We start from the raw sequence: 56,953 nt of genomic DNA, 5'->3' as shown, positions 1-56,953 counted from the left end.
TAAAGGGATTAGCGCTGCGTTTCACTGCTTTTTCCAGCGGAGCCTCGTCCGCGTGTCGCACAGATTTACAGATTAATCAAACAGAAAAGCAACAGAGGAGGAGAGGGATGAGAGAGAAGGGAGGGTGGGGGGGGCAGGAGTAGGGCCAAGTGAGAGCCCCCCCCCAAGCCCAGCCCAGCCCAGCCAGGCAGTTTGAGGAGCCCCCGGACAACCCCAGCTTTGGCGCTCTGGGGCCCTCCAGGAGCCTGCTGGATCACACACTCGACAAATATTGGGATTGGAGTGCCAGCGAGTCAGTGACAGAGACGTGTGTGTGTGTGTGTGTGTGTGTGTGTGTGTGTGTGTGTGTGTTTAAACCCCTGAAGCAGATGGTTGGGGATGTCCGTTTAAGACAGACGATTGATTTTAGGAAACAGATATCCAGCCTCGTTAAGCAGAGAGCACCTCGGGGACCCGGTGAGGCAGTGAGGGAGGGGGGCAGCGAGGGAGGGAAGAGGGGGGGGGCAGAGTGTGCTTGTCTAACCTCTGCCACTGCCAACTATAGAGCGATGGAGGGACAGAGAAAACGAGGAGAGAATAATCGCAGGAGAGACGAGAGGAAAAACGCACCTATTGAACTTCATTAGCGCCGTGGGAGAGAGAGGGAGGAGAAAAGAGGAGAGGGGAGGAGAGGAGAGGGGAGGAGAGGGGGAACAAAACGGGGTTAATGTCGGCAGACAAGCAGGAGTAGTGTTGGGGTTAATAACGCACACACATTCTGGGGAGGGAAGTAGGTTGGATGCCTGTATTAATCTGTAAGTAATACATTAAATGTGTGTACGTGTGTGTGTGTGTGTGTGTGTGTGTGTGTTTACAGGTCGTTTGTGTTTGTTTTCTAAAAGTGAATCTTAAGTACATTTTTTCCTTGATATGCCATATAAACCTTTTTAACAGATGGACATTGGAAATGTTAGCAAATAAACACAAATAAATTGTCAACTTGCTGGGAAGTATTGACAAAATACTCTGGAATATAGAGAAGAGATTAAAAGAAAAACTTCACATTTTTGAGGAGAAAAGATGAAATAAAACTCAGCCTTGAGACGTTGTGTGTGTCTATATAAATGGTGAAGCAGTAACTTCCTGTCCAGAAACGCCTGAAAAAGAATCAGGCCTCCAAGGATAGATGGATGAAGAACGAAGAGGAGCACTGATGGAAAAAAGTACAACCAGATAAGAAATCCTGCTGACGTCCTGGAAAACCTTCTGATTCTGATGGGGACATTCTGTAAACTCTGACCTGGACTGCTGCAATCAGCCCATAATATCATAAAATATATAATAAAATAATATTATTACTAATCAGCATTCAGAAATAGCTCGTGGAAATATTGGTTGGTGCAGAAAAGAAAAACATTTTCAGGATTTTTCTGGATCCCCTTCAGGAAAAAGAAAAACAACATTTTCAAACTCTGCATCAGTTTGCCAGATTTTATATAAACGTACAAGTAAATTTTTTGTGTGTGTCAGTGAAAAGAAGATTTAATTAGATTTTAACATAATAATAATGGAATCCAGTCCTTGTGTGGATTGTTAAGACAAAAATAGCAACAAGGATTTAAATTGTAGAACATTTTCATTTAACCAAATTGTAAAATGAGGTCAGGAATGATAAAAACGCTCCAACTGTTGGGAGTGTTTCCGTGTTTAGTCGCCACAGTCGTGCCTTAACCTGAGGATGTTAGCAGACGACACCTTTCTCCACTCTCTAAAGGTCTCCTTTCTCTCTCCCGGTGTTATGCATCATTACAGATTTTAGACCTGAGATGTGACATGGCTGTAGATGAGCACCAAAGAGAGGATTGTGGGTATTTTTGTCCGTTTAACTGGTACACATGATAGCCTTTTGTCAACAGTGCCCAAAAAAACCGCACGGTGCTGCTGTTCTATTTCCGTCCGTCTCTGTTTTCCAGCTCTCCTTCTTTTTTCCCAGCGTTCCTTTATTCAGTGGAATCGTGGTCAGCGCCGGCGCTCCACTGAGGCCGCACAGCAGCCAAGTCTTTGTGTTTCAGCATTAAGAAATTAGGATGGAGGCTTCACCACAGAGGCAGAGAGGAGAGGTCTCATTAGTCCGCAGATCACAAAGAGGAAGATTATCAGTCTGCACACAACAGTTAGAGATTTAAATGACATTAAACTGAGCGGCTGTCAGTTTGATATGATACCTCTATCTGAGGAGAAAGACAAAATCCAGGGAGGAGGCTTCACCTTTTCAGTCATATCAGCATCACAGGGGCAAATTACAGCCAGATCATTTAACCAAAATGTACTATTAATTCATTCTAACTATATTCCTGTGGTGCTGCATGCATAAAAAAGTAAAATAGTAAAAAAAAAATCTCAAAAATTCCCCTGGAGTATAGATTTACGTCTTTTCCGCGTGTGAAATGTTTCCGAGAAAACACAAACTGTTTGAGCGAACGAGATGTTTTCACACTTACAGTAAAAGAAAATGAGAATTCCCATCTCTCAGATTGCAGACGGCCCTTGGAGATAATTGAAAATCTGGGACGGCGCTCGCATTTGAGTATCCGAAGGGGAACAATCGTTGGAATAGATGTTTACCTGCGTTTGTTTTTCTCCCTGTACGCCTCGCTTGAATTTCCCTGTATGTGTGAAAACACAAATTCACATCAGGACATTTAGCCACGCTGAAAGCCAACACGCCGCTCCTCGCCATCCACATAATTTCTAATGAATACTTTTTTTCCCCTCTCTCTCTCTCTCTCTCTCGTTTTCTCTGACTGTTTTTATACCACAATCATTTGTCATTCCAGGAGCCCTTTTCATATATTTGCAGGAGAGAAACGCTCCATTATCTGGGCCGACTATCTTTTCTCCTGTCTGGAGTGTGTAGCGCAAAACAGACCAGCAGGGGATTTACACACAAACACACACACAGACATCACAGTTTTACCGATGCACATTCAGCTGTAAGCAAGAATGGCAGCTAGAAGGAGGGCCGTCCTGAGGCCAAAGCGACGCTCCTTCACGCCGGGGAAATAATATTTTACGTGAGCTCTGAGGTGCTGATGTTGATTTATTGCAGGACCCGCTGAAGAAACCTGTTAATTCCCTATAAAACTGTTCATGGTGGAACAAATGAGAGCGGCATAATGGAGTGTGATTAATCACATTACAGAGACACGGTGCGGCGACACACACAAGGTTATAATCCTGAGTCATAACTGTCAGTCGTTTAGCAGATCGGGTTGAGTTACAGGACTGGGAGGCTTCAAGGAGCCACTCCAGAATTAAAATACTGTAATACCACAAAGGCAGTCACACAACAGTTGTTTTGTTTGCATTTTATACCATTAATGCAATAATTTTCTTATGAAAAAGCAGCTTTTCAAAAAAAACAAAAAAACAAAAAACCCTGACATTCCAAATCAATGACGTCAAAACATTTACTTTCATTTTGGATAAAACAGATTTTAAGATACTGTAAGTAAGCATTAAAGTCAGTGTGCAGCAGCTATATTAATCTAATATTACTGCAATTTATGTTTTTTCCTGCTTTATTATTCAAGGAAAGATCCAAGAAATGTTTGTGTGGTTTAAAGATGAAAACCATGATTGTTTCAGCTGATCAATGCGGCGTGGATGCGAGCAGCAGCTCGGCACTGAGAGCGGAGCTCAGTGGATGAAGTCTAGTGCTGTGATGCCATCTATTGGAGCGCCGGCTGCCTCCGTGGCTGCAACACACACATCAGCCTCACAAAGCAGCTCCAGTTAAATTCAAAAGAAAAAGGGAATTACCAACATGTAAAGGATCGATTGTAGCCACATAAATAAATGGCAATTAAATAAAACCGATGGCATGATTTCACAGATGATAAATTAACTTTGAAATAATTCTTTCTACAGTTTCTAGAAAATAAATGGTGGCATGTTTTTGGATGAATCTATCTGGCATCACTGACAAATAGCAGAACGAAGCTGGAAAACATGCTGGAAAAAATGAAGCGGCAAAATGAAACAAAGACTTGAGATCTTTTTAAAAAATTAATCAATGTGAATTTTATATGTCTTATTCCACTGGAATTACAAATTGATTTTTAAATGATGTCACAGGATTCCGGAGTACCAAGGGGGGAAAAAAGGTTCTATATTTAAATATAGCGCAAACATTTTTACACATTATCCTCCATAAAAAAGAGATATCCTTCCAGCCCCAGCAGCCTACACCTTAAAAGAACTACATGTGCAACATTCTGAGGAAGAATCTAAGGCTCTCATCATTTCACTCTCGTCATAAATCTCACACCACCATTGTGAGCCCGGGATAAAATATTTCAAGCTGAATGTACAGCATGAAAAATAAAACTGATTGATTGAGAAAGAGATTTGTTTTACGTCGATGAACAGAAGGATTCAGACTCTCATGAAACACTGCAAGTCTTCTCTGAAACGTAGATGTCAAGCAAAGATGAATAAAACTCACATTCAGATGAGATACAGCCTTAACATCAGTCCTATAGATTTAACATTGATGTAAGATATTAGACGTAGAAATGAAACAAGTGCAAAAAAGCACATAAATAACTGCAGAACATTCCTTTTTGATTTTGTTGGTGAAGATATTTTAAAGGGAGCTTTCTGTCTGTAATAAGAATTTTCATTTCATCCTCGATGATTTGGTCCTGCTGCAGATCTGAGGCTCCTTCACCGGAGCTTGTCTTTTTTTTTTCTTCTAGGTGATGTGTAACGTTCATGCTGCATGCATTTTGAAGCGGTTTGCATTCAGCTGCACATGCAGGATCTCACAATGGGCTCAGTTCTGTGCAAGCGGTGTACTTTTCCACAGAATGCATTGGTTTGTGTATTAGAGATACCTCCGCACACACGATCCAGTCTGCGGCTGTAAGACCTCTGTGTTGTATGAGTGTGATTAAGTTCCTCTGTGTGCCAGAGATAATGAAAACAATCCTCTTGTTCTCCCTCTCTCACACTCCTGCTATCTTTCCTCCACGGTGTCTCTCGCTCCTTCATCTCTTTATTCCCTTTGGTTTTACTGCAGGGGGCACTGAGAGCACACACGCAGACACACACTTCTGTGCACGCAAACGACCACTCGCGCAAAAATCAGCTACAGACGATAGACTATGGAAATGTAGAAACACATCACACAAATCTACTCATACAAAAAGCTTCTCTTAGGTTTACGTCTGCATCAATGAAGGGAACTCCAAGTGCAACCTGCACAACGCGTCGCAGCGAAGCAATCGCTGCAAAATGTGGTTGAAATGAAAAGCAATGAGAAGAAGAAGACTACAAGGAGAAGAACCGGGTGTATGGACACAAGTTTCATCAAATTCAGAGTTTATTTCTTGCTTTCTAGCTTCTCTGATGGTTTCATGAATCTGAAATGTCTGCTAAGGCTGTAACAGTCACCAGATCTCAAACCCACTGCACACCTGTGGGACGACTTTTGGAGACTACTCCCCCATTTGTTCATTAAAGTTGTGTTTAATTTGTCCCATATCCGCATGGGTTTGTATGATATGTAAATGTTTCCTTCAGATTTCATGAGTCTGTGCTCTGCTTTGTCGTTGTCGGTCGTGTTCCTCTCCAGGCTAATGGCGCTTCATTCTCTTTTGTGGCTTAACGGCCTTCAACCGCTGCAATCACTGCTATAAACAATAAAGAGCCATACACTGTATCCATGTCTATTCTGTTCCTATGGGAGCCAGCTATGTCAATTTATTTGAGCACATGTGTTTTCTTTCACAAACACTCGTCTGCGGCATCCGAGCTCAAGGCTGACGCTGAATAGCGCACATGAGGCTTCATCGCCGAGCGCCGCGGCTAAACCAATAGCGACGCGACGCCGCTGACCTTGTCTGAAAGGCCGTCGCGCGTTCCGAGGCCCTCTCAAATAAAAAAACCTCCCCGTACCTGTCGAGTGTGCCTTACAATGCGCTTCTTCTGAACAGACCTGCGAGGCTGGCAAACAGGCGACAAGAACATTGCTAACGCGACGCGCAACATGCTCCTCAAGACCGCTGCGTTTCTGATGAACGCCACGCTGTAAATATCAGCAAAACATTTCAGTCTGTAACTACACTTTCTTAAACACCTTAAGAAGGTGGGGACCTGTTTCAAATTATATAAAAAAGAAAACAATAAAAGATAAAAGTGGCTTCATGCAGCTCATGTAGAGAAATTCAAAGCTCCAGAGGCCCAATTTGGTTGAAAACATAAATATTTACAACCATCTTAAGCTTAAAACTTTACTTTACTGCAGCTACAAGTGTTAGCGCTCACCTTGTACACACACCCTGCCGTGCGTGATGCATGCCTTCAGGTAAACGGTGAGTGTTGGATGTAAAACTCTCTACAAAAACAAGATGTCAGCGGATACGATTCCAGATATGTCGATTAGCCGGGTAGCTTAGCTCAACACTCTGCTGATACTGAAAGTCCATCCTCTTGCTGAGGCAGCAAAACAAGACAGTCTAGCATCCAGTTAGTTTGTACAGTTTTATTATACTGTAAATGTAAAGCTTTTGACAGAAAAAAAATTCAACAAAACAACACATTTTTCCTCTTTGGGCCGTGTTTCATCCTCCAGCCGTCCACCTCCAGGTGCCGAGCCGGCGTTTGAAACCCACCTATATCCTGCATGAGGGCGGCGGCCTTGTGCGGCGAGGCCAGCGGGTCTATCTGATAATTGACTGTGAAATAAAGGGCTGTTCCTCTCTGGAGTCCTCTCTGACACCCACATCAATCTGTCTTCACTTAGAGGAGGCCTTACCCGGCCCCTCCCTCCACCCTTCCATTCATGCATCCACCACTTTATACCTCGCACCCCCTCGCTCTTTCCTCCACACACCCTCCCCTCCCTCCTTCGCTGCATCCCATCAACACCACTTCTCTTGACGTGCTAACAGCTGTTTGACAGTAATGGCTCTAAAAGCAGAGCAGGGTGCCAGTCAATGCAATGCTGCGTGTGTCTCTGCTCGTGCGCACGCGTGTGTGTGTGTCTCCGCTCGTGCATGTGTGTGTGTGTGTATGTGTGCAACGAGAGGCCTTGAGGCCTGAAGAGGCTCTGACACGCCGCCATCAACAATAACTGATGATGACAAGCGTATGCTTCAACACAAATACACACATGTTCCAATCAATTATGTGCTGCTGAATGTCGCACTTTATGTCACAGCGAGAATAGGAATTATGAAAAATGCACTCTCATATAAAAGAACTATTTATTGCACTATCAATATGTTTGTGAACATCAGCGTGATTGCACTTAGATGAACGTGCAGCAGAGTTCAGTCAGGACACGAGCGATACGGCGTTCAATTAGCTAAAGATTCAATCAGAAAGCCTTCATTAGCAGCAAAATTTAGAAAATTATTTCTACAACAAATTGTCTTTAGAATAATCGATGCGTGTGTGTGTGTGTGTGTGTTTGCGTGTGTGTGTGTGCGTGTTCACCTCCAGTCATTTGTCCCTGCCCTCCCCAGACTGTGTATTGTGATGCTGTCATCTTGCCGTTTGATGGATGGCAGAAGATTACAACAAGCCTCATCATCTAGCTCATCATCTGCACCATTAGTTATAGATACACACACACACACACACACACACACTTTAACTGCTGCTTATCCATTTGGCATGTTGACGCCAGCGCACACACACAAAGACACAGTGATGTGTTTGTTTGACTTCTCTGTGCCTTCATTCATCGCTCACCTTCTTTGTGTCTCTCGGTCAGGAATGCTCTTCCTTTGCTCTTCATTTAAATGTCACACACTCACTCAATCCATCGCATACTTACATACTGTCGCTATCACACACACACACACACACACACACACACACACACACACACACACACACACACACACACACACACACACACACACACACACACACACACACACACACACACACACACACACACACACACACACACACACACACACACACACACACACACACACCTCCCTGCTCCGAAAAATCACATCAGGATTCATTTCAGTGGGGGTGAAATTAGAAATAATCAGAAGTGCCCACAGAACTTCATACAACCAACATCAGACAGTTAAAATCTGAAGGACAGCTAAAATCTAAAAAGGTAAAATAAAAAACACAAGTATGCTTTAGAAGGTAAGGCTCCTTTCCTGTCCTCCTCTTCCCTCCTTTCTTCACCTGCTTCACCATTCTTACACTAAACGAGTGGCAATTATGGGTAATCCACTCCCCGCATTGTTTTGTGCATCGACTGCTGCTGCAGTGTGGATAGTGGGGGCACGGCATGGTGGTGGTGGTGTGTGTGTGTGTGTGTGTGTGTGTGTGTGTGTGTGTGTGTGTGTGTGTGTGTGTGTGTGTATGTGTGTGTGTGTGTGTGCATGCATGTGTGTGTGTTTCCTCTCTAACATAAAAAGAGAAAAAATAGTGTTGAAATAAATAAGAGAAGAGTCAAATAAAGAAATAAAGAATTAAAACTCAACAGAATCATGTTTCTTTTATATGTAATGAGGTTGCTTGATAATAAAAAATATTTGCACTAAACACAACATGCAGAGAAACAGTAAAGGTGATGAACTAATTTAATGCATGTAGACAAATTTCTATTAAAAAAAGATGTTTTTTATCTTTAAACATCAAAACGGGATCAAAATAACAAGTTCCTTCTCCATTATGTAAAAACTATCTTCCTCTGGTGACCCTTGCTGTAGCTCAGGGCTCTCCTCTCCTTTATCGCCAGGAAACAACCCCTGATGTGTGATGGAGTGGATCCTCGCTGCTGTATCTGTGCAGGGTTTAACATCTGGGTTGTCCCTTGTTCCTCCTGGTCCACTAATGCAGCTCTGAACACTCATCGCCCCTCCATATCACCCTCATTAGCTTATCGGGACAAGACAAAAGGGAATATTAACACCACCTGGCTGCTCGGGGGGCCAAGCTGTGGTGCTAAATCTAGATAGCAGGTATTACTGTACAAGACTCCCATCCCCGGCCGCTGATACAAGTCTGTAAGCCTCTCACTCCTTATCATCTTAAGACAATACCCCTCTGATTCCACCCTTCAACACGAGAGCCGGTGTATTTACTGGACCTCCATTCCACATGGATCCTGAAAGTCCACTACAAGACCCCCAAACTTCACCCTAACCCCCTCTGGATCCTCATTACCTTATCTCGCTAACACAAGGCCGGGTGTTGGTAGCTGTCGTTAGCTTAAGGTCTGACTGATTGACTTTGCTAGCTTTTGGATTAGCTCTGCGGCTAACGCAGACCAAGGTGAGGGCTGTTTTAATGCAGAAGATTTGGAGCGGAGAGCTGCCTAATTTCTTCTTCTATCGCCACTAGCAGGGTTTCGGAGGGCTTCCTGTGAGACACAGCGAGCGGCGGCTAAGACAAAGTAGCACGAGGTTAATCCCAGCAGTGGAGAAGTCAGAAAGTATTAGAGGATATTTAAATGAAGGCACTCGAACACACCTGTTTTAAACCTCCATCAGGCTGAACATACATTATTCCAGAAGCTCTTCTACAACTATATGCAAACAGATGCAAAATTCAGCAACAAAAGAGCAGAGCAGCATGTCTTAAACTTAAATCAGGACGTATTTGACATAATTACAGTTTGTTCTGTCTACACTACTCTATTTCTATATGATTTTTAAATATTTCTCCTTGATTTTTTTTAGTATGATCCAAAATATCTCACTTTAGGATGCAAACTATGCTCCATACATCAGTTAAGCACTAAAATATGAAAATTACAATATATCTGAACCTATGTTGTCACATTTAAACACTGTGTAAAACATAAATAAAATAGAATCTAGTAAATTACTTATTATTTTTTTGTAACCCTGGTAACAGGTGATCCTCAGTCTTCCAAATAATTTAGGAATCAGCGCTGTAGACATTTGAATAAAAACAAACAAAAGTAATTCTCATTGACTATTATGACCATAATTATGACATCACAGTCAGAAAACGGTTCTAAAAATATTAAAGAAAAAAAGTGCAAGAAAATAGAACGTACAATTGAAAGAAATGTTAAATCAGTTTATGCACAGCATCCATCTGCGCCCCCCCCCGCACACAACCAAACTCCTTCTTTATCACCATATTGTCAATGTGTTTGATGCACACATAGCCCTCCATTGCTTCCACAAACACAGTGGCACTCATCATGTGCAGTGAGCAGTGGAATCATGGGAGTTCATAGGTTAAGTACAGAAGCTATCCAAATCAGTAGGTTAGCTTGCAGACTGAGGAAATGATGGGCTTAATGACCGGCTGCTGCTGCTAATGACTGCCTAGGCACACTTAGCTGGGGGAGGGATGACGAGCCTGACTGACAGGTGCATGCGCACACACACACACACACACACACACACACACACACACACACACACAAACACATGCAGGTGCGCTCTCACACACTCTCTGAGATTACAGCTGAAATCAGGCCCTCTCCTGTTCAATGATGTGTAATTGGCGGTGAGACCGGACTATCCAATCCGGGGTGGCAGAAGCCCCGCTCACTGCTTTAACAGCCCATTAACTGTTATTAAGGGGTCCCTGGGGGGTTGAACGGGTCACCACACACTGCTCACCTAACACAGATTAATAACCCGTGAGATTTAATAGAAGATGCTCAAATGCTGAATAATTTCTGACTTTGCAGAGGGTGAAAGGGTGAGGAGGAAAAGCAGGAAAAAGTAACATGAAATAGGACTTTTATACTTCCATGTTCAGTGTTACCTGGACCTTTTACTCAGAATTAATTCTTAAATTGACGTGTGGCCATAAATGCAAATCAACAACTAAATAAAAAAAGAGAATTTATGCTTCTATGTCTCAGTTAGATGATCTATTTTAAGACCACTTCATGTTTTAATATGAATATATGATGATTTAAGGGCTGACAATTTTATTTCATGAGCCACAATTTGTTGCCACATATGATGCCAGTAACAGTGCCAGTAACAGCTTGCAGCTGCATGAAACTAGATGTAGATATAAGTATGATGGAAACTCTTATTTACATTACTTTCATTATTATCAATATTACTGTTTTTTGTTTCTTTAATTTAGCTGTTTTTATCCTGGTTGCTGCTCATGGTTTACATTTGACTCTTCCAAATGAATTACAGATAGAACTTAATGTTGTACCTCAGTCAATAATAATAAAGATGAAGGCCTGTGTGTCATCAGAATTAAAATATAGTTCGTATTTGACAGATCTTCCATGTAATTGATTGTCAGTGGTGTTATTTATTTATCTCATTTGAGCGTTATAAGAACTTAAGAATATCATTCTGGAATATGTTGAAAAGTGAATTTTTAAAAATTGCAACCGTCAGAAAACTTTAGACTTTGTGCTTGACTTAACATAAAAAAAATATTCACGACGGAACTTATGAGTAAAAAGGTGTTTAAATAGAGTGAAGGCTGAATAAGTAAAGCAGGTGACAGGATGTAATTAAAACAAACTAGAAAGTGAAACGCCAGTGTATGCCTGACATTCAACACACACACACACACACACACACACACACACACACACACACACACACACACACACACACACACACACACACACACACACACACACACACACACACACACACACACACACACACACACACACACACACACACACACACACATACACACACACCTGTGCAGTGACTGTAACCCTCCAGACGTGTTAGCGGGTGGCGACACTCAGATAGCTCATTAACCATAGCTGGATTTTCAGCAGCGCATTTGTTCCAGTGCAAATTCTGACATTTCAATATGCCAACAGAGAAATCAGCTCATTTGAATGTTGTTTGTTGTTTATTGTTCCCAGAAGAAAAAGACACCTGGGGTGCCTGAGGTGAAATGAGACCGACTTGAACCGGTTTGTGCAGTTAAATCAAACTTTTTCACAACATTTGGATCCGATGTAGTTCTGACTTGATGTTCATGCCTGTCAATGGATGGCTGGACGTTTACTTATGGAGTCCAGTGGGAATTATTGATGAGACATTGGCTCATCTGGTCAGGTCGTCCTGCCATGAGATATTGAGGTCTAGATTGAACGATTATCAGTCTGGATGAGCTGGCGCTGCCGCTGTGGATGTCTGTGAAAGGGGATGAAGGGACTAAGAAATACTGTAAATGCTCATGTTAATGTTACACACAACCTTTTCTAACTGTCTTTTTAACTGGCAGCTGCAGAAAGCTTTACAGCTACAGTATTTACAGTATCCTCTCATCCAGATATTTCTAAGCGGTGCTGCATTTGTTTAGCTGCACTCAAGCTACGTTTATGAAGTTTCAGGAAAACACTGCATTGCCATAGACTGGCACTGACATTGAATGCTTGTCAAGTCATCAGTGGATGGTTGAGAGTATATAATAGCACCTGTTTCAACAGCCAATCAGCTTGTGGTCACCTGATCAGGTCAGTAATCAGCTGCTCAAAGGAATTCAGTGAGTGAAATACAAGATCTAAGACGGAATTGGACAACACAAGAGAGATTGGTACGTTATTAACTAATTAGGTTAATAACTTCTAACAGGATTTAATATTAATTTGTGTTGTGTGTTCTGTTAGGCCACGCCCACACCACACCACCTGCTGATGAATCTTGAGACAAGAGATGTAGGTGACAGTCTAAATAAATTGTTCCGGTGGGGAGATGGTGACACTCGAGATACTCGATCTCACATTGTGAGCCAGCCTGTGACAGCGCATCACGTTCCCCATACATTCATTTGAAAGATTTTTCAGCTGTTTTTGGTGCAAATTAATCCATATTAGTGGAAACTGGCATCACTTTTTGCCCTGTTTTTGTTTGAACTTTGAACCAGACTCTGCTTCCAAGTCAAATGTTGCAAAGGTTCTAATGTCAGAGGAGAATGTTGCAGGTTCAAAAGCCAAAAAGTAAGAAACCTAAAACTCTGACACAGAGCCAAAATGTTTAAAATAAAGCTCCTAGCCTTACAATGCATTAGTATATCTAGCACCATGTCATCAGATTATTAGAGTGGAGCAAAAAGAATATTTCAAAGTTGTGGTTGGAATATTTAACTGCAGTATAAGCCTGTAAAAGTATAATACCCGAATTTTGCTCCAGAAGACATTTGGACATTACGTTTGTCTTGAAATCTCACGCTCACAATAAAAGTTCCACTTTTCACAGGCCTGATCACCACCGAATCACATCACGTGTCGTCGCCGTCGTTCTCCGCTTTAGCCCACAGGTGTAGCTCTCCCTACATCCTTTCTGTTTGATCGATTGATCATTACTATCAGTTGAAAGAAAATACATTCAGGCCATGTCAAAACTGTACCACCGTTAATTTGCTGCATCTGACTAGGATGGAACAATCCACCAGCGAGCGACAACTTATCGGCGAGCACGTAAGGAATGCTGATTGTCATTGTCTGTGTCGTATCGTAACAAATATGAGGCAGGTGTAAAAAAAAAGGATCTGACTTAGGCTGATTAAATGTGGGAAAAATCAAAAAACTAGAACCTTTTTCAAAGAAAACAATCATAAAAACAAATTCGGAGATATTCTCTTGCAGTAAAGGAATAGTTATTAATCGAGGAAAGCATCAAAACTATAAGACGTTATACTTGATGTGTTACATGGCATTAATAAGGAATTAAGGTACTACAAAAAAATGCACAATACATACAGGGGAGAGGGAACGGCTCTCTGAGAGGTGCGCAGAGAACTAAACAGATTAGCAGGACAGTAAACAGGAGGGATCTGTGATATCTGTTATTAATAACTCACCGCTTTGCAGGAAGGGACTTCAGGTGACGCTCCGGTTGCTGCAGACGAGGAACTCATCTGTAGGCCGGAGACAGATTAGATTTAAATATCCATGAATGCTTGAATCAATTACAGTTAAAGAACAGCTGCCTCTAGTAGAAACGGTCTGTGCTGTCAGACCCATCATCAGGTATCGCTGCTTTGACTCCGTCTCAGGTGAGCTGGATGAAGGACCCGCCTATGGAAGCAGCATCTGCTCCATATTCTGTTGCTTTCTCTTTAACCTATGTGTCAGGCTTAAATTGCACAAATACGAGCGTACATTCATCGGTAAAGATCTGACCTTTCGTGACAGCCGTCGTCGTCCTGTACAGGTGTCACGCAGGTGTCACACAGGTAATAATCCAGCAGATCCACGCAGGTGAACAGGAGTGTCCCTCAGCGGTCAGGTGCTCCTCACCACGTCCAGGCAGAGGAGAAGAAGAAGAGGACACAAATTTGAAATCCCTGGTAATCCTCCAGCAATAATGATCCCAGCGTGATGCTCCATCCGCATCTCCAGTATCCTTTCGGGGGGGTTTTTTTTCCCCCAAGGAGGCGTCGCACCTTTTGAGCACCGGGCTCGCCCGACCCACCTGCAGCGGGACAACAGGTGAGAGGAGATCAGCAGCCCCTTGGCGCCGTGGAAACCGTTCCGTCATCCTTCTTCTCTCCTCAGCATCGACAACTCCTGCCTGTTCCTCGGAGTGTCTCTGCCAAGAGTAGCCAGGCACAGCCGTCCTGTTTTGCCGCTCTTTGCCAAACACACTCACACAAACACACACACACAAGCACAGAAGAGAGTGTTGTTTTCTTTTTCTTTTTTTTTTTCAGCAGCCGAGCTAACCCTGAGCCAGGGCCCAGTCTGCCTTTGAGATGCTCTCTAGCCCACAAACACAAGACGGCTTTCATTATCTTGCCCGTCGCAGCACAAGGCCTAGCTTCTAAAAGCTACTGATTTCTTTCTTCCTTTAGCCCCCTTCACAAAGGGAGGGCATTTTGTAAATTACTTGCTCGTTTCAGACCAACAAAAGGTACTTTCATTGAACCCTCCCCCCCCTGCTCCACCACCACCACCACCGCAGCTCTCTCTCTATCCTCCCGCCATTTGATTTTGCTCAAATTTGATTACAAGGCTTGAAAAAAGGAGGGGAAGAAAAGAGAAGAGGAAATAAGAAAGCCCCACAGATGGCGTGTTCATTCATGGCTGTGAATGGCTTTATACGGGCTGCCTTTATACATGTGGCAATCCAAAGACGCTTCAGCCGCGCCGCTAAAAAAAGAACTTGACGAAATTATTGGTTTGCCGGCGTTTTTTTTTTTTTTTACACAACCAACGCGGGGAACTCTGAGAAAGACGAGCTAGCCTTCTCTTTCTTTCTCTCTTCTTCTTTTTCTTACGCTCCACATCAAAACAAAGTAGACGAGGCGTTTGATTGCCAGAGAAAGAAAGTGTTTGCCTGCATGTAAAAGTGTGTTGTCATATTAATAACCACCTGCTCCGAGGGCCTACGTTACAGGCCGCGTTCGACAAAGTCGCACATTCGGCAGAATGGACAGGGAGGGAAATTAACAACACTTGCTTGAACCAAAGGATTTGACGCTACGCAAACATATGGAGCTCAGAGTGAAGTCAGAAACATTAGCCGGCACAAAGCGCGGAGCGTTCTGTTCTCTCACAGGCTGTAATCCTGTTTCCACAATGGACTACTCACTCCACACTTGTTTTCTTCAGGAGGATAATTATAGGTCTGCACACGCACACACACACACACACACACACACACACACACACACACACACACACACACACACACACACACACACACACACACACACACACACACACACACACACACTCCACAGCTCTCCTGCTTTCTAACTAGCAGAGGATTGAACTCTGGTTTGTTATTCCATTACAGTATCATCACACACTGAGGAGCAGAGGATGAAGATCTGGTTTGCCCACTCTGGTTCAGGCAGACTAATGGATTGGGAGGTAGGTTCATTCATGGATCCGCTGACCAGGCAGCAGAGGCCAGAGGTAGAACGTTAAACCATAAGCGAGGTCAAAACAAGCAGAAATCTTTCACAGACGGAAATTCAATGACTGCCAATCCGTCTTCTTTGTGTGATTTTGAAGTGGGAAGCAAAACCGCACCAAAGTTCCAGAGATGTAAAGAAGAAGATCTTAAGATCATTAGCATTCAAAATATGATCTTAATGAGTTCAAAAGTAGTTGAGATATTCCTCGACCCAAAAAGGTGAACCAGAAAAATAAATACATAAATATATAAAGAACATCTCAAGAGGCAAATTGTTGCCATGACTATAGAAGAAAAGATGCTGTCAATGCATGGAAATTTGGATGTAACAGATGATGTGAGGAGACATGGAATCACCTGAAGACATTGATAACAGGTGAAAGCACAGGAGCTGTGATTATTCTGGGGTAAAACTGGTGTTTATGACTAAAACCAGTAACTAGCAGCTCAGAACCTCCCTTTCAAAAAGTTTAGGTTGTCATAAAAGTTTTCCTAGTTTGGGTCAAACTGATAAAGATCAGAGCATCTATAGATAATAATGCACAACTTTTAAACGCTGTTAAGGTTTTCTGTGATCCTGTCTCATGTCTCATGTAGCCGGATTGTTTGATGTTCCACATTTCTACCATTCCCCTCATCCACTTGAGCTTCATTCTATTTACATCTGAGGCGTGCAGGTATGTGTCCCAGAAACTCCATCACCATCTGACATCCCAGGATGCAGAGGGTGAAGACGGCAGCTTTATTCAAGCTGCGTTTTAACATGGAATCAAAATGACTAAAGTCCTGTGAATAATACTGAGCATCATCTAACTCGGTGAGCAACCCAGCTAGGGATACTAACAGCATTAAGGTCGCTAATTCTGAAGCTTATTCTGTTTATCAGTATCACATGTTTCTGGTCGGGTGTTTTGTTTTTATTAAATATGAAAGCTTTAAAAGTAATTGTGCTTTCATATATTTATTGGACATCTAACAGTTGTAAACAATAAACTAGAAGCTATTTCATTCCTGGAGATTAAAACATTCAAAACAGCTTTCAGGAAGAAAATAACGCCCTCCCACTGGGGAATATTGTTTTAACACACACCCCTGTAATCCGTCACTCACACACAATCACACACACACGCACGCACGCACGCACGCACACACACACACATCACACACTATCACACACACACCTTCTGACAGCAGAGATATAAGGCTGTGAAATGCTGACGGGACAGAAAAGCAGCTCTCAAAGCTTCCATATCTACCACTTTAGAGATATTAGCACCACCAGCCCTCACCGCCAGCCAACCCACATTGCATCCACCCTCCAACCCGCCTGACGGGGGCTCAACACATCACAGACCCGACCCACTTCCCCAGACTGTTGGGTTTTTTTTATATAGAGGACAATTTGATTCTTTTATTACTGATGAGGCCAGAGATTCCCTCAGTGGTCAGAGAACATCCCTAATCAGCAGTCAGGTCTCCATCCGCAAACCTGAAGTAATTATTGTCTCAAGATAAAAACCGAAAGCAGGGGTGATTTTTTTTTTTTTTAAAAAGGCGAAAATAAACTGGAGATAGAAATGACCTGAATATTATTTCTCTCTCTGGGCATTTCCAATAAGAGTATTCCATCTGAGGGTTTGATAAAAGGATTATGTGGAAAGCTTTATGCTGCTTGAGTCAAATCTGGATATGGAAGGAGAGCTGTTTGATTGAATAATTCTTGTTTCCTTTCTGCCAACCTAGCAGTCTTCTTTGGGGGAAAGTAAAAATCAGCATTATGCCAGATTTACACATGTGCCCTGACCATCCAACTATGTCCGGCCACCTCACCGTTGCAGGGAAAGACAGTTTTACCATTAAACACACAAGAAAACCTACAATTTAACATGAAATCCAACTCAGGTTGCTGGAGTTTGGAGTATATTTTAAAGTATAAACTTCACGTATTGAGGTCAGACGTTGAGGTCATCATCCTGGGGGGGGCAGAGCGCTACTAATGATGCAGTAACTTGGTTTAGTTATGTTTCTGAGACTGAGGTGGCTTCTTGTCGACAGCGGTATGCTAGCTAATGTTAGCCACTATGGAAAAGAAAGTTTGCCTTTGCTCAGACATCCATGATATTAATCAGTTTAGCTTCAATGAGCAGACAGGTCATTATCCTCACATTACTTGTTAATTTGTGCCCAATATTATTATCAACCACTGGTTAATTGAGATTAAAGCAGCCTGAAACCCACACAGTCTAAATTCTTCAGCAACTCCTGCAATGTTTCTGCTACCTGCGAATGGCATCCTGGAATAAATCATTACCTCCATTATTCATGAGTCATTTAGTTTAAAAAGAACTGAATATTGTCTAACGAACCAGTAAAAACCCACGGCCTCCTCACCAGGAATTAGAGAGAATTCTGCAGCAAATTAAAATATAAAATGATTTCAAAAAATCTATTTTTGCTTCTAATATGATTAAATGATTCATTTTTGGAAATTATTGACCATAAATTATCCTACTGATCATGGCAGCATTCATTCCGACAGTCTAAGGAGGGATTATTTCTATTTACTGTACATGTGTTGTTAAAGTCTGTGTTAGTATCTCTGAACATTGTCAAACAGAAAACTGAACAAAAGGCAAATTCCTTTCGTGCAATTTTTTTACGGCGTTAAACTAACAAAGTGTTGTTAATCTGCTGTCATTGGGAAACATCAGCAGGCTGTGATTGGTTTGTTTGACCTCAGTTTAGTTATCATAACAGGTTTGTGACCTCATGACCTGCTGTTATTCCTGCTGCCTCCTCCAATCAGCCCTCTGAAGCACCGACAAACCGTCTGGGAGAAAAAAAATGTGTGGGACGAGTTTCGATTTAACGGTTTAGTGTAGGGCTCAGTTCAGAATGATTGTAATTCTACTTCCTGCTGAGGAAGGAGGTCAAACAGGATGGAGAGTCTTCCTCACTCTCACTGAAACATGTGGAATGAGCTGAGTGATTTTTCTTTGGAAGGCCGCCGTTTTCTGACAAATAGTGAGTCTTCTTTATTTTAGACAGTCAAGGTAAAGGTCATGACATCATTGTCTCATCAACAGATATCATCTCCATGGAAACCAGCGTGTGTGTGCTGGAAGCTGTAATTTTTTTCATAGTTAGTCTGAGTAGTAGTTGTATTTTAACTCTGGACTTTAAGTTTATTTATTGGTTGTCTTCCTTTCAGACATATTTATGTCCTTCCTGGTTCAGAGACAGATTATCATCTCAAATGTATTGGGTTTGGTTAACTGACAAACTAATGCACAAACACTTGTCTCTTGAAGTAAATTTAGCCAACAACACTTACATGCCCTTACTTGAACATTGTTCTTACATTTACATACTACTAATGAAGTATTGCTGCTTTCACACAAAGATGACAATAACTACATTTGCACACCCGTCTCCTCCGAACATAATCACAAAAAAGAAGGGCTTGCAGTTGAAATCCCACTCTTTGCTTGTTGCTATGGACTCTGAATGTTGAAACGTTTATTTGAATGTTTGAATTCAAGGGTCGACACATTGACCTTTCCTTCTGTGGTCAGGAAATTCAAAAAGTCAAACTGTCTTTCTGTGACGCTGACTAGAAAAACAGAAACAGGCCCGTTTCATTGCAAGATGGGGAAGACAGCAAAGCCATTTGTCTGTCAGCTTCTATCAATCTACTTCTCATAATGTTCATAAAGAACATGCGTGCATGAACTATTGTACTTCCCAGGAAAGCAACTGAAAGATGTTCTTCATCCTATCAAAGCCCCCCCCCCCCCACATTAAGAAACAACCTGGTTTGAAAACAGTGTTTCTATGATCTTCAGGGCGTTCAGGACTCTTTGTACAAAGAAGGCAAAGCCATCTGAGATCTGTCTTTAATGCCTTCTAAGTCAAATACCAAACATTCTTAGCTGAAGAACTTCCAAAGAATGAGAGAAAACCATCAGACTAACGCTCAGCTCTGGTGGAAATAAACTGAAGCTGTCCAGGACTTTATCATTTGTGGCTGTGGAGAAGTTCAACACATCAACGGTGCAGTTTCATCACAGAAGAGCCAAACAAGAGTTTGAGGTCTCGTATTGACGTCTGTATTTGTAATTTTTCTTAAAACGTGAAGGATTTTGTCAATTACGTCAACTATTACATTTAACCACCAACTATCTGGATAATAAATGGTTTGTTTTGAGTCATTTCTTAAATAAAAAAGTTTAAATATTCTCATTTCAGCTTCTGATATGAGAATATATTTTAATAATTTAGCACCCTGACAGTAATGTGAAGTTAGAAGGTGTGAGGACTTCACCTTTTCAAAGAAGTGATAAGCATCTTCAAATATTTTTTGACATTTTTTGTGCAAAAGAATTAATAGATTGATAGAAAATGAAAATATTCTGAGTTACAGTCCTATTTTATACAGATTTCTATAGTCAATACATAAAGTTATTATTTGAGAATTTTTTACTCAAAATGTTTGTCCTTACTTAAATTTGAACATATTCCAATTTTTCAGGGTCACAAACAGAACAGAACTTGATAAAACTTTCTTTTTAATAATTTGCTATAAACTTTTTAATGTTTAAATGTTTTTCTCCATAAAAAGAGATGATGGTGCTGGGAATCAAATCATTTTAAGAACAATTTAGGATGATAACTGGTGATATTAGTAAAAAGTGAAATCATTGTGTTACAGATGTGACAGTGATTCCTTAATGAACCTTTTGGAGGACATAAAGTATGAGCATGTGTCCAAAAGACATGAACGGACGTGTCGTGTCAAAACTCCAACAGGATCACCGTTCCTATTGGCAGAAATTTGTCCTTCTAGAGAAGTCATCAAAAAAGTGATTGGTCAATAAATATGAAGCACAGAGGTCAGCATCCATCCTGATTAGAGCAGCCAGTCCACATTAAAAGAGGACTGAGTTGAGTTTCATAACTCCCTTCTTTAAATCAGTGCTTAAAACAGATGACAGTCGCAACAATTTCTTCAGCAACAGCCTAAAACAACTTCTGATCAACTCACAGCAGAACTCTGACCAAATGTTTTCAACATAACAAAGCTCAGATTTCATTTCAAAGCTCTCGGGTCGCCTTGGCCCAGCTGCAGTTCAACCTCCTCGGCACGCGATCCAAATGCCAAGTCTGACTTCAACTCACAAAACACAGTGGAAACTTCATCGCTCTTCATCACCTCCACGCAGCATCACAGTCTACCTCCTGAATCAGAAAAAAAGCCACTCTCTGTCCCTGAAGTGTGTCTTTGTTATTCCTAATCCATCCCCGGAATCGCACACACAACCATAACTTTTTTCCTATCCCTCTCTGTTTATGCAGTTCCCACAAGGCATTGCCTTTTAGGCTCCGGCTCTTCTGTGACAAAGACGTCAGGAAAACAAATAACGGTGGGCAACACAACACAACAAAGTCTCCTGAAATACCTTTTGGATGCCCAGAGGAAGGCGCTGGACAGACAGATGAGCAGATAGGTCCCCTCCATCCTCGTCTCTCAGGCTGCCTCCTCTCTCTGCGTGCTGTGGAGAGTGACTGCTCACAGCCAGCCTGGCATATCTAATTAGAGCCAGGCTGTTGCCACTATCAGGGAGAGGATCTACCTCTCCAATCTCTCCTGACTCAATCTTCCCCATCTCTGATTTTCTTTTATATTTATGCTGGAATATTTAATTGTAGACAAAAGGTTACTCTGGGCTCTATTCATTACACACAGGCAGAATAATCTCCTTTAAAAGGCTTGACATTTCAGGCTTTTCAAAAGGGGCTGAAAAAATTATATCCCCGCTTTTGTTAATCAATGAAGTAGAACTCCCCCGAACAAAAGAATTAAATTGCTTGGTTGGGTTAATAAAACACACAGAAATAGCTGCTTCCTGTGGGCTTTTGTGCCTGCCACTGGCTCCCCCCATATGCAACCAGCACTGTAATTCCATATGATTTGAGGTGCAAAACTCTCATTTCTCCACACAGTTGGCTTTTTAAATCCTATTGAATGAGCAGTCTGGGAGGCTGGCTGATTGGGACCTCTTGCCTAAGCCTGGCTGCCTGGCTAGCAAAACAGGCTCTCTCCATTCAAATACGACTTCCACTAAGGAGAGACAGCAGGTCCACTACAATTTACAATTTCTATACTGCCCGTGTCTCAGAAAAACAGTGTAATTATGCAAATGATAGGGGCAATAATTAAGCCCTTCACTGTCACATTGTGTTAGTTGCCGTCATGTTTCAGTCCAATGCTAGGAAAGACGCAGCAGGGCACGTTTGGGTGTAAATTGCTCCTTACAGACAGCCTGCAGATGTTCACAGCATCTTCTGTCCTATAACTAGCCATCAGCCCGAGCCAGGGAGCCTCTACATCCGACAAGGGAGCAGCCGTTCCTGGTGTAGCTGCGGGAAAGCTGTCACTTCAAGCCATAACTGCTGCATGAGCCATAGGCCTTCTGGTGGATGATACGCACCATTGCGGTTCTAAAACACTCTGATGAAGCCTGATAATACTACATGTTCTCCTAGCTTGCCTGGTCCATGTCCCATTACTAATAGATTTATTGATTCAGGGGGGGGGGGGGAAGCCAAATATTCCTGGATTCAACACTGAATGCACTGATTTTGGAAAGTGATTTATGGTATCTCTCTCTTAGAAAGATGTGCTTTTTAAGAATAAAGAAAAACATAATGCTAGACTGGAAGCTCTGACTGGTGAATCACAGAAAAAAAGTTGATTTCATTGTTGGGGTCAACATATATCCAGGCTTTGAAAATGATTATGTTTCCAGGGAGAAAATTGATCTGGTTTGATAAAAGATGTATGACTGGTCAACTGTCTTTCCCTTATTCTTCCACAATGGGTGTAAGAACCTTTTATCATTTAGTAAAATGAGACTAATAAAAGCCAATACAGCTCAGAAATCCCCAAATAAGTACAACACCTCTTATAAGCTATTAACAGGAAACACTAGCCTCAAATGATTGTCTAAAGGCCCTGAACACCCACGAGTGTTTTAACTTGCGCAGGCAAATTAGACCTCTGCTTGGGTGGAAGGCGGACACAGTTGTGCTGGCATTCACCTCAGGTCATTATTAAGGTGTAAACGGTGGCAGCAAAGCAAACATGGGAGTGGAGCAGCATCAATAGAGCACGGTCTGCACCCCCCCCCCCCTCCAGAGAGCCCTTCCACTGATGCATGGAAGGAATGAGCTTTGAGCGGCCATGGAATGAGAATGGGATTGGTTATTAACAACAGCAACTGTTGTTGTAAACGTCAGTTACACTAAAATAAAAAATTAGTTTGTTGGTGTGTGGTTAGCAACAGCAACTAAACCAATGTCCTATATCTGAAAACTTATTTTAATTTAATTGACTTATTCTGAAATGTATTGACTTACAACAAGTGTATAACTTTTGAAAGAACTAATAACAAATTTGGCCCTTAAAATTAAGACTAATTAATAATAATAATAATAATAATAATAACAATGCTCAGCTGTCCTCTTTGTGGTTTTCTTACTAGAACTGTAATTTACTCTGTTATAAACAGTTGCTTTGGGCGGCTAATGTTAGCTAACATTTCATTCTAATATCTACGTAGTTACAACCTGCCACTGTAATAAGCTAGCATTATTGAGACGCGGTTAAACATTAGCATTCCAAAAACAGTAAATGTTTAAATTGTCATTTGGCTCAAGTGTAAACAGATATTCAGATAAATTTTAAAATGTTAATTTAGACGAGCTAACATCACGCGTTGATGGTAGAATAAAACACAAATAAACAACTAATTTTGCGTAAACTAAATGAGGCATAATAAAGTTTTAATTACCTCCTTACAGCTCCGCTCAACTTCCGCGTGACGCAGACAGCGTTCTGATTGGCTGGTGAATTCATTAGATTTGTAGGTGGAGCTTAATGCTCAAGTCCGTCTCCCCATTGAAAAACCACAACAATGTTTTACGACAGTGCTGCTCAGTTTCCGGTACAATCATGTAAAGCGAGCATGAGAGGTCGGAAGTTATACCCATGACTTTCAGCGGAATCGGAACGTAACGGACAGACATGGTAGGTCCGACTTTGTGTTTACTAAACGGGACAACTGTCTGAGCTAGCTTCCTGTTAGCAGTTAGCCGATCACTGCGATAATGATCGTTCTGAAAGGGCGAGCTAACGTTAGCCACATGTTTGCATGGCCCATAACTTGATCGAACGTAAATGGCGTTCGATTCAAGCTAAAATTTTAGCATGTGTCCTTTATTTCCGCAGCCGTATGACATTCTGACCTCAGTGTTTTGCTTTGTTTTTTGCTATCCCTGCCTCTTGTCAACTTATCCCGGCAGGCCGGTTCCATGGTGGCCGTGGGACTGGCTCTGGCAGCAGCTGGATTCGCAGGTGAGTATAATTTGAAGCAAAGCTAGCTGATTTACCCTCCAGGTTGAGTCTCATAATGCACGTTACATGTGCAGTACTTGTTATATCTGCACCATTCAGATCTTCATAGACATTATCTGACGGCAGGAATTTGGATATTTTGCTCTTGTGTTCATGTAATATTGAATATTTATATTTACTTAAGGTATATCTTCTAGTCTCACTGTAAAAAAAAAATACAATAGGTGTTTATTTAAATGAAAATATGTGTTCCGCAACTATATCAGATGCATACCTTCCTCTCCCCTCGGTTTTGCCTTGCAGGTCGCTATGCCTTGCAGGCCGCGAAGCAGATGGAGCCTCAGGTGAAACAAGCCTTTCAGAGCTTCCCGAAGACGGTAAGAAGTAAAAGAAGATACAAGATGCATTCATCGTCTCATTCCTTATTTTACTTCATGACTTGTTTTTCCTGATCCACCAGTGAGCTGTTGCCTGCTTATGTTTTTGCAGGCCTTTGGAAGTGGGTACTACAGAGGTGGATTTGAACCCACGATGAACAAAAGAGAAGCTTCCCTGATTTTGGGTGTCAGGTATGCGAGCACTCTGCACCATCCAGGGGTGCACATGTTGATCTGTTCACATTGATTAGCACAACAATGATTCACTGTTGGACCTCTGGTCTGTCTTTCAGTCCCACAGCCAACAAGAATAAGATCAGAGAAGCCCACAGAAAGCTGATGATCCTGAACCATCCAGACAGGGGTAAGGTTGGCTCGAAATGCATCTGATGCTCAGTGAATTTATTTATAGCAAATAAATATTGATATGGATAGTTGTTTGTGTATGTGTGTGTGTGTGTGCATGGCAGGTGGTTCTCCCTACTTGGCAGCAAAGATAAACGAAGCGAAGGATCTGCTGGACAGCCAGATGAAGTACAAATGAACTCTGATCTCAACCATCCTGCTGCAGCGACTGACTCGATCATTAGACTTGATTTTTCTGAAATAAATTCTGTACAAATGGAGAAATTCCCTTTTTGATTTACCTTCTTTTTAGCTGGTTTACTACAAGCCAGCAACCTCAAATGATATTCACATTTTTAACAGCAGCCTGTTTGTTCAACAGCAAGGGTTTTGAGCTGGGGCTGGTGACAGCCCCCTCACCTACACCAGAGAATTAGCAGTAAATTAAAACTGTGACTTTGTAAAAGCAAAAGCTGACTATTTGATGGACAATGACCCCATTTTTTAAAAATTTGTGAAAGTCGTGATTTTATATATCAGTCACAGATTTAAGATGAAAAGACTGCAATGTGTTCGAAATCAAGAATCGCTTTCTGGTAGCCTTCAGGCACCGCAGACAGACAAATGGACACAGTTGGGTTTTAGATCTAAATGGAAGATCGAGTTTATTTAAGAACTACCTGCATACAAAACATATTGCACGTCAACCAACCAGAATGATCCGTTAAAAAAAAAAAACATACTGTAGTTGGCCCAAAAAAAAAAAAAAAACACTTGGGATGTACCAACTCAGTTACTGCTTTAAAAGAAAACCCTAAGCAATGCATGTTTTAGTGTCAAAAAGAGCTTTTGTTTTTGTTTTTTTATGTTTTTTTTAAATACTGTACATCTTTAAATAAATAAACCAAATAAACCTTCCTTAGTGGAAAAGTCATGAGCAGTTTCTAGCCGACCAGTCTGTGGAAGAACCGTGAAACAATTTGTCACCCGGCTTTGGCTTTCTAGAAACATCTCATCACTAGGAGAGTCAGGTCCTTCCTGTTCAAACAGGATTCATGCAGTTGTGGACTTCATTTGAATGATGTGACCTTGTGGGGTTTCTTTAAGGAAGCGGTAATGATCGGTATCCTTCTTGTCATCTTTGATTAAAATGTTGAGCGATGAGATGTTTCCAGGAAACCCTGCCCTGATGGCTACATCTCTGTCCAGATATAAATGGTAACGGGCCAGTTCCCACACTCAACTACAATCAACTTTTAACAGACAAAGTTTAGGTTTCAGTGCAAAGAAAACAACTTCTCTATCGTCTTTTCCAGACACGCTGTAATAACATCTCTATGAGTGAAGTGGTTGCATATTGAAAAAGGGAAAGCAGCTAACGGCACACTCCTCAACACTTATTTTTAATATATATTTCCCAACAAACATGAATAAACAAACCGAATTTTAAAATAGATATGCCTCTGAAATCCTTTCAGGGTTTTTTCAGTGTTTGCCACCACCTGCCTTCTGTCCAATCAGGGAACGTTTAGTCCATGTGGGATGTCTACGGCAGGCAGGGAGTCAAAAAGCAACACCAAAATAAGTGAGACAATTTCAGATGGTGTGCAGAGCCAGGCAACGACATGTTGAATCTACTCTCAAGGCACAACAGCTGATCACAAGTATGTCAAACATACCCTCCCCACCCCTATCCCCATCCGCACTGTCAGTCTGCTCATGCAGAATATTTAATCGACAAACTACTTAGAGTCACAAAACATTCTTACAAAAAGGAGGAAGCATTTTCTGAGTCTACCTGGTAAAATACAATCAGTTTGAAAACCCTGCTGTATTTACCGATTAAAAAAACCTGCTGCATTCGTACCACAGTTTATATGGATGTTATAAACACTGTTATAAACACTCAGAACATACTGGACTGAAAACTATGTTTAGTGGGAGCCAATCACACGGAGACACGTTACCAGAAACATGCTACCAGCAGAAACGTCTTTCCCACGGCGCCTGGTGTGCGCTCCTTTCTCGCACCAGACTTGTAGCAGTTTCTCAAGGATTTAACATTAAAATACTGAAGTTTAAACTTTCCAGGGCGACGTACAGGAATCCCATGGGTTGAACTGCTAACCCAAAGTGATTGCCTGGTTGCTAACGCAGCCCTGCTTAACAGACGCAACACTCTGTTTGACCGTCTTCCTGCCTTTCCCAAGCGTTTTTTTTTTTTTCTTTTTTTGAAGCAGCTGTGCCCGTCGAGATGAGTGTCTGTAAATGTGTCTGTTTGGCTATCTTTGGCAAGCTCATACAGGAAGAACTGTTGAAAATAAAAACTGTAGTACAATGACTGGTTGGACAGAACTCGAGTGAAGGTTAAGAACTCGTGTGCATCGGAATAGGTTTCAGATATTTGTAATGTTTAAAAAAAGAGCAGTGCTTCTTGTATTTAAATGTTTCACTCCAAAGACGGAGAGATTCAATCGAGTGCAGCCAAAGAATTGTAAATATTTGAAACCGTTTCCTTTGCTCAGGTCTGACTAAGAGAGCCCGTTGACGACAGGTTGTGGGTTGGAATCCTCCTTGTAGGAAACGTTGGCAGGCTTCTCTGTGGAGGGCCTGGGAGCTCTGGTGGTCTTATTGTCATTACCGTCAGCTCCGTGTTTGGAACCATTAGTTGCCGTCGGTGGAGGCGGGCCATCCTCAGGGATGGCTTCCACCTGTTAGTGAACAGAAAACAGAAATACGTGACAAACAAATTCACCATCGATCATCCAAGGAAAAAGGTTTCATTTTACATGCAGACCTAAAGACCACACACTAACCACATCCTTGCTTTTCTTGGTATCCTTGGTGGTCTGTCGGCTTTCAGACTCGGCCCTGGATATGTAGTCAGCCACAGTCACTGCACGGAGACAAAAAGAGCATGATCTTACCTCACATCTCACCTTAAGGCTTTAATGAAAAACGTTAATCTAAATCAAAAATAAAATCCAAGATGCACATCTTTTTAGCCATTAGTCAAACGACTCTAGCAGCTTCTTAGCGATGTGGTTGCTCTTGGACATTTAATTCAATAAATCTCTCACCTTCTTTATTTTTTCCCACCATGAACCACAGACGGAGTTATTGCCTCCACAGGAACATCATGACATCCTTTAGTATTGATCGCTACTGTGATCGTTTTCCAGTGGTCCGGTTTTGGTTTGCACATCATTCACTTCAAGTGATCTCATACTGATGTGGTACTTTAATAACTCCTCGTCACAACATTCCCAGGCTCTGTTCATTCTGAAGAATACACATGACTCCTAGCTTCACAATCAACTCTACATGTCAGAGATGTAACTAGTCCTGTTTACTATGACACACACAACCAAGCAGTGCATTCCATGCATCTACCAGACTGAAAGTAAACACAGTGGGGGAGGCGTTGGTAACACACACACACACCAAAAAACCCCATGAGGTGAACACCTTCATAAAGCACCACACACTAGTGTGACTAGAGGCAGCCAGCGTGTCAAACACACACAATCCGTTTCCAGGTAATTCAAGATATATTAGCAGTTGTTCGGTTTAGTAAGTTACAGTTGGCACATGACAAAACACCAGGCCTGGTGCGCAACCTTTCATCCAAGGAGCACGGTTCAGAAATGGTTGCTACGGTTACCTGACTGCCTTTCCTCGGGCAAGCGGACGCGGCGACGTCGACTGCGGTTTCGACGCTGAGGTTTAGCTGCGGGGTCATCTAAGGGTGTCAGGTCGTCACAAAGAGATGGGTTGGGGGGGCTTTAAAGCAGAGAGCTGTCTTTGCACTGCACTGAACTCCTTTTATTTAACAAAGGGAAATGATACAGCGCTGCATGTTCTGGGAAACGTTAGACTGACTTTCTTGGTTAGAAACTATGCTTAATCACTCACTGTTGATGAAATTCTCACAACAATGATTTACCTGCATGCAATCTATGAATTTGAGTGTGCATGACTTGTAAAATCATCCAAATAATGTAACTTCCCTACCTATTCCATTTTCACTCATTGAAGCACTGTCTGACTCGCTCATGCCATCTATCAGAGTGGCATCCTCATCTGTTCTGCGCCGTCGAGATCTTCTGCGGCGGTTTGCAGGCAGGTTAGACTCACTAGCATCTGTATCGGCTGTCTGGTCCGTCTCTGTGTTTGTCTCCGCCGCTCCATAAGCAGGGCTGTCCTCATAGTTCCTGGGTCCTAATCATAGAATGTAAGTTAGAACCAGAGACAATCAGGTCAAAACTATCCACCAAGAGTGACTCTTACCAGAGCTGTGGTATCCTCCTCTTCCCCGTCCTCGTCCTCTGCCGGGTCCAGGCCTCCTACGACCATCTCTTTGTGGGCGTGAGCCTCTATCCCTCTCCCTTCAGGTCAGGAAGTTAATCAGTCAGTTTAAAAAAAGGCTTTAAAAGTTGAGATGTTGCATCAAACGAGGCACCAAGCGAATCATTGTTTCCGATGGAAACACAGCTCACCTGTCCTGATCCTCTCCGGCAAGGGACCAGTCGCTGAGCTCATCTTTGCGCTCTGAATCCGTCTCAGAAGTGTTGGACTGCTCAGAGTGGGTGCCTATAAAAATAAAGAGTCAGGACAGATGCTAAAACACATGAAGAATTTCATTTATGATTCGTTAACATTCTTCCACAGATGATTTTCAACACAAAAGTCAGGAACAACTGGACCATTTGGAAGGTACCCACCATATCCAGTGCTGTAGTTGTGGCCTCTGCGCCCACGCCCTCTCCCGTTGTAGGAGCGACCGGCATGTACGGAGGATGAAGAGGCAGTGGCATTGCCCTCTGTGTTATACCCTCCTCCTCCTCTTTCCCCTCTCTCTTTTCTCTCCCTGTCAGCTGGTCGGTGACTCTGGTTGATCTGACGTAGCTGTTCGTCAATCTGCAGCCTCTCCAGACGGAGCTGCTCAACCTCCTTGAAGCGGAAAATAAACAGCGGAAAGGGTTAGAATGACGACAAAGAGAATGAGTGAGAATGATCGTCTTTGGATCAACATGTAGAATCATCATACACTCAACCACATCCCATCCAGTGCGCCTTTTGTTGCTCTTTCTGAGTCTTGCTAGGATGCATCTCTGTGCACAATCCTCAATTTAGCTGCCAGCCCTTCGCAAGAAGATTCACCACATCCTACACAAACTGTTTCAAATAAACATGCACAAAGCACCAACAATGCACCAAACATGCAAACAGGACGGGGCACTCACACATACACACATCTCACTTTGCACGTACGAAAGTCAGAATTCATGACACTTATCATGCAGATTGAAAATATAACAATTATAATCAGAAAATCCGTTGAAGAGACTGTTAACAGTAAGTGGAAAAATAAAATGTTGAAAAGAAAATATCTTAACATCTAAAAATAAATCTGACATTTGTGTCTGATGGGTTATTCACACCCCAAATAATGGGCAAATAATATGACTTCTTCAAAGAGTGTGAATATTATATGTGAGCAGTTATATTTTATAATGATACCTGAAGCGTTTTGTATGCATGTAGTGTGCAGGTAGCTTTTCATTCACCATTATTCGTTCTTGCACCAAACAAAATCAATGTAGCACTATTGTTTGAATTTTAGTGAAGCTCATGAAGACCAGCCGGCATGATGGTGGACAAAAAATGGAAGTCAGTCATTATGGATGGAAATGAATGCAACTTGTTTCCCTTGTGCCCCTCCATGTCACCATCTGAATGGAATACTGCCTGACATTTACAGGCTGTGGTCACAGTTGTAGGTCGCACGCAATAAAAGTCTTATTAGGACAAAAACAATGTAGCAAAACATGCATCGAAAACAAGCACATTTCACTCTCTCTCTCTCTCTCTCTCTCTCTCACACACACTCTCACACACACACACACACACACACACACACACACACACACACACACACACACACACACACACACACACACACTTACATTAAGGTAAGCGATGTGGTACTCCAGCAAAACCTGGACATTGCCGATACTGTCCTTCGTACCAACAAAGGTGAACGGGACCATTCCCTGTGTCAACAAAACACAAAAGCACAACACACATGTTAGTACAGGACTGAAATGGAAAGTGTGTGTGCACTGTTTGTATTGAGCAAACACAACTTGTGACACTTTAAGTAACACTACACAGGTTGAGTCGGAGGCTCACTTCCTGTCTGGGCTGCTTGGGGTCATTGTCTCCCTCTATCTTGACCCTCACCACACCAGACTTGTCCACGATCTCTTGGATGACCTTGCCGTTCTTCCCGATTACTTTGCCTGTGGACAGAGAGTGGGGTGAGGAGGGGGGTGACTTTCAACAACAAGCATTAAATACTGCAGGTCCCCACCACAGGTGAATTTCCTTAATCACATGTATGATTAAAAAACGGTCAATTTTCCAAATTAAATAAAGAATTTTTTCAAATTTCTCAAAATGTCACCTCACTAGTACATGACAGATGTGTGCATATTTCTCTGTTGCCGAGGAAACCCGCACATGAGACAAATGCCACTCATTTTAAAAACAACAAATACAAATGATAAATGTTTCTAAATTACACATTAGCACTGCTGTATGTGGAGAATGTTGTGGGACGATGAATTTGAATAAAATTTAAGATCTGCTGAGAAAACCAAATCTAGAGTTTTCCGACAAAGGAAATGTGATGAACGAACAGATTATGTTCACCTCCCTTCATCTGTGGCGCAGGATAAATAAACACAGTTGTAAGTAAGAAAAAAAATGAATCTGAAAGCACTTCATAATGATGTATTCACACAAACTTAAATTAGAATCAGATGTGACAGTGAGTCACACATAACGAAACGTAATTATCACCATCTCTGCTACCAGGTTTTTATCTCTACATACCAACAAGGTTCCTGGGCACCTGGACGGAGTCCTCCAGAAACTCCAGGAAGCTCCTGGCCTTTTTCACTGCCTCTGCTGACTGGAAAGACAACACAGGGTCACTTCGACTTACATTGTGACAAACTGTACGCTAAAGAAGAGCAAGAAAAGTTTTTATGCTGGACCTTAAATCAGCACCGCCTGTTTCTGCACACAGTTAGTATTAAACAAAGGTCAGCAACAGTAAAAATGTTAAGAATGCAACACATGCACACATTTACTGTCCTACTTTACTGTTTTACTACATTTACAGCTCCACAGGTCATCCTACCTCTCCGTAAATCCTGAAGGTGCCCGTCTCTTCATCCAGCTCGATGGCAGTGACGCCTGCAACCTTCCGTGCCTGCTGGATGTTGCTGCCATGGCTGCCGATGGCCAGTCCCATCAGATCCGTTCTCACCACAAACTCCTCCTGAAATGCTGACACCATCTGCCTGGAGCTCTACACAAACCATCAAACAATGTTAGATTTGGCATTATGCTCATTTTGTAAACAGTTCATCTGTAGGCTTTAACTGGATGAAAATCCGTCAACTTCAATCACTGGGAGAAAAAAGGTCCAAAGAGTCCACATTATATTTATTTTACTTTCTATCTTCTTTAAAAAAAACCACCCAAAGCCACTAAAGCCTGGATCATCTTGATGCCAACTGACCTCCAAGTGCTTTGTGGCCTCATGGTTGCGTGACATAAGCAGCAGCTTGGTCCTGATGCTGCGCAGGTGCATGTCGCTCAGCAAAGACACGCGCTTCACTGTCGACTCATTGGTGGACTACAAACACACACACACACACACACACACACACACACACACACACACACACACACACACACACACACACACACACACACACACACACACACACACACACACACACACACACACACACACACGTTGAAAATGAAATAATCAGCAGATGTTCAGCTGCTACCACTTCATTACAAATCATTCACTGTAAAAATGGACGAAGCTGTGAAACATCCGTGTATGTATCTGCTATGTCATTATTTAATTATAAACACAGGTCAGTTACCACAATCACTAGTTGGCTGGTCTCAGGGCAGTATGTGATGCGACAGGCTCCCACAGCTTTTTTAAAGTCCTTATGGGCATTCTCGTTCTGACACCTGTAGTTTCAGGAAAATACATCACATTAATCTTCCAAAAACAATCAGTCGAACGCAAGCAAACATTTTATTTGTCCTCCTTTAATGTTATTGAGGGTGCAGCGGCTGTGCGTACGCTTCTTGTAGATCCTGAGGAACGGGGACAGTGCACTTGTGAAAAGAGTTCTTGGTGATGGCCTTGTTGGGGTTGAGTGGCCGCAGACGGTCAAAGGTCACAATCTCGTTGTAAGTGGAATCGCAGACTGCATACTCTATTACAGAGAACTGGGAAGGCAAGCAGGGACAGTGTGGTAAATACAACATCCCAAAGTCGACATAAACAAAGTTTAGTATGTTCATTTGTAAGTATTCTTCCCACAATTCTCTCTGCCAGGTAGTATAAATTGATGTAGTACAATATCAGCAATAATATAATACTGTTAGCCTTCATGCTACCATAAACTGAAACATCATTTGGTATAGAAGCACCATTTCTATAAAGGAATAATACTCACGTCACCCTTCATCATTCGGACTTTAGCCAACCACCAGCCACAAGGTTCCTGATCATTGGCTCTGGACAAGATCTGACAGATTAAAAATATTATTACTGTATGAGCATAAACAGAAAATGACAGGGAAAAACAGACGGACAGAAATATAAATGTCTATGTGTGTGTTCTCCTCACCTCCACTTCCTCACCCTCTCGAATGTCTTTCTTGCAGTCTGCCGGCGGGGGAAGCCTGACATCACTGAAGGGCACCTGGCGCTCTGGCTGCCAACTGAAAATGAGATGGTTGATTCTCAACTTACTAAAAATGTAGCTCCCCATTTGTCACGAAGTTTCCAAGTTCTTTATGAAATCAGCAGAATTACAGAGGAATGACTCACTTGTTCTCAAAGGCAATGGTGAGGGAGTCACTGTGGATATCTTTGACCAAGCCCTGCAGGACAGCATACAGTTAAGAACACTACTGACCCTAACTGAGATGCACACAGCAGACAGGAGAAAATGACTGAGATTCTTCAGGCAGCTGTTAACAATTACTATAATCACCATTTGAGGTCCTTTAAATGTCATTACTACTCTAAATACTAAAGTACTATTCCCTAAGATTGACCAGAAACAATTACAGGACATAAAAACAACACATACTGAAATAAAGCACTGTAGTACCATCATTTAATGTTTACATCTCTAAGCCAAGCTTTAACCCAATGAGATAATTCATTGCACCTGGGAACGGCAGTAGCTCAGTCTACTGGGTCTTGGGCTGGGGACCAGAGGGTGGCCAGTTTGAGGCCCACGTGGACCAAAAAGCTTGGAGTGTGAACTGGCAGTGAAGAAGTGCCACATTACCTTCTGAGCACCGCTGAGGGGCCCTTGATCAAGGCACAAGTCCCTCACAAGTTACTTATTGGGTGCAACAAAACGTAGCTGCTTGCCGCTTCACCTGTCATTATCTGATGATTAATAAAGTTAATTAATATAGTTGAATTCTTTCTTCTCTTCTTAACCATAGTCAATACCAAATAGCAAAACATTCAGAGTTCAGCGGCAGAAACCTAACACGGCCAACATTAGTTCCTACATTATTCAGTTCCTACAGGGCACAACTCCATCAATAAACATGATAACTGACAGCAAAGGACTCCGCTTGATTGAAACTTGTTGCTGGTATCATATTAAGATAAAGAATACACATTTATTCACAAAACCACATTCAATATAACTGCCTAATTAAATTAGAGTGAGGACAAAAGCAGTTAACAAAACTGATGTTATCTGAACAGTAGATGCGCGGCCATGGGGGAGGAAAGGAATAACCTGACAGAGGAGATGAGAGAGAGGAAGCATACAGAGAAAGGAGGAAAGGAGACAGGACTGTTGCAGACAGCAGTCCAGAAATAGCTTTTGAATCTACGGTATCAGTGACCCTTTCCTGACATACCAGCGGCTGGGGATTGACAAGAACAGCTGGCTCTCGCATTCAAAAAATAGATTCGGAATGATGAAGTGTGAAATAATAGACATCCGTTGAGTAGGTCAACTACAGCCCGAAATCACTAACAGTAAGGGACTTTATTAGTAAAATATCACATGCTTTGTCCGCTATTTGATCAAATCGTGCGCGGTGACACATAAACAAACTACACTCCGCTGGCTGCACGTACATGATGGCTAGCTGCTCCTCACTAGCCACATCTTTTGACGTCAATAGTTAGGCAACGAGCAAGTTAGCTAACTATTAGCACGGGGAAGCTACAACCGAGCGTCGAGTAAAATTAATTACTGCCTTTAAGGATTAAATATTTCTATTGATCGCAGCCGACATATTCTATTTTCATGTCTGAGGATAAAGAATAGTCGCTAAAAAGTTGCAGTAGTCGAGGACTGACGAACGATGATAGCTTTGCCAGCTAGTTTCGATAGCTTTGTTAAGCTAGTAGCGGCTAATAACAACGGGTTCTGGGGTTTTACACAAGTAGGAAACCTTTTTTGTTGTCTGTTAGACGTCAACTAGAATATTTTATCGTGTAACAGGATATTGCGTTTATTACTGAATGGATAAACCAGCTTTTACCTTGTAATAAGCCCCGTTGGAGCCACGGACCTCCACCGCCAGTTCGTCCATATTGGAGACGCAAAGGATGCTGGGACGACAGGTGTTCGATAAAGCGCCAGGAGGGGCGCGTCAACCCGCAAAAGAACCTGCGTCTGCATTAACTGCGTTCTCCTCACTACGAATTTAATTAACGCATTAAAAAGATCAGTGGTGTTCCCTAAAGCTGATGATTCAACAAAGAGACGCTTCATTTGACATTTCTGCTCCGCTTCACTTCACAGAGAAGAAGGAGGAGAAGAAGAAGACATTAATTTGTGTCCCTTTTTGTATTTTTCTATTTATATGTAGTATTATTGCAGTGTTTTGGAAAAAACAACAACAACCCTGTCTTAAGGCAAACAAGTCAGACTTAATAAAAAGCTTCAGTCAGGAAAAATGTTGTAGGTCTGATATTCATAAGATAAGATGCACTTTATTGATCCCAAACTAGGAAATTTAAATGTTGCAGCAGCAGCATTCAGACACAATAATTGCAATAATTCGGACTTAATTCTCAGAAATCTGTCTCTTCTTTATTATGTCTTATTATTAATGGCGTCACATCTGTCATGCATTTTAAGCAGCTCATTGGTTGTTTAGTTACTGTTGGATTACACGTGATATACACAGAATTTACTTCCTCCACATGAAAAGTATGGAAATATGCAGAAAGCATGTTCAGCAGCTCATACTGAAGTGTTTTTCAGAACATTTGTTTGTTAAATCCCTTCTAGCTCCTGCAGACTCAGGATACTTTCAATGAATCCATCAGAAGATCTCAGAACATAGTTAAATTTGTAAAACCGACTTTTTAAAAAAATCATTTTGAAACAGATTTTCTTTTTCTTCAAAACCCTTGGTATCTCCAGATATATGTTGTATATTTTATTGAGATTATTTGACATATGTGTTTGGTTTGCTATGTTATAATTATACAATAAGTTTTAGGCCCTTTAAACTCATAAATATTATGTGTAACGATGTCAGATTTATCATAATTAATTCTCAGATCTGTCCAGATATCGTATTTTTAAGATCAAAAGCATGTCTGCATCTGAGACGCTTTGCTCAGAAATGTGCATTTCTGTTCACAAATTCCTGATTTAGATTTTAAGATGAAAACAGATCAGAAGTGAAACAGAACAGTATGTCTGTTAGAAACAACCACTGTGACACCTAGTGGCCAACAGGTGAGTCTCTCTCTCTCTCTCTCTCGCTCTCTCTCTCTCTCTCTCTCTCTCTCTCTCTCTCTCTCTCTCTCTCTCTCTCCTGTACATATTCACACACACACACACACACACACACACACACACACACACACACACACACACACACACACACACACACACACACACACACACACACACACACACACACCTGCACACTCACACACAACTAAATTACAGGTCCGAGGCACAGAGAGAAAAACAACCATTCAGTCACATTCACACTTATGGACAAGTCATGAATCCATAAGGGGGGGGGCTCTAGTGCTTAACACCAGAATGGGTGAAGGGTGACCAATCTGGACTTCCTCCAGTGTGTTTCTGAGGAAGTGTAACATCCAAGAAGGCAGAACTCAGCTGTGAATCTGCTGACTGTCATCTGAACTATATTACAGGATTATAATTTGAAGATTTTTTTTATTTAGTCAGATTAACCTGTAAATTATTTTTGGTTTTCGCCCCGGTATCATCAGAATTATCTTCTTTCAATCGCTTAGGGTCACAGCAGATATGTCACTACATATAGGACATGTTTATATCGGAATATGTTCGATTTTGTCTCATTTACTGCAGAGAATGCAGATCTATATCTGTAACATGAAGAACTAGAGGTAGTGTTTACATTCTACTTTGAAATACAAAAAGAAACGTAGAAACCGTGCACTTCTGGATGATATCAATCCACATAGACACCTTAAAAACAGCTAAAAGAAGACGAAATAAAGATGAAATAAAGCACAAAAGAAAAACACACGACTCTATGGACGGTTTAAGGGTCTTTTGATGTATTAAAGGGAAGAGACGGAGACAGTGTGTGTAGCGGTAGCATTTGCACGGTGTGGAATTCAATGTGTTTGTGCAACTCTGTGGTGGAAATACTCTGCCTGGTCTGAAGACATTACCACAGACCCACACCGTCTGCCTGATAGTCTGTTCTCACGTTCTGATTTAAACCAGTTTACCAATTCCATTATGCTAAGCCTGAACACTGGTTGGGAAATGATGAACGATTATGTGAAACACATAATCTCCCTGCTGCACCATCATTGCAATATGACAGCCAAATTTCATTCATCCTATCCAATTTCTTCCTTATTTAAGGAAAGAAAATTACTGGTCCCAGTAATCAGATATGTAGCGAGGCTGTGTGCAAGAGTTAAGCCCACTCCCATTAGGATTTCTGCTTTGCTCCTGCTGTACATGAAATGCATGCACACACACACACTCACACACACATGAAGACGGATACACGTGTTCCACATGTCTGACCCTCCTCGCTTCTCACATCCCCTTTCACCCGTTTCAAGGACTATTATTTGGCCTTGATATATTCTCCACAACATCATCTGTTAGCGATGCCAGTTTGAAACACAGCATCCCTTAAGTGGTTTGTAGAGCAGCAGACACACACACACACACACACACACACACACACACACACACACACACACACACACACACACACACACACACACACACACACACACACACACACACACACACACACACACACACACACACACACACACACACACACACACACACACACAGACACACAGACACACACACACACACACACACACACACTTCAAACTCTATCCTACTCTTTCAAGACTCAAAGAAAATTATCCTTGCTCAAACAACATTTTTTTCCAAGTTAAGCAAAAATTATGATGTGTCTTTGTGGCTATGATTATCTTCTCACAGAAACGCAATGAAGAGATATTATTTGGCACCAATATTCTTTCTACTTCCATTTCCGTATTATAAAATCACCAGCAAGCTGTTAGATTAAATGTCTTTTTTTTTTTTTGCTAATATACCCTCTGGATGTCACGAGCTCTTAGAGAGCTCCAGTGTCACAAACAGAGAGGTGTATTGAGCGTATGACTGTTTGTTCTCCTCCACACATGTCCAATTTCTCTCTCCAATCGGGAATGCATTATAGGTATAATTGAAAATTAGTAGTACATTTTTTCTTTTTTTTTTCCAGGAGGGGGGCGTAATTTATCAGGCTTCATTGTTCCTGTGTGACACCTCCAGGGCCCGTCTCTAACAAGGAGCCTGGAGCAGAGAGAGGCTCGCCCAGGCCCTGCAGTGCTTTCTCTGCTTTGTCACTAATTGTGGCCCATTCTCCACTGAATTGTGATTCGGGTAAAAGAGCTTGTTGGCTCAATGCAATGAAGCTGCCAGTGATGCTCTCACCATTATCAAAGATACTCTTGATCTTTTCAAAAGCAGGAAATAGATTTTTTTTTTTCCTCTCCCAAGCCCCTGTTCAATCACACAGGGGGTTGGCGGGGGAAAAAAGTAATTTGCAATGCGTCCATTAGTTCTTCATTAAAGCAAGATTAAATTGCACCTCAAATCACATCTGCCTTTTCTAGAGTAAAGGGTGACAGTTTTAGGGCCAAAACTAATTACTAATACCAATGAATGAGAGAGGAAAACAGGGCTGTTTTTACATGAGATAGTGTGGCCTGTCATTATATTCAGACTAATTCCACTCTGCCTGCTCTCTTAATGAGACCAGAGTGTCCTCACATCTCTCACTCTCTCTCTCTCTGTATCTGCCGCCGCTCCAAATGTATAATTTTGATAGCACTTGGAGTTTGCATTAATTAATTTTTTTTTTCCCCGAGACCTGCTAAAAGTGCAAAATCTGTGATGTTCGGAATTATCATTTAGAGAGAAAGAAAAGACAGGCAGACATACAGACAGACAGATTGGAGTGAAGAAAAAGATGGTTACTGAAGCCAAAGACTAACTTTCACTCTCCTTTCATTCAGTTTTACTTCATTTTCTTCTTTGCCTGCAGTTTTGAGATGTCAAATTTCTCCTTTCACCTGTAAAGAAGGTGTTCTTTATGTGTTTTTGGCAGCAAAATAACATGTAAATAGATGTAATTATGAACAGTCGGCCATCATTTCGATATGGATGGAGGGTCTACCATAAAATTATATTTTACATGCAGTATACTCCTTTTATATTCAGATTAATTGTTCTTTATGTTACTCTACACCGTTTCACACACGTCATTATTAGCTCCAAACCTAACCTTAACCCTAACTCGAGCTCCAAACCCAACCTTAATCCTAATTTTAGCTCCAAACCTAACCCTAACTCTAGCTTCAAACCTAACCCTATCAGCACCTTCCTTACAAGCGTCAGGTGGTGATCAGCGGTACTTTTAGTAAATATGGTCCTCTCTGATCAATGTGTATTGAAAGTAGTTGTCCCCATGTGCCCGTTCTTCTTGGAGTACTCTTTTGAGTGCTGCACCCATGTGGTACCTTAACCTGACCCTAAGCCTTGGTGCAACCCTAACCTAAACCAGACTAACCCTAAACAAAACCAACTGCCACCTTAAATCTAACTAATCCTAAACGTAACCCTAAACCTTAATTATAACCCTAACCCAAAGTAACCCTACTGCAAACAATAACCCCAACATTGACATAACCTTTATTTGAAAAAAAAATTCTGTAATACAGATCTGCTTCTGTCTTTGCCAACAACAAAGACTTTAAATCTGAAAAGCTTTTATATCTCATTTTGCATCATCTTAAAAACAAGCTTACTAAATTTTTTTCTCCAGTGTACATTTTCTATCAGTTCTGCTGTATTGGTGTTTACCAGTCGGATGACACAAGTGGAAGTAACTCTACACTGTGTTCCTGAACTAATAGGACCAAACCCGGTGGACAGCATCCGGGCCGACGCCTCGCCTCTCGGATGGACAGACGCCGCTCTCCTGCGTCCACGTTGAGGGTGGTTAGATTAGTCTGGGAGCTGAGAGCAGCAGAGTCTCACAAACAGGATTTAGCATGTTGTCTCACAGCGGCAGCCCTGCCCGGGGATCACATGGTGCTGATGAGCCCCGGGGTATAACACGCTTATGGCAGATACACTGCGATTTACAGAGACAGGAGAAGTGCAGAGTACACCAACTTAACATGTGTGCATTTGTTAACAGTGCACAAAGTTTAGATGTTGGCATCTTTAAATGAGTCGACAATGTTGTGAGGCTTTACCTCTGCGCTGTGTATAAATCTCTTAATGCACATTACAGGCTTTTCAGAGTTGCCAGCTGATTAGTCCTCTGAAGACGATTTCTGCCATCCTTAAATTTTTCCTTTTTTTACGTACAGTGCATTTTTTCTCCTCTCAAGGTACCAAACCTCCTTTCCTTGCAAAAAAATATATATGCACTAGCACTAATTTTTTAAGCAGAGGAATCACCCCTCTGGTTTCTGCTGAAGTGAGATTTGGCTGCAGAGACCACAGTGGTTCCAGAAATTCAAACCTCATACCATTCCAGGATGGGCTTATCCTAAGCTTGTTAGTATGTGTGATGCCGGGACCGATAGGGACCTCTACATTACCATAACGCTGCTGAATTAACTATGATCTTCTCCTGCACCCAGAGAAAAACTGGCCCACAGAAGTTTTGCAATATGCTGTGCAGGATATTACGATAACATGCTATAATAAATGTTTATAATCTACTTAGTGGAGGACCAGGGTTCAAATATGTTTCTATATTAAGGCTTATTAATGCTCCCGCAGATTTTCTGTTCCACCGTCGGGATCGGTGAGTGAAATATGCACACTTTAACAGAAATGGGGGAAATAAAAGATGTCAGAGCGATGATTAATTTAAATGGAAGTTGAGCTGCAGTTATAAATGTGGTTAAAGTTCGAAAAAACAACATCAACAGAGAGGACACTATCCTGTGCGTGGCTGGTGACTTGAACTACCTGAGGATTTCACATTCTTCTATTTTACATAAATTACACATTTTAAAGCATTTATTTACCAGTCAATATCAAACATTTGGCTACAATCAATAAAAAATAATATTTTTTAATGTTTCTGCACTGGTTTATTCTGGAGCTGTGTTGATATCATGATACAGAATACATTTCACAGATGTGAAAAGTGAGAGATTGGTAGGATAGAAATGGGTGATTGAATCAATCCCAACCAATCAGCAGCTTTTTATTCACATTAATTCCTTTATGATGTTACACTTTTTCCTCCTAAAGATTGGAAAACCGATGACATTCCATTCAGTCTTCACCTCTAGATGTCCTGATCTTTATTCTGCACACATTTTCCTCAAAGGTAATCGTGACTTCTTTGATTTTTGTTTTAAAGAATATTTTTTCCCCAAAATCAACCCAAGTTCTGTTATTTCCATAAATGTTCAGTTGAGTTTGTAAGATAATACTTCATGTTTGTTGCTGTTTCTGGATTGTTGTTGTCTTTTGTTTCCCGCACTTATTCTGCGCTAATGTAAGTAGCTTCCAGCTCTATATTTGCTGTACAAACATTGGAAGCATCAATCCTGCGGTTTATCTCATCAAGAAAGTAAATAATTTTAACGACAGTGTTAGTAATTTATGTATTATTATGTTCCTTTTCCTTGTTAACAGACAAAAATCTGAGTTTATAAAAGAGATTCAATCGTTTCAGCCGCTAATATCTGCTCTCTGACCTGCAGGGTGACTGTTACGTAGAAATATCAGGAGGCCTGTTTGCATTCAGGAGGCATTAGAGGACGCACCCCTGAAGTATCCTTATTATAGCGCCCGTCTTATTTTGATAAACAGTAATTTGGTGTCATGGAGGACAGCGTGGCGTGAATGGGACGTGTCTGTCTATCTGCCTCGCTGCCACTCACACCATTTGTCTGCTGGGTTAAGACTCTCCTCGCTCCCTCGCTCTTTTTCTGTGTTGACACATATACATATCACACAGCAGGATTAGCATGACGGCGGCTGTAACAAACCTCTCTTTTGAAAAAAGCTAAAAAAAAATAGAAGGATAGAAAGAAAGGAAGGGGGGAAAAGGCATCCCATTCTATAGTGGAGGTGCCCAGCCAGAAAATAGCATACTTAGACAACAATGGCGTGGTAAGTACCTTAGCAAGGATCAGCGCTGGCAGAGTGAAACACATTACAAAACAATGGCCGACTGCCGGCCTGCAGGCTGCTTGGACGGCTGTCAGGAGCTGAGGGGCTGCCATGAGCCGCCGCGCTCTTATTTGTCAGGGGAGAGAAAAGGAAACAGAGACCCACATCGTCATCATCTCACTCCTCATCGCCCATAACGGCAAGTCTAATCCTGCCCGCAGAAGGATCTCCCATGATCCCCCTCCGCAAAGTGTGGCGTGTGATGTTGTTCCACTACATGACAAGAACATGGATGTGGATGCAGAGCTGAGAGGATATAAGGGATGCAGTCATTGTGGGGCAAAAAATGACATTAAAACAGAGAAATAAATGATTCCTATTAGTGTTAAAGTAATTAGACAGTTGATTTGCAATTATTTTGATGGATTCTTGAAGTCATTTTCAAGAATGTTTTCTGTTTTGAGCAACATTTTCTGGTTCCAGCATCTAAAAAATAAAGAATTTCATTCTTTTATTTAACTTCACTGGATACTTTTGTATTTTGATGAGATTTAAGCATAATTTTTTTTCTTTTTATCTCATTTTATAGAAAAATACACACACATACTGTAAATATAAGGTCCAGAAACAGCTCCAATCGTGCTGTGATGGGAAAAAAACCCCAAAACAATCCAACACAAATTAAAAAGCCCAGTCTAATTTAAAATCAAAATGACAATAATCCTGCTGTTGAATTATGCTAAAATAACACAGAGATTATCCAGCAATTATTAACCTCCATATCATGTGTTCAGAATGACACATTTACATTCCAATATTTTGATAGGATCTAAACCAGGAAGTCAAATATATACCAGTTTTATTATTGGGCCAGTAATGAGCAGAGATTGTTTAATGCAAGTTAAAATAGGGAAGGGGGCTTCTATAAGTATAAGGGGGTGGGGTGGGGGGATGGGATGGGGAGGGGGGCGTTACTAATGATATAAGAGAAAATGTTGGAGCATCTTCTAGAATCTGGCAGAAATCCTAATGTCGCTGCTGTCTCCCTTTTAATGCAAACCAAATGAGCCAGCACTGTAATAAGAAGCTTCCCAGAATTAGTTTCCGTTTGCAGAAAATTGCAAGAAAAAAAAAAAAAAAACCCTAGTACTTTTATCTATGAATTTCACTCCAGCATAAGCGGTAGAAAAAGAAGGGAGGGGGGTAAAAAAAAAAAAAAAAAAAGGGCAGACCCTCCTCCGACATTATTTGGATGACGTTCCATCAGTGGCAGCAGCAAGAAATAACATTGTGCAAATTCTATGCATGTTAATGATAAATAGGAATCCACCTGCTCACAGATAAAATGAGTTTAATTTCCCCCCACCCACCCACGCCCATGCGCTTGCCTGGCCTTTTAGAAATTACTTATGCACAGCTATTATTAAAGTAGGTCCAGAGCAAATGAGAAAGAAGCGCTATCTCTGGAGAGAGTGGCTGGGTTTAGACTGCTGCTTCACTCAGTCAGCGTTTCTGCCACACACACACACGCATGTGCATGTGCGCGCACGCACGCACACACACACACACACACACATATACACACACACACACACATGCGGCTCTGACCCTGTGTTTACTAAATTAACCCAATTCCCTTTTTTTTTTGGAGGAGGTTTTGAAGTGCAATGGAATTTGCAAGCTTTGTGAGATTTTTTTTTACCTCTGTCCACCTGAGTGTAAACGTATGCTAATGTGCACTTGTGTACCACTAGGAGCATAAGTGTGTGTGTGTGTGTGTGTGTGTGTGTGTGTGTGTGTGTGTGTGTGTGTGTGTGTGTGTGTGTGTGTGTGTGTGTGTGTGTGTGTGTGTGTGTGTGTGTAATTTTGTTGTTGGAAGGAAACATTTTCTCAGAGTGCACAATGTGCTTGTCCCTGCGTCTTCACAGGAGCTGAGGATGTAACAGCAGAATGTTGAAGGCTCGGAGAATATCAGAAGCGGCTAGAATATTTATCTGTGCATAGAAAATAAGTGGAAAATTGGGGAAAGGAGGGGAGGAAACGCAGGAAAAGGAAGAAAACATTTTAAAAAAAGAGTGTTTTTGTACACAAGGTGCTGCATGTTCTTTGCCACCTCTCCTCCATTAGCAAATCAACAGAATCCTCTCATCTCTCACTCAGGCCTTGAACACTTGCAGAACATTCATTCCTTTTCATTCACGACAGCTGAAGGATGTTCTGACGGATGGCTGCTCAGCCGCTCTCCCATCTAAACTCCTGCCTCGTCATCGCGCCGATTCAATAATGAGAGGAAGGAAAAAAAACCCAAAACAAACCCAAAACAACATCCAACACGGAATTCATTAGGTGGGAAAAAAAAATCTCAACTTCAACTGAATCGAACAGATAAAGGTGGCATCCTGATAATGTGGAGAGAGCGTTTGCCTGTTGATAATAGTGATAATAGTGCTTTAAGCTTTCCTACCGTCTACCAAGATGAGTCAGTACAGTGTAAACGGAGCAAAGGATGCTGGAAAGCCTCTTGGGGAAATGAAAAAGACACATTATGCCATTAGGCCTTGTGGAACAACTCAGACCAATGATGTTTGCATTTTGTGTCGGGGCATCCTGCTGTGTGTGTTTTTTGTAATGACAGCTCAGTGGGAGGAAGGGCACCAGTGGGGGGTGTTGAGACTCCAATAAATAAGGGTTCACTCTCCACTTCATGCACTCCAAGGGCAGCAATTATGTCAAAACAGTCTTTATGGTCGGCGCAGTAAAGGATATATGTGTGTGTGTGTGTGTGTGTGTATATGTGTGTGTGTGTGTGTGTGTGTGTGTGTGTGTGTGTGTGTGTGTGTGTGTGTGTGTGTGTGTGTGTGTGTGTGTGTGTGTGACAGGTTTTCTTTATGTTCTGGGGCTGGAGTTGAAATTACTATGGCGCTTTGTGATGATGTCATCGCATGATGTTCCTAAATGATATGCTATAGTTTACAAATACCATTATTATTACTATTATTATTATAATTATTATTATAATGACGATGATGATGATGATGATGACAGAGTGAAGGCCGACTGAAGACCTGCTTTAGTTTAAGAAGGACTGATGTTTGTATGAAAGTATAAACCACATACGTGACGATCCGTGTTTTAGGACAGCCTGCAGTTTCATACTAAGACGTCCAGGCGTTCAGGCATCCAGGCGTTGGGGTGTCCGGGGTCCGGATCTCAGATCTTCTGTCACTGGTTCCACCACATAACTGTAGAAATGAAGTTCTAAACAGACCATTAGTGAAAACCGCACTTGTTGGATTATCCATATTTAGTGTGGACACAGTATTGTGGATGAAAACCAGTAACCTTTGACCTGCTGAGCTGAAGTCTGATCAGTAACAAGGAGCCATCGACATGTTGACCAGGAACGGTTCTTGGGTTGCGGAACAGATTAATTCACAACTCTGGATTATGATCCACACAGATTTTTACTGCAGATAATCTCATTTTTGAGCTCTTTGGTTCAGGAAACCGTCATAGGAAGCTTTGCTGGGCTGGTGGGACCTCTCTGACGGCCGTCTAGGTTTCATTCACAGGGTTACAGCCACTGGTCAGACGTGTGAATAGGAATCCTTGGTGAAGAGAGTCAAATGAACTTCCATGTGTGTCGGTGTGCACACAGCGTACGATCTGAAGGCTTTTCTGCTATTAAAAGATATTTTTGTTCATTGAATTGTTTTAATAATTGAAAACTTTTTATTCCCTCATCAGACTAATGAACCAAAACTCACAAACCAGACTGTGATGCTGTCATTATAACATAGTAACAACACTTTTGCTCCAGCGAGGGATGGGAGTACTTCCTCCACCAGTGGAAGAGCTGATGCCAGAAACTTCCTGAGGACCCGGCCTGGATGATTTCAGACTAATTCGAACACATCCGCTGGCGGAGGAGTTTGAGTCCGGTATTGTGACGGCGGCGAGACGGGAGCGGTGACAGCGACAGGCAGAGAGAGTGTGTGATTGAATGGCAGCAGAGGACGGTACATCTTTAAATTCCTCATTATCCACTAACACACAGACGCCACGTCCGCTCCTATTCCATTACTTACTGCTCCGTATTGTCATGCTCCGAGAATTCAATGTACTACCTTTTATTGTAGAAAATGAAAAATGTAATTTCCCCCTTCTCCCCCCCTCCCCCTCTCCTAACACTAATTTAAAATGTCTCATCTCCCTCCACGTGTTCAACTGTCTGATTGCCTCGGCGACGAAGAAAGAGGCCTAAGAGGAGGAATCCCCTCTCTTTGTGAAAAGGAGTCCAGGTGGGAGAAGAGGAAGAGGAGGAGGAGAAGAAGAATGGAGCTGGATGATTCATGAAGGTGAGAATCTGCAGCTTCATCAGAGTCGGTCAAGCAGGACAGCTGCTGCCGCTGACCTCCAGGCCCGGCACAGAGACCCACACCTCCAAGGACTAAAGGTCCGCTTATTCTCTCCCCTCCAGCAGTCACACCGCTCTCCCTCCCTCCATGGCCTTCTTTCTTTTCTTTCTTTTCTGCTCTCAGCTTATTGCAACAGCACAGGGTCAGGGCTTAACCTCCCAGAGAAATAAAGTCCTTCAGGTCTGCAGAAAAGGAGAGTGATGAGGTGGATTCTGTGGCCGATGTCCTGCAGTATGCAAGATGTGGAGATATGTGTATCCCCACAGAGGAAGAGGAGGAAGGAGAAGGACGAAGAAGAAGAAGAAGACGATTGATTTTTCAAATCACGTTCATTCATTAAAGTCAAAATACAAGATAGTCACGTTGACGCAAAACCTAAAAGAAATTCACGCAAACAGGAACTGACATTTCAACAAGTAATATGAAATGTAGGGAAGAAGAACAAGAACAAGAAGAACAAGAAGTAGCAGAAGAAGACATACCACAATCATACAGTACAGTACATACAGTTACACATAGAACGATGTTATGAAATTTGAAGAATATGAAAAAAAAAACACTCAAACTGCACACAAACACAAATTCGTCTGGTTACTTCATGCAGATTCATGCATTACTTAAATAAAAGAAAATGTGAAAACTAAATCCTGGAAGCATCCCTTTAGTCCAGAACTGGAGGTCTAATGATGTACACTTGTTGTTTGGTATATTCAATTATAAAATGTCAAAATGTTGGAAGTGTTTGTCAAATGTCTTTGAGTGAATTTATACATTTTGTTGTCTTAATAAAACAAATCCTCCTAATGAAATGAATTATTACTGTTCCGGACAGTCAGATGGAGAAAACAGTGGATTCTGTAAGCCTTTGAGATGTTTTCCTGGTTTTCTGATATTTAACAGAATAAACTTTTGATTTTCACAGAAATTAGTAATCGGTTGCTGCCTTGTTTTACTTGTGTGATTACTTTGAGCGATGTTCTTGCAGTTATCTACACAATTAATAGAGATATTTGGACAAAACCTTGGCGACAGATTGGAATCTATGAAATGTGGTGGTAATTTATCAAAGTTCCGTGAAACTTTGCGGAGGGACGGGACGCAGACCAACCTCAACAGACATGAAAAAAAGATACAAACAGTTTTAAAAGTACATATCTCAAAAATCAATTTAAGGAGTGCAATAGTTTGTTACTGTTTTTTGTGATAGTTATAAAGTCACAAAATATGTTTCCCATGCTGTTGAAACCCCAAGGTTACCCAAACAAATCTTCTGAGTCAAGATGAATTTAAAAAAAAAAAAAAAAAAAGACTAAAAAACACCGTGAGAAAGCTGAAAAACATATCAAGGATTACATTTCATTATTATCAGATATTAAACTGACATCAATGGTTCAGGGTCCTGAGTGAAGTTGGGTTCAGAAAGACAGAATTTCTGGCAACACCCTCGTTCATAAGACCCAGAAGACATGAATCTTTATTTATATACTAGATTTCCTGTTCTGATTCAAATACATAAATCATTTCTGTAAAATGCAGTTCCTTACACAAACAAAGAGACTCCTCTGAAGACGGATGGAGAGGAGACCGTCTTCAAATCCACCACTGGGGATCCACAGACATGGTGCGCCACTGCCCCCCAATGGCCAGTCGCATAACTGCAGCCTCCTTGGTGAGGGGATGATGCCTCTGCTTCAGACATTCTGACCTGTTTGCTTTTCAATAAAAAAACTTTCTGTTCGCATTATGATTATGGATATGAAGGATGAACTAGAGGCATCTAAAACACTTGAGTTTGTTGAGGCTAAAATAAACAAACAACAGCATTTTGTGCAAAATCAACAAGCCTAAAACCACCTTTCATGGAGAGATCTGTGGACTGCTGTGTCAGTTCTCCCACAAAGACCAGAATTACAGATAAATCTGATGCTTTCAGCACAAAACTTGAATATTTAGCTACTGATTACTTTTGTTTTGCATGTTATTCTAAATGAATCATGACATCCCATCTGCTGTAGTTGTCTTTTTCTATTTTCTCAAATTATTTCTTGCATACAAATGAAGTTTCTTTTCATTGCCGTTAAAGCTATGCAGAATATTTTTTGCTTTTGATGCTACAGGTGCTGTTTTATGTTCTAAACTAGAATGGCACTCAGCGGAACAAACACGGTGCTTCCTCCAAGGCCAAACAACGCTGCACATCTATTCAGCTTTCGAGGCCCATGCTTCAGACTTTTGGAAAATGTTGTGAAAAATATATGGAGCGGTTTTGCACAATTAAGGAAAAACACAGCAATCGAAGGAATGTATTTTAAAATTTGACTGGATTGCTGCATAAATATCTGGAGGAACTCAAAATGAGGTGACAACAGGTTTCCCTGTGCAGCTGCACATGCTTTAGTGTAATTGAATGTATGGTGCAGTCACCACACCAGTCATGTTGAGGAGGGTAACAGCCCTGGGATAATCCATGTGTTCAGTGATGCATCTTGCAGAACTAGAAACTCCTGCCGTGCCTCTTTACAGGACTAATGATGACCCACAGAGCGAGCGCTCAGTGGGTTGGGGAGTAACTGGAGGGTCTCCTGTAGTCAGTGTGTGAAGATTAAGATGTCAGGCGTCTGAGACAGGAAGGACCAGATCCGGAGGGGACAGAGCGTACAGCATTAGACGACTACTGCCTGTATATTAATGGTTAATCTGCCCTAACTGGATAGACTGGGACGTGCAGCCTCTCCACTCCATCGCTGATGATGGGACCAGTAATGATGGAGAGGAAAAGCCAGAGGTTGACAGCTAAGCCCAGAGTAAGCTACTTTGGTACGGAGTAACGCACGGCTGGTCGCGCAGCCTCCAGTGTGTGTGTGTCCAGTTATTTAATTAAATGTGTGACTCCAAGAAGCTTAAAGCACCAAATAAGCCACGCAGCTTCTGTGGGCTTTAATTTGGTAAAGGAGGAGACAAGTGGGTGAGTTCAGGCAACCCGGGAATAACACGAGAAAGTTTCACACAAACGTGGTTCAGCGTTTCAAAAAGTATAAGACTGGAAGTGTTTTCTATACGTAATGGAGCCAAACTCCTCCACAGACCGCTGGCCCCTGTTGGTGAGAATCTGAAGGCGCTCTTTTTCAATTTAGTCCCTGAGGAACACCTGATCCAGATGGCCGGCAAAAGTCAGCTCATGGTTCAAACCTCTTCAAAAATAGATTCCATCAAAAATGTGATACGACTGAAACTACGGCATTTACAAAAACCAACCCAGTTCTTCTTAAAGGGCCAGTTCACTGAAATCTTTTTCCAGTATCACAAATATCTCCTTTCTTATAACTCTTCTACCTTTGTGCAGGATTTTCACTTCACCTGAAATTCCGTCATCTCGTCTTCTTGGGATGCTGACCCGCATTGGTTTTTATCAAATAAAATAGAAGCAGGAAAAATACAAATTTTATAAATTTAACATTAGAATTTAAAATTTTCATACTTAGAGCTAAAGTGAGATGAGGCTGACCCGATAATGATGCTGCAATCAAAGTCTGGTCGACATCCAATGTCTGCACCAAATACTAGCTGTTGAGATATTAATACAGTAATAAAAACGACGGCGCTTATGAAAGTCCTTCACCCCCTGGAGACCATGAAGTATCTACAAACATTCAAGTCAATCTGCTGAAGAATTTCAATCTGGACCAGCACAGAGGCCTAAACTGCACACAGGACAGCCTTTAACGTTAGCACGGCTCTTAAGATCGTGGTTCTATCTTAAAAACGTAGACTCAGAAACATTCCCTCTGTGGCTGGATGCTACGACTCAAACATGCTCTAATACACCGGCTGTCAAAGCCCTTTGAAAGTGTCCCAGATCAGGGCCTTGTGATGCTGCTCTGTTCACACTTTTCACTTTCGGACCAATTTTCTCCACTTAGGTCTGGGCCTGGCCAATGTGGAGGGAAATCCACACAAGCCAGCAGCACTCGCCCTTCCCTGGACTTCAAAAAGGCCCGGCACACAGCAGCTTCCACGCGTGTTCAGGATCAAAATCCTGCTGGAAAATGAAGCCTCTTCAAACTATGCTACTGAGCCAGAGGGGACAGAAACATCTCTTCTCTCTGGTGGGTGTGTCGGCCATCCTGTGAGTCGCTCGGAAAAAACCCCACGGAAAAATATTTCCATCACTGAATTTGACCGGAGGTTTTCAGGGAGCGTGATGACGAATGTGCAAGCTCTTTGCAACCGTTGACTTAAAACTTTTTGACTCTCTGCAGCAAAACCTCACCCAGTCCTTCCAGCATCACGTGGATCTAAGGGCCTTTATTGTCTGAAGAGTTTTATATAAGCAGTGATAAATTTTAGAATCATGAGGCAGCAATTCAAGAAGAGCTCAGATGGAAATAAGATATTCAGACGCTTAAGAAGAAACATTTCTCAAGGTTTTAATTTACAATAATTTCCAAATAATTCTCTTTTATAGTGAGTATAATTCAGAAAATGTATTATTTTGGTGAAAGGCTTTCTGTCATCACTAGTTAAGCGTTATGAGGCTCATTGTTGAGTTTAAATTTTCATATCGTTGCTTTTTTTTGTTGGAATTAAACAACTTTATTCCTGTTTCTTCAAATAGATAACTCACACATACATGGATTATTCTGTTGACGGAAACATCTTTAGGCATCAGTTCCCAGTTTGTTGAAAAGAAAAAACCCCTAACCCTTAAAAAAACAACACAACAACATCCACCTTTGATATTTCAACGCTTTATTGTTTTTACTGACTGTTTGCAGAACGTGTTGGATTCATTGCCAGAAGAATGATTAACAGTCAGGCTGTTGACAACAGAAACGTAAAAGCGACAGGTCGTAAATATAGGCAGTGACGGTGACGTGAACACAAGAACGGTTTTTGAACATTTTAATATTTGTACTGAACGTTGGTAACTGCTGGCGACAGGAGGAGAAAGAACCTTTCAAAATAAAATGAAAGTCAGCAGGATCGTTTCACTAGTATCGGGCTCAGTCTGGGTTTTAGCTTGTGTCGTCATTTTGGCCTGACTCCCTTCTCCTTCTCAAACTGGGCGATCTGATTAAAAATGTCCAACAAGTTGGTAGGGAGGTTTTTTTTAGCTCCTCCTCCTCCTCCTGGCGTGGAGGTCAGACCCCTCTGCTCCTGAGCTCCGCACGGGTTTCCTCCCTCTGACCTGCTCTCTTCCTCTGCTTTCCCTTTCCCCCACTCCTCTCCTTTTGCTTCTCCTTCCCTCTGATTCTCCTCCTGGCCTCTCCTCTCGTACCTGCTGCCCTCAAAGGAGTTCCTCCTAAAGGAGTCGTGTCTCATCCTACCCTCTGAATGTTTGGATGCAGAGCCGGAGTTCCCCAAATATTCAGATTTGATACTAGATTTCCGTGAATACTCCGACTCTGTGGAGGAGGAAGACACTTTCCTCCTCCTTTGCTCGTCTACTCTCCACCTCCTGCTGTCCTCCTTCCCTCTCTCCCTGCTTTTCTCCTTCCTTTCTCCACTCCTCTCCCCTCTTTCAGGGCTTCTGCTCACACTGTTGTCGCGTCTCCTCCCCTGCTTCCCCTCGCTGTCCCTCCTCTTCCTCCTCACCCTGCGTGACGAGTCCGAATCCTCGTCATTTGAAGCTGCTGACAGAGAATAGAGCCGACTGATCCTTCTCTCATCAGCATCCTTCTCCTCTGCCTCATACTCATCACTCTCTCCAAACGCCAGGACTCCTTTCTGATTGAGAAAGGTGGCAGAGGTGTTGGGAGGTGCAGGACACCACTCCTCCTCCTCCTCCTCTTCCTCCTTCCTGTCTCTCTCGCTCTTACCCTCCTTACTCCTCCTGCTCTCCCGTGAGGAGATCCTGCGATGGTGCTTACTTCCCCTCTTCTTCTTTTTCTTCTTTTTCGATCTCCTGCGAGAGGAGGAAGAGGACGAGGAGGAGTAGCTCCTCCTGGAGGAAGCAGAGGATGACGAAGAGGAAGAGGCCGACCTCTTGCGTTTTTTCTTCATCCTGCAAGAGACATTTACTGAAGATTTTGATGCTGACATTCTGAGATGATCATTTTTTGAATAACTCCGGTTTTATCTTCTAAACTCAGGTAAAAAATGACTTTGTGGACAAAACATCTTGAAAGCATCACAGCGAAACAGTGTTGCAGAATTTTCACATTTTCAACAAGAACCTGGAATCAATGCAAATCTTAGATCCGTCTCCATCGGATCTACAGCTTTTTTGCACACGTTACCGTGCATCAGCTGATCTCGGAAATGCTAAAGCACTGTTTCACTGTGGCTCCAGAATGCTTTTCCGACTGCAAAATGTCACCCCCTCCCGATTTTCCATCGTTATGGGGGCGAGTCTGAATTTAACCTTGAAAAGATCAGAGCAAACTCACCTCTTCTCTTCTTTTAAGATCTTACGCAATTTGTCGGCGCTGGTCTGGCTGCTGGAAGCTTTCACCTGCTCCTTCGCCAGCGCCTCTTCTCGCAGGCGAATCGATTTCTTTACGTTAGTCAGGCGAGGCGAGGCAAGACGTGATATTGGCAGGCAAAAAGTCCACAGAGACATTCAAACACATAAAAGGCCAAAGACCCGAGGCGTTGGTTCATCGATTCAGTCATTCGTGTTAAATTAAAAACGTATGCAGGGGGGGTTTGGGAAGCCGAAGGCATGAGAAGGGCGTCACAACAAAATAACACCAATGACAAAATGATCGAAGAAAAAGCAGAAAGCGATTTATTCACCAAAGAAGTGGCGTAATGCAAGAAGGACGTGGTTGGCATAGCAACAGGATAGATGGACAGAGGTACGGATGGATATGCAGAGGAAAGAGAGAGTGTTTGTTCCCCATCGACATAGAGAAGGGTTCAACGTTACCGTAGTGATACCAGGGACACAACGCACCACAGCGTCCAGGGGAGGAGTCGTCGTCAGGGTGCAGTTTATTTTTTTCACCCCCCCCACAGAGCAGGTGACAAGACCGTGGCAGTCGGAGGGTCAAAGGGCAGCGTCGCAGGGTCGCAGACACACACACACACGAAAACACTTCATCAGTATTACAAACCACAGACTAGTTTAATATCAAAGTTCAAAAACAAATAAGGCTTCATCCCCGCTGACTCCATGTCTGTGTGTGTGTGTGTGTGTGTGTGTGTGTTGTGGCTCCTCACCTGTATCGTTTCTGTGATCTTGTGAAGAGCTTCCTGCGCCTCCAGGTTCAAATCATCGAGAGACAGAGCTCTTCTGTACAAACCCTCCGCTGTCACAAGTTTCTCCTGTTCTTCCAGCCTAGATACACACACACACACACACACACACACACACACACACACACACACACACAGGCACACACACGCACACACACACACACACAAACAAACACACACAGATCAGTACCAGATGTAATGAATTTCACAGCTGTATCACTGAATATCAAAGGCTCTGCTGCTCACTGCTTTCCTCGCTCCACCAGCGTCTGGCACAGATACTTCTTGGCGTTGCGGTGATCTGGACAGTTCTCCAGAGCCAGCTCAAAGTCCGTTATAGCTTTCACAATGCTACCTTTGTTAGCGTACCTGTGAGTTAAAATCAGAGACGCAGAGAGAATCCGATCACTGGAGATGCATTAGGGAGGATTGCAAAGTCTAAGGTGGAAGAGAAACTGAAGAAACAAAAAACCCCGTTAGCAGGTTGGGTAACAGGACACTCACAGAGCTCCTCGTGCCACCAGAGCTTCCACGTTATTAGTGTCGATATCCAAGGCCTTGTTGTATTCATTCATGGCTTCCACGTGTCGGCCATGTTTGAAGTGGTCCACGCCTGCACGGACACTAAGAGACCGCAGACAGACGAGGTGATGTCAGTGATGTCAGAAACAGTGAACAAAGAGACGCTGAAGGTGAATCAGGATGATTTGAAACTCTCTGAGGTCAAAGTTTAAATTTTATTTTTACCACTTCAAGGCCCACGATGCAGACTGTTTCTTCCTGATCACGGAGGCAAAATCCTCCTCTTGGAAAAGTTTACTGTGGAGAAAAGATGATGATAGATATTAAAGTGATGAAAAACACTGAGCTAACAGAGACTAAAATCAATTCTAAAACTAAAACCCTCCCATAATTCTGTGTTTCACGGTTTGTCGTTTGGTTTTCAAATGCCTTCCGTGCGTCAAACAAAACAGTGCAGACTTAAATTTGTTTTCACTAAACCTCAAACAGACGATCAAGGAAATAAAAGAATTGTTGACTAGATGATAGAAGACTTCTTGCGATCCCCGATCGATCCCTACACTCCTGATTAGACCACAAATGTTCTTCCAGTGAAGCGTCTGCTGATGTCTTTACCTTTGTAGTCCTCTCATTGCCGAGGGTGGGCGGGTGTCGCTAATTCCCACCTTATCCAGCAGGTAGTCCACTACAGAAGGGTTGTGGTAACCATGGCAACCCATCAGTATCCGCTCGTATGTCTCGCTGGAGTCTGCGGCTGCGCGAACGCTACGACTAAGAGGAGAGGAGAGGATGTCTTTACTTTCTTTTCAGTCAAAAATGAAATCAGCTGAATATGTAGCTGACAGAGAAACACTGCTGCCATTCATTATTCATTCTTTTCACATGTTGTGTGTTTAAACACACCTTTGTTGAGTGTGTTGTCATGTCACATTGTGTACTTACCTGTAATGGACAGGAAGCTCCTCCCGGGCAACGACTCCCAGTTTGACGTGTTGCAGTCTGGGAGAAACAGAAGCCTGCAGGAGGGAAACTGTGATTTTCTCCTGGTAACGGTCAATATCTTTCACTGCAGCTATAAAAGGAGAATGTACAGAAGATGGGAGATGAAAAAACAAGAATAAATAAAAAAATAATCGATGTGCAACATTAATTAGCCACAATCATCATTCACATGTCCAGCTACCAAGTTAGAAACTGGTATCGTACAGAGGGAGAGCAAAAACAACTACCAAACTAAACGGTTGTGCATTGGTCACAGTGTGTGATTACAGAACAATGCAAGATTCATACCTGACTTTGAAACCAAATCAGTTAACAAAACACTGCACGGTTCTTTGCAATACAACGAGGAAGGCCTTAATTCATCTGAAAAGGTCTGACATGAAATGATTTTAACCTCCGTCATGACAAGAACAAGCCAAACAGTAGAACTCATTTCATGACGTAGCATCATGTCTGATGATAATGAACTCTGTAGCGATAAAAACACACGTAGCTTTGTTTATTTGCATCGGTGCCTCTGATGTAGCTGAAATAATAGAAGCTGCGCGAGTGAGAAGCTACCAAAGCATAAACTCAAAAAACCTCCAAAGAAGTTTGGGTGTTACAGACAAATCCAACAGACACTAACCTCTGATAAAGTCCCCGATCTGGTAGTAGGACAGAGGATCATCATGGCTGCCAGTGGAGGGAATTTCTTTGATATGACACAGAGCCTGTGCATACAAAAGAAAAGGAAAATTAAGATTTAATAACATTTAATTTTTTGGGGGGGGACACTTGAGCCGTTGTTAAACAATAGCTGTGTAAAGTCAGGAAACAGTTGGAAAGGGGAAGGATGGTATCGGGTAGCGAGCTAGCCGCTAAGAGGTCACAAACTAAATGGTTGTCACATGAAACTGCAGGAAAACTGATGTACGTGTTTCTGTATGTGTCACACAATTGTTTGAAAATGTGGACGGCGTTCACACGTTTTGTTTTGATCCATCAGGCAGGCGGTTGTGACAAA

The 56,953-nt window shown here is 42.1% G+C and overlaps 3 protein-coding genes across 6 annotated transcripts in view; 1 reads left to right on the top strand and 2 right to left on the bottom strand.

Annotated features, from left to right (window-relative positions):
• Positions 1-23,850: 23,850 nt before the first annotated feature.
• dnajc19 (DnaJ (Hsp40) homolog, subfamily C, member 19) lies at positions 23,851-25,924 on the top strand. Its single transcript, XM_068319094.1, has 6 exons — positions 23,851-23,958; positions 24,234-24,285; positions 24,589-24,662; positions 24,775-24,854; positions 24,956-25,026; positions 25,133-25,924. Exons 1-6 carry the CDS (start codon positions 23,956-23,958, stop codon positions 25,204-25,206), a joined length of 354 nt encoding a protein of 117 aa, XP_068175195.1. The 5' UTR covers positions 23,851-23,955; the 3' UTR covers positions 25,207-25,924.
• Positions 25,925-26,069: 145 nt separating this feature from the next.
• On the bottom strand, positions 26,070-35,717 carry fxr1 (FMR1 autosomal homolog 1). 4 transcript variants are annotated; one of them, XM_068319089.1, is made up of 18 exons: positions 35,640-35,717; positions 33,946-33,998; positions 33,743-33,836; positions 33,569-33,640; positions 33,190-33,338; positions 32,981-33,074; positions 32,602-32,718; positions 32,218-32,388; positions 31,908-31,986; positions 31,203-31,312; positions 30,977-31,072; positions 29,732-29,960; positions 29,507-29,600; positions 29,298-29,395; positions 29,022-29,228; positions 28,672-28,749; positions 27,824-27,903; positions 26,070-27,718 (listed from the first exon to the last, which is right to left on the bottom strand). In XM_068319089.1, exons 1-18 carry the CDS (start codon positions 35,688-35,690, stop codon positions 27,539-27,541), a joined length of 2,052 nt encoding a protein of 683 aa, XP_068175190.1. In that variant the 5' UTR covers positions 35,691-35,717; the 3' UTR covers positions 26,070-27,538. The 4 variants fall into 4 exon arrangements, with proteins under 4 accessions (XP_068175190.1, XP_068175191.1, XP_068175193.1 ...); XM_068319090.1 differs by having other exon boundaries at positions 30,977-31,069; XM_068319092.1 differs by having other exon boundaries at positions 30,977-31,063.
• Positions 35,718-51,955: 16,238 nt separating this feature from the next.
• The window catches only part of ttc14 (tetratricopeptide repeat domain 14), a 6,464-nt gene continuing 1,466 nt past the window's right edge, over positions 51,956-56,953 (bottom strand). The window contains exons 4-12 of the mRNA XM_068319378.1: positions 56,576-56,660; positions 55,888-56,017; positions 55,561-55,716; positions 55,171-55,242; positions 54,928-55,047; positions 54,670-54,792; positions 54,388-54,505; positions 53,613-53,719; positions 51,956-53,227 (exon numbers count right to left, since the gene is read on the bottom strand). Of these exons, the coding sequence (XP_068175479.1) occupies positions 52,252-53,227; positions 53,613-53,719; positions 54,388-54,505; positions 54,670-54,792; positions 54,928-55,047; positions 55,171-55,242; positions 55,561-55,716; positions 55,888-56,017; positions 56,576-56,660 (1,887 nt within the window). The 3' untranslated portion in view covers positions 51,956-52,251. The remainder of the gene's footprint in view (positions 53,228-53,612; positions 53,720-54,387; positions 54,506-54,669; positions 54,793-54,927; positions 55,048-55,170; positions 55,243-55,560; positions 55,717-55,887; positions 56,018-56,575; positions 56,661-56,953) is intronic.

This window comes from Antennarius striatus, chromosome 7, assembly GCF_040054535.1.
Source record: "Antennarius striatus isolate MH-2024 chromosome 7, ASM4005453v1, whole genome shotgun sequence".
Classification (NCBI taxonomy): Eukaryota; Metazoa; Chordata; class Actinopteri; order Lophiiformes; family Antennariidae; genus Antennarius; species Antennarius striatus.
Note: the sequence above shows the minus strand (reverse complement) of the source record. Positions and strands in the feature narration are given on the sequence as shown.

Excerpts from the sequence above, each read along its gene's own strand:
- dnajc19 (XM_068319094.1), top strand. Across the intron at positions 24,663-24,774 it reads TTCAGAGCTTCCCGAAGACG|GCCTTTGGAAGTGGGTACTA; the intron begins GTAAGAAGTAAA and ends ATGTTTTTGCAG. Across the intron at positions 24,855-24,955 it reads TCCCTGATTTTGGGTGTCAG|TCCCACAGCCAACAAGAATA; the intron begins GTATGCGAGCAC and ends TCTGTCTTTCAG.
- fxr1 (XM_068319089.1), bottom strand. The coding sequence starts at position 35,690 with ATGGACGAACTGGCGGTGGAGGTCCGTGGCTCCAACGGGGCTTATTAC. Across the intron at positions 29,229-29,297 it reads AGGAGGATACCACAGCTCTG|GACCCAGGAACTATGAGGAC; the intron begins GTAAGAGTCACT and ends TTCTATGATTAG. Across the intron at positions 28,750-29,021 it reads AATGAGTGAAAATGGAATAG|ATGACCCCGCAGCTAAACCT; the intron begins GTAGGGAAGTTA and ends TGACACCCTTAG.